This window comes from Thamnophis elegans, chromosome 8 (assembly GCF_009769535.1).
Source record: "Thamnophis elegans isolate rThaEle1 chromosome 8, rThaEle1.pri, whole genome shotgun sequence".
In the NCBI taxonomy this organism is placed as follows: domain Eukaryota; kingdom Metazoa; phylum Chordata; class Lepidosauria; order Squamata; family Colubridae; genus Thamnophis; species Thamnophis elegans.
The window spans coordinates 74611402-74678455 of NC_045548.1; the positions used below are offsets into that span (position 1 = coordinate 74611402).

At 41.4% G+C, this 67054-nt stretch overlaps 2 protein-coding genes across 2 annotated transcripts; both read left to right on the top strand.

The window, feature by feature from the left end:
- The first annotated feature begins 48968 nt into the window (after positions 1-48968).
- LOC116512030 (mas-related G-protein coupled receptor member H-like) lies at positions 48969-49904 on the top strand. Its single transcript, XM_032222303.1, has one exon. The coding sequence runs from the start codon at positions 48969-48971 to the stop codon at positions 49902-49904; it is 936 nt and encodes a 311-aa protein (XP_032078194.1).
- A 7403-nt stretch (positions 49905-57307) lies between these two features.
- Positions 57308-58237, top strand: LOC116512031 (mas-related G-protein coupled receptor member H-like). The gene has a single exon (XM_032222304.1). The coding sequence runs from the start codon at positions 57308-57310 to the stop codon at positions 58235-58237; it is 930 nt and encodes a 309-aa protein (XP_032078195.1).
- Positions 58238-67054: the final 8817 nt, after the last annotated feature.

Below are 67054 nucleotides of genomic sequence, written 5' to 3' on the forward strand. Positions count from 1 at the left end.
ACGTCATCAGCAGGACGACAACAGCGACCGCGGAGAAAAAAGGGCGCTTTAAATAGCGCTTTGAAAGCAAGCTGATTCAAGTTAAGGTAAGGGTTAGGTTTAGGGTTAGGTTTAGGGTTAGGTTAAGGGTTAGGGTTAGGTTTAGGGTTAGGTTAAGGGTTAGGATTAGGTTTAGCGTTAGGTTAAGGGTTAGGTTAAGGATTAGGTTTAGGATTAGGATTAGGTTTAGGGGGGTTAGGTTTAGGTTTAGGGGTTAATTTTAGCTTTAGCGTTTACAGCGTGCTTTTTTCGTCGCGCTGTGATGACGTCAGCTATGCAGTTTCGTCGAGCGCGCTTTAGTCAAACGCGGTTTTGTGGTGGAACCGGCTAGAAGACCTCCAAGGTCCCTTCCAACTCTGCTATTGCGTGTTCTGTATTCAACAATGATTTCAAAAGGGGCCCATTGAAGTGGGAAGTTATTCTCCATTTTTAAATGGGAGAGACACTTTGCTCCCCTGAATGGAATTGAAGAAAAATGAAATGAAATGAATTTATGAAGACAACAGCAACAAATGCTTTTTCAATATTTCCAATTGGTGCCTCTAAGCAGAGCGTATCTTCTTCGCTGAAGAGCAATAAATAATGCTGAGGCCATGCAGGTAGTTCTCGACTTACAACTACAATTGAGCCCAACATTTCTGTTGTTAAGCGAGACAGTTTGTTGAGTGAGTTTTGCCCCATTCTGAGACTTTTCCTGCCCCATTTTTTTGCAACCAATACCGGCACTTACCTGCTCTGTGAGCTTTAATCTTCTCTCCACCCCAGAGGAGAAGTAGCATCAAGATGGAAGTGATTAAGTATCTTCCTACAACAGGCATTTCTTCTCACTTCCCAGAGATAACACAACTTTTTTTTAAAATTCTCCTCTTTATACTATATGGAATTCTTCTACAAATCCATGCCTGAGAAAAGGAGATTTAAAAAGAGAGGAAGAGACATGAGAATAATGTAACAAAATTCTTCAACTAAGAAATCACCACTTAAAAGGGTAGCACCAAAAAGAGAATGTCAGATATGATTCTCCAAAAGTACATTGTTTCCTTTGGTTTCTCTTTGCTCTGAGTTTTTTGTTTTTTCATTTTTTAAATTTTTTTATTTTAGTACAAATAATCCATCGTCCATGAAACAGTGTGTAGTCTGGGTACAAATGTTTGTGCAATAACAGTTAAAATTTACAATCATATTTATTATTAATCTATTCTTAGCATTAGCAATACCAATACATTAAATCTCTCTCTCTCTCTCTCTCTCTCTCTCTCTCTCTCTCTCTCTCTCTCTCTCTCTCTCTCTCACACACACACACACACACACACACACACACACACACACACACACAGAGATTTCTTTTACCAAGCCAAGGTGGCGCAGTGGTTAAATGCAGCACTGCAGGCTACTGCTAGATCAGCAGGTCAGCGGTTCAAATCTCACCGGCTCAGGGTTGACTCAGCCTTCCATCCTTCCGAGGTGGGTAAAATGAGGACCCAGATTGTTGGGGGCAATATGCTGACTCTCTGTAAACCGCTTAGAGAGGCCTGAAAGGCCTATGAAGCGGTATATAAGTCTACTGCTATTGCTATTGCTATTGCTATTTTACAACCCCCGGTATGTCCAAATATGGGAGGAAGATCACCACTTCCACTCTCTGTCCTTCGGCTCGTCACAAGAGACCATCCAGACAGAAACCCAATATTTTTACTGTTGCCTTTTTGTTACATTATACAACAATATATATATAACAAATACAACAATATACAACACACACAACACACAACACACACACACACACACACACACAGCTTTTGTCTTCCGACTCTTCCAACTTAATAAACTCATTATAGGTACAAAACATTCTTTTATATATCAATTTATACATTTTCCCCATTTATACCCCTTCCCCCCACATTTATTGGGGTTCTTTCACATTCGTCTCTTTATCCTTAAACAATACTATTCTCTTAATGCTTCTTTAATGCGCTTTCTCCAAAGATGTATTTAAACATCAATTTCATGCCTTGCAATATGTTTATTGACCCCTATAAGATCACCAATATTTTATTATTTTAAATATTACTCATATTTCACCAAACTTATATCTCAGTTTCCTGCAATCACCAATAAAACTGTTTATCAACAAAAACAAACAGTCTCAAAATTATGCCTCCAAAACCCCTGGATTTGTAACCCTTAAAGCTATCATTTCCAATATGTAAGCATTTCTGCTCTCTCTTTAATTTACTCTCATGACTTTTCTTGAGTGGGTCTTAGCTACCCCATGTTTCTAATATAAATATTACCTCAGATACCAAATCTCAGATGCTGAAGCTAAAGCTGAGTTGAGTTGAGTTTATTATATTTCTATGCCGCCCTATTCCCCGGAGGGGACTCAGGGCGGCTCACAACCAAGTCAGGGAGGGGTACAAATAAGAAAAAAGAACACAAACAAAACAATACCACAATTTAAAACACAACCATACCATTCGAGGGGGGACAAAAAACTCATTAGCCCCAGGCCTGTCGGAACAGCCAGGTTTTAAGGGCTTTGCGGAAGGCCTGGAGGGTGGTGAGGGTCCGAATCTCCACGGGGAGCTCGTTCCAAAGGGTCAGAGCAGCCACAGAGAAGGCCCTCCTCCGGGTGGTCGCCAGTCGGCATTGGCCAGTAGATGGGATTCGGAGGAGGCCTAATCTGTGGGATCTAATCGGTCTATTGGAGGTAATTGGCAGTAGGCGGTCTCTCAAGTACCCAGGTCCAATACCATGAAGGGCTTTATAAGTGACGACTAGTGCCTTGAAGCATATCCGAAGACCAATAGGCAGCCAGTGCAGCTCACTGAAATACTTTCACCAAATGAAAAAGAGGAGAGTCATTGGCAAAGACCCCGATTTTGGGAAAGATGGAAGGCCAAAGGAGAAGGGGACGACAGAGGATGAGATAGTTAGAGACTGTCATCGAAGTAATGAAGGTGAATTTGAGCAAAATGAGGGAGAGAGTGGAGGACAGGGGAGTCTGGCATGCTCTGATACACGGGATTGCAAAGAGTCAGGTACCACTTAGTGACTGAACAACAAAAGTGAACCTCCCACAGAAGCATTTGTACATGAGTCTGCACTGTATATCGGATATTAATACAACTGAGAGACTCCAGAGGTATTTCATGAGAAGAGTACTCCACTCCTCTGCTCACAACAGAATAGCTTATGCCACTAGGCTTGAAATTTTGGGCTTGGAGAACTTAGAACTACGCCGTTTACAGTCTGACTTAAACGTAGTACATAAAATTATCTGATACAACGTCCTACCTGTCAATGACTACCACATCTTCTACTGCAATAATACACAAACAATAGATAAAAACTCAAGATAAACCGAATCCAAACTCGATTGCAGAAAATACGACTTCAGCAAGAGAGTGGTCAACGCCTGGAATGCTCTACCTGACTCTGTTGTTACATCCCCAAACCCCCATTATTTTAACCTAAGACTGTCTACTGTTGACCTCATCCCATTCCTAAGAGGTCCGTAAAGTGGGCGTGCATAAGTGCGCCATCATGCCTACCATCCCTGTCCTACTGTCCCCATTTATTCCTACCCATTTACTGTGTTCATATTTGTGTTTATACTTAGACCTGTTATCTTTTACATGTTTGACAAACTAAGTAAATAAAATAAATAAATAAGTACGTGAACCAATTTTCAGCTGTGTGACTTTCTCATGAAATACCTTGTTCCTTGATAATCAGCCCCCCCCCCAAAGGTGAGATTAAGAAGGGTCTATTGTCCATCCTTCCCAATGGGCTTGGCTGGACTTTATGTACAGACATAGCAACTGCAAAGTTACTGGTTTTGAAAGAGCAGATTAAAAGGTCTTTGTTGAAGGACCACAGGGAGAGGATTATGGGGGAAGAACTGAAGACTGTTGAGGACAGAAGATTGGAAATTATCCTCAGGGCCTTTCTGTCTTCTTCTGGGGAGTCTTTGGTCTATTTACAGTAGCTCTTTTTGAGCTGAACTGGCAGAAACGTTTCGAGTAGGCTGCAGTAGCCATTCTCTTCTTTCTTTGAGCATACTAGGACATCACTGACTTTTTTTAAAAAAAAAACCCAACAAAGTAGTGTTTTCCCCCCGCTTAGGTCATAAATGAATGTATAGATCTGCCTATTTATAAATACATGCATGTGCATATAAAGGATTGCCATCGATAAAAAGTAAGATGGGAAATGCAACAGTGGGAGTTTGTAACAAATAAAATCCTGAATTGCTGGGAATCAGTGTGGGAATCACCTTTTTCTCTAGCAATATGTTTTGGTGGAGAAGTTCTTCACTCCATCCTCTGTTATCAGAGATACTAATTACAAGGAACAGGAGGAAGGTCTCATTAGTATCTTCATGTTGGTGCTCTCTACAGTGGCGGGGAAAATTCTCATACCACTGATGATGTTACCTAACACAGTCCTGGACTGAATTAACAGAGGGATAGAATTAAGATCACGTGAAGTGTTGATACCACTTTATACTGCCTTGGTAAGGCCACACTTGGAATACGGCATTCAGTTTTGGTTGCCACGATGTAGAAAAGATGTGGAGACTCTAGAAAGAGTGCAGAGAAAAGCAACAAAGAGGATTAGGGGACTGGAGGCTAAAACTTACAAAGAATGGGTGCAGGAACTGGGTATGTCTAGTCCCCTAATGGCTAACCTATGATACGCAGGCCGGAAGTAGCACGCAGAGCCATCTCTCTGTGACTGCGAGGCATCGGCGGTTCCTCTTCTGGGTCCAAGCACACCAGGCAGCTGGTCTTCACATGTGTGGGAGTGCCATAAACTGGAAGAGCAGCCGCCAAGTATGCATGCACATGCCGGGCAGCTGCTCTTCTGGTTCCTGGTGGGTGCATGTGCACCGGTTACCTGGTTTCCAGTTTCTGGCATGCATGTACACCAGCCAGCTGGTCTTTGCACATGCATGCATGCCAGAAACTGAAAGAACAGGTGACTGGTCCACATGCACCCGCTAGAAATTGGAAAAGCAGCCGCCCGGCACAAGGATGTGCACCAGACCGCTGTTCTTCCGGTTTCCTGCAGACACCCACAGGTGCATGCTCTCATTAATCCCCAGAACAACTTTCCTCCAGAAGTTGTGAATTCTCCAACTGGACGTTTTAAAGATGATATTACCCAACCATTTGTCTGAAATGGTGTAGGATTTCTGCCTGAGCAAGGGGATGGACAAGAAGACCTCCAAGATCCCTTCCAACTCTGTTATTCTGTTATCTGCAAAAAAACAACCACATTCAGAGAATTTTAAGGACCCCACAGAAATCCTCGCCTATTCAAGTTGGATGGATACCAAATTTATGTCCCTATTTGTATGTCTGTGGTTTTTTTTTTTTTTTCCAGCTACATCTTTAAAAGATTTTCAAATGCAGGTTTGTCCATCTCTTGATAGGAAAGTAAGTGAAGAATCACATTTTTTTTAAAATGGCAGTTTCTATCAAGGATAAATGTGGCTCTAAACCACTGAGAATATTTATACAATAGAAGTGTCAGTAAAAAGAGAAATGAGTTACTCCTCGCCTCAGTGCAGGTAGCACATCTGGCAGGAAATGTCTTACTATGTTAGGTTTCTACATCTATATTATTTTTGGAAATAACTTGCAAGAAGAACTTCAGATGTTGCATGAATTTGAACCAAGAATGTGTCTGTTATTCTTTAAAGCAGCAGGTCCTTTTTCAAGTTTCTATATCAGCTCGGGGAGGTAGCACATAAATCGTGGCTCTTAAACTAGCTGCCCCTTTTTAAAGCTCAAAGAGAAGCCTGGAAAAGGACAAGATACTAGAAGGAATAGTTATAAAGCGGTTGTGCTGAATTAATTACATGGTGCAGATAGTCTTATTTTTTAAACAAAGCTCACTGAAAAACAGTACTTCTTATTTATGTGTTATTTTTGTCTTTCTGAACAGGTTCACTATTTATTATTTAATGTTGCTGCATTTTGTTGTTGTTGTTGTTAGTTGTGAAGTTGTGTCCAACCCATCGCAACCCTATGGACTACATTCCTCCAGGCCTTCCTGTCCTCTGGAATCCATTTAAACTCATGCCTACTGCTTCAGTGATGCCATCCAGCCACTTCCTTCTCTGTCGTCCCCTTCTTCTTTTGCCTTCAATCTTTCCCAGCATTAGGCTCTTCTCCAATGAGTCCTTCCTTCTCATTAGGTGGCCAAAGTATTTGATGCATTTTTGTACCAAGCCTTAAAATCTAGTAGGGCTATCACCAAATTTAGATATAAATGTAAAAGTGATGTCTGCTATAGGTGTTGCATTTCAACACCCATCATTTACAATCTTGATTAACATTTTAGGAGACATCTATGTATACTCCTTTTGGGTGGGAGGGAGATTACAATTTTATACTTTATATATTTGTTTGTTTTGTCAAGTGTGTATAAGATAATAGATATAGGTGCATACAAGATTATGAATACATGAAAGGGATACAAATAAATGGGGTTGTTAGGACAGGGATAGAAGGCACACTGGTGTGTTTATGCACGCCCCTTACAGACCACTTAGGAATGGGGTGAGGTCAAGGGGGGGGGGGTCCTGCCAGTTCTAACCTCTTCTATAGAAGAGGTTCCACAAATCTACCATGCCATTTAGAACCAGTTCCCGCTCCCTTCCTCCTCCCATCCACACCACACTGATTAGCTGGCTCACCAATCACCCCGCTCACCTCTAAGAGTCCTATCTAAACCTTAAAGACTTAAAGCTCTCAAGTTTGAACAGTCCTGGGGTTTTTTTCCTAAAGGGTTGGGGGTGCAAGGGTCTTGTAACTTGACAGTTTTAAGACTTGCATGCTTCAATGCCAGAGTTCCTGAGCCAACATGATTGGAGGAGGACTTCTGGGAGTTGAAGTCCAGAAGTCTTAAAGCTGTCAAGTTTGAACACCCCTGGGTTTTTTTCCAAAGGATTGGGGGTGCATGGGTCTTGTAACTTGACAGCTTTAAGACTTGCATGCTTCAATGCCAGAGTTCTTGAGCCAACATGACTGGAGGAGGAATTCTGGAAGTTGAAGTCCACAAGTCTTAAAGCTGTCAAGTTTGAACACCCCTGGGTTTTTTTTTCTAAAGGGTTGGGGGTGCAAGGGTCTTGTAACTTGACAGCTTTAAGACATGCACACTTCAATGCCAGAGTTCCTGAGCCAACATGACTGGAGGAGGAATACTGGGAGTTGAAGTCCACAAGTCTTAAAGCTGTCAAGTTTGAACACCCCTGGGGTTTTTTTCCCAAAGGGTGCAAGGGTTTTGTAACTTGACAGCTATAAGACTTGCGTGCTTCAAATGCCAGAGTTTCTGAGCCAACATTTTGGTTGCTAAGCAAGTGTTATATCTTCTGTGTCAATCAGGGATAAGGTTGATTATCATTGGCTGAAACTAAAGGAGGGCTCTGGCGGGAAAAAGTCTTGTTTTAATTGGTTGCCGGTTTGAGAGCCTCCTGTATAAATAGCTGTCAAACTGTCCGGCTCTGTTCTGTTACCATAGTTGTGTTTATTAAAGCGGTTCGTGTTTCAGCAATTGCTCGCCTCAGCCATTTATTCCTCAACGGGGAATATTTAAAAGCAAGAGCGTTGTTAAGTGAGTTTCATCACATTTTACAAGTTGGCCAAGCCCACCCAGTCACATGACTGCCAAGCCACTCCCACTCAGTCACATGACTGGCAAGCCACTCCCACAAAGCAGGCCACACCTACAGAAGAGATTCTAAAAAAAAATTGAAACCCACCACTGGGTAAAGTCAACAGTAAACAGTCTAAGGTTAAAGTTGCGGGGGTTTGGGGAAGAAACCACTGAGTTAGGTAACGCATTCCAGGCATTGAGTAGCCGAGGTGGCGCAGTGGTTAAATGCAGCACTGCAGGCTACTTCAGCTGACTGCTAGATCAGCAGTTCGGCTGTTCAAATCTCACCGGCTCAGGGTTGACTCAGCCTTCCATCCTTCCAAGGTGGGTAAAATGAGGACCCGGATTGTTGTTGGGGGCAATATGCTGACTCTGTAAACCGCTTAGAGAGGGCTGAAAGCCCTATGAAGCGGTATATAAGTTTAATCTGCTATTGCTATTGACCACTCTGTTGCTGAAGTCGTTTTTTCTGCAATCCAGTTTGGCGCGAAGGACTCTTCTCGTGAAATATATCTTGCTCAGTTGTATTCATGTCTGATATGCAGTGTGGATTCCAGACAGATGAGCTGCATTCGAGAATTTTTATCTTTTTAATTTTTAATGCTGTAAGATGTCACAATTCGTTTAATAATAAAGTGGCAATTGTTTGCACCTCTCTTCAATATCCTTCCCATGGATGAAGTTGCAACATTTCCCCCTTCCAAGATCAAATTCTAAAGTCTTCTTCAGAATCTGGAAACCTTCCAGCATTTGCAGCAGCTGGTTTTAAAAACTGAGTTTTGTGCCAGGCTGTATATTTTAACCATTGTCCAGTAGGTGTCCCAGCAACACCATAAGATACAGTTGAAGTTTTCTTTTTCTTTTTCTTTTCAGAAAAGCACAGACACAAACAAAATTGTGATACAATACAGCAAATCCTGGTGTTAAAAGTTTTGGGAAAAACCAATGCTGTCCATTTTAAATGGTTTAACAAGCTTGATGCCCATTTCTCTCTCTTATGGGAGATACATTGCATCTAGTTAGTATCAGATTAACAGAGTTTGAAGGGACCTTATAGGTCATCTAGTCCAACCAACACCCCCTCCCCCTGCTCAAGCAGGAGACCCTACACCATTACTGACAAAGGTGGCACAGTGGTTAAATGCAGCATACAGATCACACAGAAGAAAAAGGTGAGAAAAAAGGAAAACTCCCCTTTATACTTAGGGCAACCAATCATAGCGCAGATGGCCTCATGCAAGAGCCAGCCAGCCAATCAACTACCGCTGTGTATTCTGGCTCATTGTACACTTTATTGTTCCAGCTACTAAACTGAGTATCTTATGAGAGGATTTAGCTAGTTTGCTGAGATTCAGTTTTTGATATGCACAATTTAGTTGATTTTTTTTTATTTCTCATATATACATTCACAATTATATGATCTAATAACTGTTATTAATAATATGTATTTGTAACAATTTTTCTCCCCTACAGTTGACAATATACAACAATCCTTCTTCTTCTTCCTACCTTCCTTCCTTCCCCCCTTTCTTCTCTCCTTCTCTCCTTCCTTCCCTCCTTCCTTCCCTCCCTCCTTCCCCCTTCCCTCCCTCCTTTCTTCTCTCCTTCTCTCCCTCCCTCCTTCCTTCCCTCCTTCCTTCCCTCCTTTCTTCTCTTCTTCTCTCCTTCCTTTCCTCCTTCCTTCCCTCCTTCCCCCCTTCCTTCTCTCCTTCATTCCCTCCTTCCTTCCCTCCTTTCTTCTCTCCTTCCTTCCCTCCTTCCTTCCCTCCTTCCTTCTCTCCTTCCTTCCTTCCTTCCTTCCTCTGCTTTTTTGACAATTTTTTTTTGTCAAATTGCACAATTTAATTTGACATTTGGACTCTCGAATGAAGTGAAAGACAATAGCATCTCTAAAGCACTTTCCGGAGGATATATCGAAGAGGTCTTGAGATAGAGCATATAAATTAACTATGAATGAAGGTGAGAAGTGGGAGTAAGTTATTTTTTTTACTTTTTTCCCCCTTTTCTCTGTGTTTTTTTTCTTTTCCGCACCTCTTACTCTTTCTTTTTGTCTTCCATCTTTTTCAGTTTATTTTAGTTTATACCATTGTAATTATAAACGTTCATAAGATTACTATAAAAAAACCTTTAATAAGAACTTAAACATGAAATTCAAGCTTAACATCTTTTGCAGTTGTTGAGTACAATTCCTTGCTCCAAATACTATGTTTAGAAGAGAATTCTCACCCATATTGATCTCTTGCTCTTAAAAGAAGCTATTAATGGTTCCTGACAGAGACGAAGTTTGGACATTCCTGAATAAGGACCAGCTGAGACTTTGAAAATATATTTCTGCCCACTGGAAACAGAGACATGGAGTCTGTGGCTAAATACTGATGGAATTCCCTGGCATATAATCAGTTCGTCCATCTTTTCAGGATCATAACTTGTTGCCCTTGTAAACTGGTGTTCCTTTTTTTTTTTCCTCTTTAAAAATTACATCACGGACAGCCACCAGCAGGGAAGAAGGAAAGTGCATGACATCACCGGTATAATGATTTTTATCATGTAATGACATCACAAGAATATATGGTATCTTCATCACATTTTCAAAGCTGATAGTGTATCCTTTTCTGCAATCAAAATAATGTCACTTTTATGCTCAGTTTCCACCTTCGAAAGCCAAACAATTCAATTCAGCTTATTACAGTCATAGACCAGAGACCAAAACGAATAAGAACACTCAGTCAATATACAATTAAAAATTCTAGTATAAAATAATAGATAACAGCTAATTATCTTCCAGTTTGTCTCTGTCTCTCTCTGTTTCTCTCTCTCTCTCTCTCTCTGTGTTCCAGCATAACTCTGGAACACCATGAGCAATTTCAACCAAACTGGTACACAGATGACTTATTTTCTGGAACCAAATACTGTGGGGTAAGAGTTCCCTAACACTTCTCTGGGTGTGTGTTCTGTTAAGATGCTGCCTGTTGTGCCTTTCAATGGCTTCTACTGTACTGCCATAAAATGGATTCTACTGTACAGCACAGTGGAGTTTCCATGGTAACGACTTCACAATACTCCACAAGGGGGCACCCTCTGGTAAGGGGGAAAAAAAATCTAACATTAGAAATTACATTGGGTCTGGACATTTCCCCCTATAAATAAATATCCAGGCAATGCCGGGCTATCGGCTAGTCTATGATAAAATCCAGTCTGTCAACTATACATGGTCTGACTACACTAAAATTACATTGCATAAACTGTGTGGCCCATTGTCAGTTTAATACTAAAAGGAAAAAGAGTAAGCAGTGCAAAGATTTTGCCACATTTGTTATATAAGATAACTGTTGTGGCCCAGCAGGAGCCATTGGAGCTGCCACCAGACTCCGACAGCGAGGGGCCCTATGAGTCGGCCCTGGAGGATGTGGAGGACCCTGGATAGAGTTCTGACTCCAAGCAGGGCGCAGAGAGACTAGTTGGCCACCAGGTGGCGCCTGAGCCTTGGATCAATGTGGAGGACACGAGAGTGATCCAGAAACCAACAGTGAGTTGTTCCTGGATGCATGCCATCAAAGAGCTACTCGCGTCAAGAACAATTACATAATTACAGGAGGCAATTACGCTCAGCTGGTGGTCTTAGGCTCCTCTCCAGACTCTAAAAAAGACTGCTTGTGCCACGCCCTTCTTGCAGAAGTCAATGCTTTGACTAAAAAGAAACTACCTTGGCAGGCTGGATTGCTGCCAAGGTTTGTCTGAATTGCTGCCAAGGTTTGTTGAACTTGCTGCCAAGGTCCTTATCTGTTTGTTTACTTGGCTTTCAGCCACCGAGATTCTGGTCTTGTTATTAAAGGACATTCCATTTAAGCTTGTCTCGGCTTTCGTTACTGGACGGAGGAGGGCGTCAGAACAGATAACTATAGTGGATTAGGCATATGTTTCTGACAAATCCCCAGTGTTGCTGTCCAGAACCTGCGCTGTAGTAAATTCAGCCAGTTCGGACCGGTTTGGGTGAACCAGTAGCGGAGATCGCAGGTGGGCCCTCCCACCTGTCCTGGTTCTATGCTGTCCTACCTAGCCATGCTTTTGAGGCTGGGTGCATGCGCTGAAGGTGTGCATGAGAGCAAACCACATGCAGGGAAGGCTGGGTGTGTGTGACCCCATCCACCCCATTTTGGGCCTGGCAGGCCTCCCTGAAGCCTCCTGGGACCAAAAATGGAGTGGGGTGGGGGCGCACCACCCAGCCCTGTGGCCCGTTTTGGGCCTAGCAGGCCTCCCTGAATCCTCCTGGGACCAAAAACAGAGTGGGGGTGCACCACACCCACCCACAGCCCATTTTGGCCCTCACAGGCCTCCCTGAAGCCTCCTGGGACCAAAAATGGGGTGTGGGGGCACGATGCTCCCATGCGCCCCACCTCTAGCATATATGTGTGAGCCCCCTGCCTCTGCATAATCATGCATGTCTCCTGCATGTGCCCCTCCCCCGCACACCCATGGCAGAGACCCAAAAATCAGCTGGCCAGTGGTAGGGGTGCGTGCATGCGTGGTGGAGCTGAGCTGGGATGGCTTGCATGCCTGAAGAGAGGGCTCCGTGTGCCAACTGTGGCATGCCTGCCATAGGCTCACCATCATGGTACCATGCCAAATGTTAGTGTATGCTACAAAGACCCCTAACGTTGATAGTCAAGAGCATATCAAGCTATATAAAAAGAGTTGAAAAATAGCATTGATGGCATTCATTCCTATTTTATTACAATAGCAGTGCTGTCATCTACACCATCATTCGTTTTTTCCAAAGCAGGGAATTTCCTTTTTATAAATTCGCCACCTATGTGCGACTCATGTTTCAATTCAAGAGGCCGTATTGATCTGGCACCGTTCCTAAATGGTCATTTTCCATTCATGAATAATTCTCCTTTAAGATCTGCTGGAGTGATTTTAACCCAGCTTCAATTAAAATGTCAGCGGAACCTCAGATTTATGCGGTACTTAAAGGAAAAAGGGGTGGATTTTAAGCAGAGGAGACAGAAGGAATGTGAGGTTAAATCCATTGCATTGATGTGGGAACTTTTTAATTTCAAAATAGACACCGCAGACAAGTGTTAACAAAGTGAGGTCTCCTGGCTGCAGGATTGTCTGAGGGATCGTATTTCTTTCTCTGAGAATCTGACTGGTTAGATCAGTAAGAGAAGCCCATCTAACTATGAGAAGTGGATTTCATAGACCATTTATGACAATCTCTGGCTATGGACAGAAAATTAGCTATATGTTCTGCTCACTCCAAACTACCATAAATACTGTATTTCTCAGAGTACAAGATGCACCAAGATTTTGAAGAAGCAAATTAAAGAAAAAAGTTTTTTGCACTCTGCAGACCTCCCAAAAACATTTTTTGTCAAAAAAAGGGGGGCATATAAGCTTTAGGAGGCTTATAGAGTGCTCCTGGGGGCTGTGGGGGGCAAAAATGAGCAAAAAATGGCCCATTTTTCACAAAACAGGCCTGTTTTTAATCAAAAAAAGGCATGTATAGCCTTTAGGAGACTTATAGAGTGCTCCTGGGAGCTGGGGGGCACACTTGAGCAGAAAATGGCTATGCATGGCCATTTTTGCGGAGCGGGTGGGGTTTCGAGATGCTAAAAATGCTGTATTCAGTGTATAAGACTCACCCAGATTTTCACCCTCTTTTTTGGTTGAAAAAGGTGTGCCTTATACTCCAAAAAATACGGTAGTATCATTTTATAAAACCAGAGTAAAACCACATCTGGAGTACTGCAATCAGTTTTGGTCACCATATTACAAAAAAAAGATGTTGAGACTTTGGAAAAAGTTCATAGAATAGCAACTAAGATGATCGAAAACACGATCCCCGAACCGGTTGTTATACCGCCAGGAAACCACCATTGAACAAATACCTATATTGTACAAAATACCTGTATTGTACAAAAGGAGAGGAGATAGAAAACCCTGCATTGCTGTCCAAATAAACTTCAGGACCATCTTTAAAATGAAACAGGATTTAAAACATAAATAAAGTCAAGTCGAATTTGAATCGGTGATTATCCCTGAGCGTTTTTGAGGAGTACCAAAATAATCTCCAAAAGGGATTCTCTGTTTCCAAAAATGCTTACTAAGAGTTTTGCTCAGAGGGACACAGTTTTTACCAACAGAGAGAGAAGGGGAGGGCCAATTGCTTCCTGCTATTTATATTTTGGAGGGAACTTATTCTGGCTCCGTGGGATGAAATCTAACCTTTTCTTTTTTAGTACAGTACAGGAATTGTGTTAATAAAAGAACTAATGTGTCATGTCTTTTTATAGGCATTGAACATGGGGCAGGGGAAGAAGGGTGGAGCCCCTAAGCTTAAATTGGTTAGTTAAAAAAAAAACAGTTTATGTTTCTCTTACATAGGACAAGGTATGTTCTGGTCCTGGAACGCCAGGAGTGAAATGCTACCAGTTCGAACCGGTTCACCTGAACTGGTAGTAAAATAAATGAAACAAGTTTTTCCAATGATCAGCTGTGACGTGCAATTTCCTGCTTTCTAGCTAATAGAAATAGTGTGGCACAGCAGATTCTCCGCTTGCTGTTCACTTACCTTACCTTTTTAGCAATAGCAATAGCAGTTAGACTTACATACTGCTTCATAGGGCTTTCAGCCCTCTCTAAGCGGTTTACAGAGTCAGCATATCGCCCCCACAGTCTGGGTCCTCATTTCACCCACCTCGGAAGGATGGAAGGCTGAGTCAACCTTGAGCCGGTGAGATTTGAACCACTGAACTGCAGATAACAGTCAGCTGAAGTGGCCTGCAGTACTGTACCCTAACCACTGTGCCACCTCGGCTTTTGATGCTCTATGGATGGGCAGGAGGTACTGCGCATGCATGGAGGTGGTATGTGTGCGCACTCACATTGCTACCAAACTGGTAGCAGATGTAAGTGGATTTTACCCCTGAGGAACGCATAACACCAAACATGTCGCCAGAAGGCAAAATCACCAAACTGCATATCACTTAGTTTGGCCACGTCATGCGAGGGAATTCACTGGAGAAATCAATTATGTTTGGAAGAGTTAAAGAGGTAAAAGGAAACCAGACCACCAAGGAACATAATGGCTGAACACCATCAAAGGTGACACAGATAAATAGATTTTCCTCTAAGAGTTCAAAACGTAGAGGAGAAGAAAGAGAAAGTTCTCTTAAAATGATGAAAAAACTATGGATGGGTACCCTAGAGATCCAACAGAAAGGGATAGGTGTTGCAGCAGATGAAATACTTAGATTAAATAAATGTGATGTAAGGCGTTACAAAATCCCAAGCGAGAAGCATGAAGGATTTATCAAAAAGTCAATAAGAGTTGAAATTCTAAAAAGGGCAAGAGATGATGGATAGATATAGTGTCAGCGTTCCAAATATCATGCAGAATTAAATCAGAGTCCAAGGAAGATCTACCCTTAAAGTTCCAATTTAATAAGACAGACATGTTGGCACATCTTTGGAAAATCACAATTCTGAAAACCTCCTGGGATTCCACCCAGTTGAAAGTTCATGATCTTATCCCCACACCCATAAATCCATCACATGGTCCAATCTTCTTCGGCCATGCTGGCATCTCCAACCAGCTGGTTCCGGTCAGGTGCAGAGGTGCAGAGACAAAAGATGACCTTGGGCTTCTAGAAAGGAATGACAGCAACACATTCCACAATTCTACTCCTTTCTATTCCCCCCTCCCAACTACTACACTAGACCCAGACAATACACTGTTCACCAAGCATTTACGTTAAAGGACATTAAAGAAAAAACTATAAACAAAACAATTTTTAAAAGTGACACCAGCCAGACCATAGAACAACTCAAAGAAATAGTGCAAGATCAGAAGATGTGGAGTGACCTGGCCCATAGACTCACCAACAGTCAGACACATCATCATAAAGAAGCCCCACCATCATCTTTGTTCTGGTCATGTAGTTTGAAGCTTGCATAAACCTTTAAACATGCAGAAGCATTTTTTTTAGTACTGTGTATTTGTGTATAACACCGGCAGCCTGTCCCTGAGTGAACCAGAAGTAGCAGCAGCCAGAACCCAATCCTGCTATGGCCCTTATGCAACCATCAGATCACGATTCTGGGGTTTCTGAGTTCTCCTCTGTCCATGCTCTTGAGAGTCAGCAATCTCATGTTTTACCCTTCTTATGTTTGTAAACTTGAAATAATCGAGACAGAGTTGATTTCTTCATGAATATATCCCCATACTTTTCTTGGCAACTGTACAAAACTAGTTTACCATTTCTTTCTTTCTTTCTTTCTTTCTTTCTTTCTTTCTTTCTTTCTTTCTTTCTTTCTTTCTCTTTCTTTCTTTCTTTCTTTCTCTTTCTTTCTTTCTTTCTTTCCTTTCCTTTCCTTCCTTCCTTCCTTCCTTCCTTCCTTCCTTTCTTTCTTTCTTTCTTTCTTTCTTTCTTGCCTTCTTTCTTGCTTTCTTGCTTTCTCTCTCTCTCTTTCCTTCCTTCTTTCTTTCTTTCCTTTCCTTCCTTCCTTCCTTCCTTCCTTCCTTTCTTTCTTTCTTTCCTTCTTTCTTGCTTTCTTGCTTTCTCTCTCTCTCTCTTTCCTTCCTTCCTTCCTTCCTTCCTTCTTTCTTTCTTTCTTTCTTTATTCCTTCCTTCCTTTTTTCTTTTTCTTTTGCAATTCCCAACCTACGCTCCAGAACATTATTGGTATTTCCTTGTGAGCTGTCACTCAAACCTTAACCTCACCCAACCCAGCTAAGTTTTTGATTTCAGAAACAGAGGGTTAAACGTTGCTACTTGTTGAGACCTAAAAACCTTAGGAGAGGCTTAAACCTTTAAAATAACCACCTAATTTCCCCTTAAGGCCCATCTTTTCCAAAGGACACAGGGAGGCCCTCAAAGGCATGTTCCCAATTAATTATTTGATGTGGCTTTCCCTTGTATGCCCCTTGACACCAAAATTACACCCTCACTGTTTTTGTTTTTTTAAAAAATTAACTGCCTGGAGGATTTGCAGTAATAGGTATTGGTTTCGAAATAGCAGACAAAGATCTTCCCACTTTTTATGTCCACAGAATGCATGTGACACACTTCAAAAATGGGTGGGACTTGTTTTATCTGGTCACATCTGTCAAGTTCAGGCCATTGAGGATTACTGCAGATACCCCTTTCTTTGTTGTGTGAAAATGTCCTTGTTTCTGCTAAAATGAAAATTCATTTATAATCTCTCTGGGGAATTTTTGCTCATTAGTCTCAACATAATCTCTAATTCCCATGAGGAAGGCTGAATGACAAAGAATGGAGGCCTTTGGATGTTGGTGCTGGAGAAGACTCCTGCGAGTCTCTTGGATTGCAAGGTGATCAAACCAAGGTGATCAGTCCTAGAGGAGATCAACCCTGACTGCTCTTTAGAAGGCCAGATCCTGAAGAGGAAACTCAAAGACTGTGGCCACCTAATGAGAAGGAAGAAGGACTCACTGGAGAAGAGCCTCATGCTGGGAAAGACTGAGGGTAAAACAAGAAGGGGACGACAGAGAATGGGGTGGCTGGATGGAGTCACTGAAGCTGTAGGCGTGAGCTTAAATGGACTAAGGAGCCAAGGTGGCACAGTGGTTAGGGTGCAGTACTGCAGGCCACTTCAGCTGACTGTTATCTGCAGTTCAGCGGTTCAAATCTCACCGGCTCAAGGTTGACTCAGCCTTACATCCTTCCTAGGTGGGTGAAATGAGAACTCAGACTGTGTGGGCAATTTGCTGACTCAATTTGCTAAAAATCTGTAAACTGCTTAGAGAGGGCTGAAAGCCCTATGAAGCGGTATATAAGTCAAATAGATAGATAGATAGATAGATAGATAGATAGATAGATAGATAGATAGATAGATAGATAGATGATAGATAGATAGATAGATAGATAGATAGATAGATAGATAGATAGATAGATGATAGATAGATAGATAGATAGACAGACAGACTCCAGGGGATGGTAGAGGACAGGAAGGCCTGGAGGAACGTTGTCCATGGGGACGGGATGGGTTGGACACGACTTTGCAACTAACAACAACAACAATCTCCAATACAATAAATTACATTCTTCTTGACTGTGGCAACTTACAAATCTGTGGTAGTGCAGAATTTAAAAAGTCTGGAATTTGCCTGCGATGAGTTATCTCTTTCCTACACGTTGGTGGCCAGAGAAAAAAGCACGAATAACAGACAGCCGAAACAGATAAAGGAGAGAACTAAATAAAAATGTCTGGAAAGATGAAGCAAAGTGAAGGAAACAGGCCTTTAAATCTTTTTCCTGTGGCTCAGGAATTCCCCTTGATCAAAGTGTGGGCTTTTTCTCACTGTCTGGAACTTGTAGACAAGAGAAAAAGTGCCAGACAGAGGAATGAATCTGCAGCAAAAAAGTGTTAGAAATGAAAAAGGTTATTTTTGTAGTGCAAGATGAGCAAGAATGTAAATCAGGCGTGCTTTGATAAGAAGGCAGGGCAGTATATGTGTTTTGTCACGGATGGAAAATAAAAGAGTTTAGAAGAAAAAGATTGACAGATCTAGTAATATATTAATCAATATTCAATTAAGGGGGTAATATTCCTGCTGCAACCAAGAAATTAAAAGAGGCTTGCTCCTGGGGAGGAAACAGGGGTGGGTTTCTCGCCCCGTTCCAACCGGTCCGGTTGGAACGGGGCCGGTGGCGTCCTCGTGCACGCGCGCGGTGCACGCATGCGTACTAGCGTCTGTGCGATGCTCCAGCTGCTCCTGGAGGATCGCGCAGGCGCTGTAGGCATCCTGCGCATGCGTGGAAGCGCAGAACTTGTCAAAACCGGGTAAGAAATGCGGGCGGGCGGGTGGACCCTTCGGCGTTCCCGGAAGTTACTTACTTCCGGGTTCGCCGACCAACCGGTTCGCGGGGACCGCTGCGAACCGCCTGAAACCCACCCCTGGGAGGAAAGCTATAGCAAATCTAGACAGCATAGTAAAAAGCAGAGACATCACCCTGCCAACAAAAATGCATATCGTCAAGGCTATGGTTTTCCCAGTTGCAATGGATGGCTCTGAAAGTTGGAAAGATAGTTAAGGCGGCAGAAAGAATAATCACAACCAGCCTGCCTTCCATTGAATGTCTGCATATTGCGAAGATCAGAAGGAGGGCTGAAAAGACCCCTCTTATCCTAGAAATAAGAGACGCAGTGGCTCAGTAGTTAAGACACTGAGCTTGTCAATCAGAAGGTTGGTAGTTCAGCAGTTCAAATCCCCAGCGCTGTGTAATGGAGCGAGCTCCCATTACTTGTCCCAGCTTCTGCCAACGAAGCACATAAAAAATGCAAGTAGAGGGTGAGAAGGAAGGGAGGGAGTGGACTGGGAGAGAGGAGTGGTAGAGGGGGAGGGGAAGTAGGGTAGAGGGGAATGATGGAGGGAAGATAGTAAGTTGGAGGGGGGCGGAAGAAAGAGGTGTATGGAGAGCGGAAGAGGTATATTGGGTTTCTATTTGAGTTTGAGTTTTATTTTATTTATATTTCTGGGGGTATTGCTGACAAGAGGAACTGCTGTGATTATTGTTTAATGTTGGATGGCCCCGGTTATGCACAGTATATATGTGACTGTATGAAAATGAAAAATGGAAAATAAAAACATTTTAACAGGAAAAAAAAATGCAAGTAGAAAAATAGGGACCACTTTGGTGGGAAGGCAACAGCTTTCCGTGCTCCTTTGGTGTTGAGTCATGCCAGCCACAAGACCACAGAGACGTCTTCGGATAGCACTGGCTCTTCGGATTATAAACGGAGATGAGCACTACCCCTAGAGCCAGAAATGACTGGCACGCATGTGCAAGGAAACCTTTACCTCACGTGTCTTGGAAATGAACTGTTTCATTTCCTTCCCTTGGGATGGCTCTGTAGGGCATTTTATGCCAAGTTAACTAGACAGAGGGACAAGGTCCCCCCCCCCCCCCGAAGCAGAATATAAGTTTAAGTGCTATTGGTACTGGTATTGGTGTGCACTGAATTTGGTGGAGCTATAGAAAACCATGTTCAAATAGTTTAAAGATTTTATTTGTTCAATAATTTTTATACACCAGGAGTATAGTTTAGGCCTATTCGCAAAGGTCAGGATCTTAGTTGTACTATAGTTGATTTCAAGAATAGAATAGAATAGGCTCTATTCTATTATATTCCATTCAACAGGGAATGGTGGAATGGGGTGGAGTGGAGTGGAAATGAAAGGAATGGAATGGAATAGAATAGAATAAAATAGAATAGGCCCTATTCTATTCTATACTATTCCATTCCATTCCACTCTACTCCACTCTATTCCATTCAGTAGGGAATGGTGGAGTGGGGTGGAGTGGAGTGGAAAGGAAAATAATGGAATGGAATGGAATAGAATAGAATAGAATAGAATAGGCCCTATTCTATTCTATACTATTCCATTCCACTCCACTCTATTCCATTCAATAGGGAATGGTGGAATGGGGTGGAGTGGAGTGGGGTGGGGTGGGGTGGAGTGGAGTGGAATGGAATGGAATAGAATAGAATAGAATAGAATAGAATAGAATAGAATAGAATAGGCCCTATTCTATTGTATACTATTCCATTCCATTCCACTCCACTCCACTCTATTCCATTCAATAGGGAATGGTGGAATGGGGTGGAGTGGAGTGGAGTGGAATAGAATAGAATAGAATAGAATAGAACAGGCCCTATTCTATTGTATATTATTCCATTCCATTCCACTCCACTCTATTCCATTCAATAGGGAATGGAATGGGGTGGGGTGGAATGGGGTGGGGTGGAATAGAATAAAGTAGAATAGAATAGAAAAAGGAATAGAATGGAATAGAATGATCTGGAAGGGGCTTCTAGTCCAGCCGCCTGCTCAAGCAGGAGAACCTATACCATTTCACTTCATGACAGCTGATTGGCCAGAGCATTTGTAGATCATTTAAGTCCATTTAACATCTGCTTGTAGCAGATAAATATTGCAGCCCCTGTATTTCTATTATCCTGCACTGGAAGATCCGTCTCTAGCAAGGGAAGAGAAAGTCACATATGTCTATTGGTATGTAAGAAAAATAAATAAATCAGCTTCACAGTCACTGAACAGAATGCAGCACAAGAAATCAGCTTGGATGCAGGAAGCAATCAGCAACGTTTCTGTGTGCAATTAGTGTAAACCTCATTCTCTTTAAGATGTAACTTTAAATATATACTCTACTCTCCACCCTGACATTTCTCCTAAAACAGATGTCAGAACATTTCCACTTTGGATTTCTGCTTTATTTCCCAGTCTTCACCTTTATCTCTGCGATGTCTTATAATTTCCTAGTCTGCTTTCTACGTGGGAGTTTTTAAGTCCCAACTTTAACAGAAGAGGTCCTTGTCTAAAATTTAACTCCTTCCCTTCCAAAAGGGAAGAAATGATTGATAATATCCATGTAGCTTGTTTTTCCCATACCATAAAATCTTGTTTTTCCCCTAAAAAGGCATACCAACCCAATTGCAAGTCATGTCTCCCCAATGTCAATAATCATGTATTTCTCAGTACAATCCATTCTTTCATCCATGTTAACACTGCTGCCTGATTATAAAATTCCCAATTTGGTAGCCCAAACCCTCCTCTAGTTCTTGTGTCTTATAGCATTATTAAATTGATTCTTGCCTTCTTCCCCTGCCAAATAAATTTCATTATTATTTTATTAAGATTTTCAAAATACGTTTCCTCCAATTTTATCGGGATTGTTTGGAATAGAAACAGTAATCTTGGTAATATGTTCATCTTAATTGTTGCTATTCTTCCTATTAACGATAATTGCAGATTTTCCCATCTCTCCAAATCTGTCTCAATTTGTCTTGTCAATTTAAAGTAATTATCTTCCTTAATCGTTTCATGTCTTGCTGTTAGTTGGATCCCTGAATATCTTACTCTGTTAGTGATCTGAATATATAACTTCTTCCTTAACTCCTTTTTCTGCTTCTCTGTAGTGTTTTTCATTAGTATCTTAGTTTTCTCTTTATTAATTCCACCTCACCATATTCTTATAGTCGTTCTAATAGTTTTGGCCCTGTTTCTTGCGGATCTTCTAAAACGAACATCTGCAAATGCCTGTAATTTATATTCTTCCTTTTTTTAAATTATCATAACTTTTATCTCCTCGCCCTGTCTTATATTTCTGTTTAATACCACTAACGTTGATACAAATAATAGTGGGGATAGAGGACATCCCTGCCTTGTGCCTTTCATTATATTAAGTAATGGTAAATGGAGATATGATGGAAGGAAAGATTAGGAATATGTTCAGAAAGGAAGACAAAAGCTGTTAAACACGATTTTTAAGTCAGATGAATCTTCCAGCTGTTCCTCCAAGCTGGAAAGTGGCCACTGGCTATTTCTTTTCACCAAAAATATGTCTATTTTGGAGATGATGTTCTTTTTCTGGCAACTGCCATTAAGTGGTCAGCTACTTGTTATTATGTGGTCTGTAATTCAGCAGCTACGTTTGCCCAAAGTTGGGAGGAGAAAGGCAGGAAGTCTTAAACTCTGTTATTAGAGGACCTTGCCTGGACATTTGATTGACAGATTCAGGTGCTACGAGACATGGGATTCTTGGGCTAACAGAGCCATCAGCCACTGACTGTGGTTCAGCCAGATGTGCAAAATCACGAAAAGATTCCAAAGGGGATGTATTACAGTTACTATAAATTATAGTCCTGTATTGTTCTCGAAAACAAAACCATAATGTCATGTCCTAAGAGCCGTGGTGGTTAGAATGCAGTATTGCAGGCTAACTCTATCCACTGCCAGCAGTTCGATCCTGACTGGCTCAAGTTTGACTCAGCCTTCCAGCCTTCTGAGGTCGGTAGAAGGTGGACCCAGATTGTTGGGAGCAATAGGCTGACTCTGTAAACCACTTAGAGAAGGCCGTAAAAGCACGATAAAGCAGTATATAAGTCTAAGGGCTATTGCTAAGGGCAAAGCTGAATGAGACGTCACATCACAGATCGAAAGGAAGCTATACTTGGGTTTTGACCTAGGCTTCACCAGCAGCACAATGCCAAGTCCTCGTCCCGATAAACCCCTTTTATTTAATTTACAGTGAATTCCTCTCTAGCAAAGTCCCGGCCCACAGTCTTTCAAGATAGTTCACAATTAGTCCTGTTTCCTATTTGTTTTAAGTACATGGGCTGACAATAAGAGGGGAGGGGAGGGTGAGGGGTAGAGGAAGAGAGAAGAGCGGGGAAGGGAAGACCAGGAAGGGGGGAGAGGGGAGAAGAAGAGAGAGGAGAGGAGACAAGACAAGACAGGAGGCAGAGGGAGGGGGAGAGAGTGTGGGAGAGGGGAAGAGAGAAAAGAGGAGAGAAAGGAGAGCAGAGGGGAGGGGAAGGGAGAGGGGAAGAGAGAGGAGTGAAGAGAAGAGTAGGGGAGGGGAGAGAAGAGCAGGGGAGGGGAGAGAAGAGCAGGGAGGGAGAGGGGCGGGAGAGGGGAAGAGAGAAAAGAGGAGAGGGAGAGGGGAGGGAGAGGGGAAGTGAGAGGGCGGGGAAAGGGAGAAGTGAAGAGAGGAGAGTTGATGAGACAAGACAAGACAGGAGACAGGAGGCAGAGGGAGGGAGAGAGTGTGGGAGAGGGGAAGAGGGAAAAGAGAAGAGAGAGGAGAGGGGAGCAGAGGGGAGGGGAAGGGAGAGGGGAAGGGAGAGGAGTGGAGAGGAGAAGAGTGAAGAGAAGAGCAGGGAAGGGAGGGGAGGGAGAGGGGAAGGGAGGGGAGGGGAAGGGAGAGAGGAAGAGAGAGGAGTGGAGAGGAGAGGGGTGAAGAGATCAGGGAAGGGAGGGAAGGGAGAAGGGAAGAGAGAAAAGAGGAGAGGGAGAGGAGAAGAGAGGGAGAGGGGAGGGGAAAGGGAGACGGGAAGAGAGAGGAGAGTAGACAAGACAAGACAGGAGACAGGAGGCAGAGGGAGGGAGAGAGAAGGAGGGGGAGGGAAAGAGAGAAAAGAGGAGATAGAGGAGAGGGGGAAAGAAGAGAGGGGAGGGAAGGAGAGGGGAAGAGAAAGGAGAGGAGAGAAGAGGAGAGAACTTTATCGTCATTTTTTTTATGGCGAGCACACCGCCCCACATTAAAAATGAAATTATGTTGCCTGCTCTCAAGAGAAAGTGTATATCCACCCAAACACATACATAACATACATATACACATGCTAGATGCATGCATAAATATATAGTTAAGTGATACAGTTGTACGTGAAAAAAAAATCCCATGACCATGCTACTAAGCAAGAGCAACTCAAGTTGCTTCCCTGAGTAAGAACTGCATAGGTCATTAAATGAGGACATCATGTGACCACACCACTTGCACATCTCTGCCAGCTTCTTCACTGATTTTGCTTCTTGGAAGCTGGCAGAGAAGGTTACAAATCATAATCACACGATTGTGGGACACTGCAGTGTTCCTTAAGTATGAGGAGTGGTCACAACTACCACTTGTTCGCCACTGTCACAGGTTCAAACAGTTGCTGAACAAATGGTCATTAAAGGGGGACCACCCATAATTTTGTGGAACTCCATGATTATAATTTGCATTGAGAAACTGCAGCTGCTAATTCTATTTCCAACCCAGCTAGGAAAAGTGCTGGAATCCTGTGAACTGAACCTACGGGAAGGAAAGAAGTGGGTTTAAAATGTGACTTTAGTTACACAAAAGGCAAGCTGGGAGAAAAAAATACTTATAAAGAAAGGCATAGGGTGTTCTTTTTTTTGTAACTTTTGTGTGCAAATCTAAGAGAATATTCCATGATTTGCCATAAATTAACAATGCTACCCTGTACATATCTTCATGAAACGCTCTGAGTTTGGAAATTAAATTGAAATAAGCCAGTTAAAAGAAATTGGCAAAGTCAAGCAGTGTTGATTTAAGAACCAGACATTAAAAAAACAATAAAGTTTAAAAACTTGTATACCACACAGAATTGTTTTTTAAGATGGGATTAGAGGTGGGTTCCTATCAGTTCGCACCTATTCGGTAGAACCGGTTCGTCAAATCTACCAAACCGGTTAGAAGAGGTTCCACCAGTGGACCCGGAAAAGAGGCCACACCTACAGAAGAGGTTCCAAAATTTTTTGAAACCCACCACTGAATGGAGGCTATCTAAATGTTTTAGATAAATAAATAAACTGTCATCTGCCACCTTATGCTTACTTGTGCTTCACTGCAGTGGTGGGATTCAATTTTTTTTACTACCATTTCTGTGGGTGCGGCTTGGTGGGCTGGCATGGCTTGTGGGTGTGGCTTGGTGGGCATGGCAGGGGAAGGTTAGTGCAAAACCCCATTCCCTCCCGATCTGCTGGGACTCAGGAGGCCAGAGAATAGATGGGGATGGAGCCAATCAGAGGTGTTATTTACTGGTTCTCCGAACTACTCAAAATGTCCACTACTGGTTCTCCAGAACTGGTCAGAACCTGCTGAATACCACCTCTGTTTCACTGCTATGCAGTGATGGATTGCCGCAAATGGTTGGAAGTGGGAATGAAGAGGGAAATGCTTTGGGGGAATGAAAGTAAGTGCTGTATCTCTTTAAGATGCTGCCTCAAGGTCACCTATCTGGAATAATGAGGGTGCTGTATTCCAAACCGTGCTTGGCGTGACCATTATGGAGCCATCTTGCCTGAACCTGATTAGAGCCGAGATAGCACAGTGGTTAAATGCAGCACTGCAGGCTACTTCAAATCTACTGTTCAAATCTCACCGGCTCAGGGTTGACTCAGCCTTCCATCCTTCCGAGGTGGGTAAAATCAGGACCCGGATTGTTGTTGGGGGCAATATGCTGACTCTGTAAAGCACTTAGAGGGGGCTGAAAGCCCTGTGAAGCGGTACATAAGTCTAACTGCTATTGCTATTGCTATTACACTGGGGTGGGCAATGAGAGACAGTTAAGGGAGGGAAAAGTAGAACTTTGGGATTTTGGCACGCGATTCTCAGTTCTGGCTTTGCAATTACTGCAACGTGCTTGATCTATAATAATAGATATCTTTCTTAACAAATGGAGCCAAGGATTATTTCTATTTAGAGATGTAAATTGTGGCAGGTCTGACACAAACAAACATCTGGGAGGCTATCCCTGGTGTAGGACATTCAGTTAGAACAAGAAGAACGTAGCACCTGGATTTAACCACCTTTGATGTTCACGGAATGTACCTCTAGTTGGTATCAGCTGGCCCTATTTCACAGAATTGTTATGCATGGGGGGGAAAACAGGATCACCCTCTATTTTTGGAAGAAAATAGAGTACAAAATAAAGCCGGGAAGTGATAGTTTGAAAGTTCAAGGCTAAGGCTCAAAAAAAGATCCTTTTTAAACTACACTGAACACAGGACTCAGCATCAGTAAAGAAGCATATTTGTAACTCAGTGTCTATGGAGATTCTCAATCATCCAGGTCATACATTGGGGAAACAAAACAACCACTTCATGAATGAATGACCCAACATAGGAGAACAAGCCCATCAGGACTAGATTCAGCCGAGGTGGCACAGTGGTTAGGGTGTAGTACTGCAGGCCACTTCAGCTGACTGTTATCTGCAGTTCAGCAGTTCTAATCTCACCGGCTCAAGGTTGACTCAGCCTTCCATCCTTCCGAGGTGGGTGAAATGAGGACCCAGACTGTGGGGGCAATTTTCTGACTCAATTTGCTAAAAATATGTAAACCGCTTAGAGAGGGCTGAAAGCCCTATGAAGCGGTATATAAGTCTAATAAATAAATAAATAAATTTAAAAGATACAGGCCACTCTTTTGAAGAAAGTAACGTCCATGTTTTGGAGAGAGAGGACCGCTGGTTTGAAAGAAGCCTCAAAGAGGCTGTTTACATCAAAACTGAACATCTCTCTCTCAGCAGAGGGGGAGGGATACGACATCATCTATCTCCAGTCTACAACACCGTCCTTTCAATAGTTCCAAGAAGGCGCCACACTCATTTTCAGGTGACTGTGATTCTGAGGACACAGACAAAACCTCCAATGACTCTCTAGAACAGTGTTTCTCAACCTGTGGGTCGGGACCCCTTTGGGGGTCGAACGATCCTTTCACAGGGGTCGCCTAAGACCATCGGAAAAGACATATATTTTTAAAAAATACGGAAAACATAGAATAATTTTATGGTTGGGGGTCACTACAACATGAGGAACTGTATTAAGGGGTCACGGCAGGGGTGGGTTCCTGCCAGTTCTAACCTCTTCTATAGAAGAGGTTCCACAAATCTACAGTGCCATTTAGAACCGGTTCCAGCTTCCTCCCCCCACCTGTCTGCACATCATCAAGGTGAAGAGCGAGAGGAGGAATTCTGGGAGTTGAAGTCCACAAGTCTTAAAGCTGCCTTGTAACTTGATAGCTTTAAGACTTGCGTGCTTCAAATGCCAGAGTTTCTGAGCCAACATTTTGGTTACTAAGCAAAAGCATTGTTAAGTGAGTTTCACCACATTTTACAAGTTGGCTACGCCCACCCAGTCACATGGCTGGCAAGCCACTCCCACAAAGCAGGCCACACCTACAGAAGAGGTTCTAAAAAAATTGAACCCACCACTGGGTCGCGGCATTAGGAAGGTTGAGACCCACTACTCTAGAAGAATGCAAAGGACCATCTGTTTGCAAGGAGTGTAAATCCTTCCATTTCCCCCATTAGTGGTAGGTTTTGTTTTTATTTTACTACCGGTTCTCAATCCGCCACTATCTCCCGCCACTGCCGTTACTGGTTCACCCAATCCAGGGTGAACTGGCAGAAATCCACCTCTGCTCCCCATCCAGTCGGAGGTGAAGAAGCTGCTTGGATGAGAAGTGAAGCAGCTTCAAAGAAAAACAAGGAAGTCCAGTTGCCCCTTGGGGGAAAAAAAAACACCTTGGGAATAGAATTATGGTCTTAAATCACACGAAAGCTCCTCAATTGGAGGACTTCAAGGGGAGTTCAATGGCTTTTGGCTGAGCAGAATATTGGACAAGAGTAAATGTAAATAAATGATTGATTTAATTGTTAATTTTAATCTAATTTTTAAAATGTTATTGTTAATATTAATTGGGTTTGTTTTTGGATACTCTATCTAATGTCCTTTTTAACTTTTGTAATATGTGTTGTTGTTTTAATGTTGTATGCCGCCCTGAGTCCTTTGGGAGAAGGGCGGCATATAAATCCAATAAACAAACAAACAAACAAGAGTGTTTCAGTCTTTCTTAGCAACTCTGGGGTGCTTGATAAAAAAAAAAACACCACTCTCGGGCTGTGTGTCCCCAAGCTTGAGACATAAAGATTCAGGACATTTGGCCTTAAATGACCACCATCGGTTTTCCCCTGCCAATTGAGAGATCGCTTCTATTCTCAAGAGAAAGAGATTTCTTTCCCTTTAGCAAGTCTTAAATGGGATGGAGCATGTGCCTTGAGGTGGCACTTCTAAGAAGTTGACATTTAAGAAATAAAAGAAAAAGGATGTTTTAGGGGGAGGAAAATGTACGTCTCCAAAACATTCCACAAGAATTACTGTATGTATGGGGCAGTTTTATAGGCTGTGCTGGTAGGAAAGGCACAAATAGCTTTTGAGAAAGTCTCAGCTCTTTTTTTTTTTTCATTTTGGCATTAAAATTCCAGTGGTGACACGTAGCATAGAAATGCATGCCCTCAAGACAATCTGCAATAGGAATCTGAAAGGAATTTCATATGATTTCCTAGAACTCCTTTGGTGGACAATCGCAATAGCACTTAGACTTATGCACTGCCTCATAGCGCTTTTACAGCCCTCTCTAAGCAGTTTACAGAGGCAGCCTCTTGGCCCCAACAATCTGGGTCCTCATTTTACCGACCTCAGAAGGATGGAAGGCTGAGTCAACCTTGAGCCTGGGGAGATTCGATCTGCCGAACTGCAGGCAGCCGGCAAGCAGCAGAAGCAACCTGCAGTACTGCACTCTTAACCGAGAGCCGAGGTGGTGCAGTGGTTAAATGCAGCACTGCAGGCTACTTCAGCTGACTGCAGTTCTGCAGTTCAGCTGTTCAAATCTCACCAGCTCAAGGTTGACTCAGCCTTCCATCTTTCCAAGGTGGGTAAAATGAGGACCCGGATTGTTGTTGGGGGCAATATGCTGACTCTGTAAACCGCTTAGAGAGGGCTGAAAGCCCTATGAAGCGGTATATAAGTCTAACTGCTATTGCTATTGCTATTGCCAAGAGTCAGACAGGACTGAACGGATAAGATCATCTTAAACATTAGCTAGGGGGACTATCGTATTTTTCAGAGTGTAAGACGCACTGGAGTATAAGACGCACTAAGGTTGTGAAGTCCTGCAGGATCTCCAGGGTGACCATATACAACATGCGAGAGGTAGCCATCATCCCACCTGAAGGGAACCATTCATCTTGGTCAGCTGCAAAAAGTGTCACCCAGGCTTCAGTGGGCCAAAATTCAAATTCAGAACAGAGCTGGAAGGGACCTTGGAGGCCTTCTAGTCCAACCCCCTCTCAAGCAGGAGTCCCTCTACCTGTGATGGGGAACCTACATTATGTGTGCCACAGGTGATACACAGAACCCTCTCTGGTGGCACGCCAGCCGTTGCTCCAGCTGAGCTCCATCATCCATGTGCATGCACTTCTCGCCGGCCAGCTGGTCTTCGGATTTCTGCCATGCAGAAATCGGGCCTTTCCCAATTTCTGCAGGTTCCCCCTCCCCAGCATGCCCTACCTTTCCCCTCCATGTTGTAAATTGAGGACTACCTGTTAATGGCTTTGCAAAGCTCCTTTGTGTAATCATTGTGTGTCTTCTCCAGACCAATGACATTCCTTGCAAACTGCTTCACTTGGAAGTGCCAGCAGAATAGTGCATTTGCAATCTTCCTTTTTTTATTAATTTATAATATTTAGTTTAGTTTAGTTTAGTTTTATTTGTCTTGTATGCCCCCCACTCCCGAAGGACTCCGGGCGGCTCACAATAGACAAGGGAAGGGGGGATAAATAGACAAAGACAACACTTTAAAAACGTTCACAATTTCCGTGGGGCTGGATGTTTCACAAGCCCCCCTGGCCTGCTGGAACAGCCAGGACTTGGTGGCTTTGCAGAAGGCCGGGAGGGTAGTAAGGGTGTAAATCCTTACATACAAAGAGAATACACAAGTAAATGGTAGGGAAATTAGGGAAGGAAAAAAGGAAGTGGATAGTGGGTGAAAGCAAGGGGGAAAATAAAAAAAGGCATTGGCTTCTGACTCCTTTGGTGCAGTTGAATAAGGCATTAAGATCTACGCTTTCATTTTTTTCCCCACCTCAAGCACAAAGTCCATAAATGGTTTCCAAGTAGAAATAAAGATATTTGTGGGGTTTTTTTTAATTGTTTAATCAAAACAGTGAATTTTGAGAGCCGAGGTGGCACAGTGGTTAGGGTGCAGTACTGCAGGCCACTTCAGCTGACTGTTATCTGCAGTTCAGCAGTTCAAATCTCACCAGCTCAAGGTTGACTCAGCCTTCCATCCTTCCGAGGTGGGTGAAATGAGGACCCAGACTGTGGGGGCGATATGCTGACTCTGTAAACCGCTTAGAGAGGACTGAAAGCCCTATGAAGCGGTATATAAGTCTAACTGCTATTGCTATTGCTAATTTAGCCATCTCTGCTAACTCCATCAGTTTTTGCAGCCATTCATTCATAGTGGAGATCGAGATGACCATCTATTTCCATAACATATATAACATCAGAGTTCTGGATTTTTTCCCCCAAGCTCTGTTCCATTACACCCAAAAGAAAAAACTCTTCTCTTTCTATATTCACTTTAAGAATTTTCTGCATTAAGATATGAATCCTACTCCAATATTTTTTTTTGTTTTGTCACATATCCACCATAGACGATAAAAAGTCCCTTCTTTACATTTACATTGTATAAAATATTGTGCTTGCAAGTAAAAGCAAGACCAGATCACTGGGTGAAGTCTTATCACCCCGCATTTGCATCAGAAGGGATTTATATGACATTTCAAGAACTTCTCATTCCATTCATTCATTCATTCATTCATTCATTCATTCACTCACTCACTCACTCACTCACTCATTCATTCATTCATTCATTCATTCATTTGAATTTGAATTTTGAGTTTGAAAATTTGAATTTGAAAATTTATTTATAGGCCGCCCTTTTCCCTGGGGGGGACTCAGGGCGGCTCACAACTCATGGGGAGGGGGATACAAACAATAACACATAAGAACAATACATAATTAAAAGTAAAGCACAACATTCATACCATTCGGGTGGGGGTGAGTTAAATTCTTTAAAATGTGGTGAAGCTCACTTAACAATGCTCAAAATGAATTTGAATTTGAATTTGAATTTACTTTATTTGTATGCCGCCCTTTTCCCTGAAAGAGACTCAGGGCGGCTCACAATTCAAGGGAGGGGGAAACAAACAAAGTTACAAAATATAAAGACCATACACAGTTAAAAAACACAACAATCATACCATTCGAAGTGGGGCTGCAAGTCTTTAGCCCCAGGCCTGTTGGAACAGCCAGGTTTTAAGGGCTATGCGGAAGGTGTGGAGGGTGGTGAGGGTACGAATCTCCACGGGGAGATCGTTCCAAAGGGTCGGAGCTACTACCGAGAAGGCTCTCCTCCGCATAGTTGCCAGTCGACACTGACTGGCAGATGGAACTCGGAGGAGGCCTAATCTATGTGATCTAATGGGTCGCAAGGAGGTAATTGGCAGGAGGCGGTCTCTCAAATATCCAGATCCACTACCATGAAGGGCTTTATGGGTGGTAAGTAGCACCTTGAAGCGCACCCGGAGATTGACAGGTAGCCAGCGCAGCTCGCGGAGGATAGGTGTTATGTGGGTGTACTGAGGTGCACCCACGATCGCTCGCGCGGCCGCATTCTGGACTAGCTGAAGTCGCCGGATGCTCCTCAAGGGCAGCCCCATGTAGAGCACATTGCAGTATTCCAGCCTAGAGGTCACAAGGGCACGAGTGACTGTTGTGAGAGCCTCCCGGTTCAGGTAGGGTCGCAACTGGTGCACCAGGCGAACCTGTCATTCATTCTACAGTAGTGGCCAAAATTGTGGAAACCTTTTGGGAAAAGTGTATTTTTGAGATTTGATAGCTAGTAACACCACTTTCTTTTGCAGGAGTACCATAAAATTATATATCAGTGGAAAGATAATTTAATCAAGAATGGAATGCAACAACATTTGTTCAATTGTCTGTATTCTATGAAACGTTATAGACAAATAACCAGAAAAAGGAAGCACAACTTCCTTAGGTTGATATCAGGTAGCTTTTTCTTCATTTCCTTCACATTATAACAGCTGCAGAGCTAAAAGACTTGGCTCACTCTACGGGAAGCCATTGTAAGGCCGTAATTCAAAATGACAAGCCATTCATATCAACCTTAACTGAGAAACAAATAGAATAGAATAACAGAGTTGGAAGGGACCTTGGAGGTCTTCTAGTCCAACCCTCTGCTCAGGCAGGAAACCCTACACCACTTCAGACAAATGGTTACCCAATCTCTTCTTTAAAAAGTCCAATGTTGGGGCATTCACAACTTCTGGAGGAAAGTCGTTTCACTGATTAATTGTTCTAACTGTCAGAAAATTTCTCCTTAGTTCTATGTTGCTTCTCTCCTTGATTAGTTTCCACCCATTGCTTCTTGTTTTACCTTCAGGTGCTTTGGAGAATACGTAGCTTGGCTCCCTCTTCTTCTTCTCCCTCTGCCTACTGTTTCAGACAAATGGCTATCCAACATCTTAAAGACTTCCAGTGTTGGGGCATTCACAACTTCTGGAGCCAAGCTGTTCCATTGATTAATTGTTCTGTCAGGAAATTTCTCCTTAGTGCTACATTGCTTCTCTCCCTGATTAGTTTCCACCCATTGCTTCTTGTTCTACTCTCAGGTCAGGTGTTTTGGAAAACAGCTTCTTGCCATGGGCTGGATTTTCCCACTGTAGCATACTATTCTTAAATGCTGAAACCCAAGAATGTAGCTTATAATTAGAGAGCAGCTGAATATACCAAGCAGGACCATGTATTAAATATCACAGAAAGCAGTATTTTTTTTTTTTAAAAAAAAGGAATACGGACGCTACTTTAGGAAGCTGCAGAGCAAAGAAAATCAGTGTAACTTAGTTTGCAACATGGCATTGGCCAAAGCTGGAATCCACCTACAATGTAAAGCAGAGTTGTATTTTTATTCTACCAGCTATTTACAGCAAAGTAGATCGGGTATCGGTTAGCAACAAAGCCTTCAGAGGAAAATAAACACGACCAAAATACTGAAAATAGGCAGGTTAAGAAAAAAAAAAGAAACCTTCTGCATTTTAAACCAGAGGCGATTCTGCCTGCAAACAGGGATAGTTGGAAAAATGCATATATATATATATATATATATATATATATATATATATATATATATGTATGTATGTATGTATGTATGTATGTATGTATGTATGTATATGTATATGTGTGTGTGTGTGTGTGTGTGTGTGTGTTTTATTTGTGCTGATAAATAAATAAAGAGAGACTAGTATAGATCTATTTCAAGCTATTTAGCTCTCATCAGCTAGCCATACCCTTACTGGGATTTGAACCTGGGCTATATTACATACTAGGCAGACTTCTTAGCCATTAGGCCACAGGCTCTTATCCGTTATCAGCGAAGCCATGGTGAAAGCTATCTATTAGATTTTTACAACCCCTGGTAAGCCCCAATTATGGGAGGAAGCTAACTGCTTCCATCATCTGTCAATCGGCTCGTCACAAGAGTCCATCATGACAGAAACCCAATCTTTTTTACTGTTGCCTTTGTTATATTTCTGTTTTTTTATTTGTGCTGATAAATAAATAAAGGGAGACTAGTATAGATCTATTTCAAGCTATTTAGCTCTCATCAGCTAGCCATACCCTTACTGGGATTTGAACCTGGGCTATATTACATACTAGGCAGACTTCTTAGCCATTAGGCCACAGGCTCTTATCTTATCCCGCTCTTATCCGTAAAAATCTAATAGATACCTTTCACCCTGGCTTCGCTGATAATGGATAAGAGCCTGTGGCTCTTAGAAAATCATCCAAATCTATCAACTGAATGCACTCAAAGAATGTTTGCTTATCAGGAATAGTCACGTGGAGCACATCATATATTTCTAGATTTGGTAGAAGGAATCACGAAATCCGTCCTTCTGAGCGTAATTTAATTTAATTCAGTATTCTCCAAAGGTGCTTTTTCAGGAGGCAACTGGACTTTGTTCTTGTTTTTCTTTGAAGACACTTCACTTCTCATCCAAGAAGCTTCTTCAGCTCTGACTGGGTTCTTCAGTTAGAGCTGGAGAAGCTTCTTGGATGAGAATTTGAAATGCCTTCAAAGAAAAACAAGACAGTCCAGTTTTTCTCCTAAAAAATAAATAAATAAACAGAGACAACCCTGATCTGGAAGACTGAGAATCTTTACAGACACTAAGTATGCTATTTCTGAACAGGAAGGTAGCCTGCAAATCTAATAGAAAAGGTGCTTCTGGTCACTGAAACCATCAATCAAATCAGCTCCTGAAACAAATTGAAAATGTCCCCTGGGTCAAAATGTCAGAGGAGCTAGAAATCTCTCTTCCATTGACCTAATAAAACGAGCTTCTTCGATGCCGGCATTCACCTGCTCTGAATTATTTTCCCTCCAGGCAGAGTAGACAACCCAATTTGAATTGGCCCAGTTGCATTAAAAGCACAGAAGAAGACCAACCGAATTCTACAAACTGAAGGGACACCTAGAACTGGATCACTTAGATGACCAGACTGAAGCAGCAGATCCCTCCACATCTAATTCAGGGGCTGCCACAAAGCTATTCTCCAAGGCACCTGAGGGTAAAACAAGAAGCAATGGGTGGAAACCAATCAAGGAGAGAAGCAATTTAGAACTAAGGATAAATTTCTTGACAGTTAGAACAATTCATCAGTGGAACAACTTGCCTCCAGAAGGTGTAGGTGCTCCAACACTGGAAGTTTTTAAGAAGATGTTGGATAACCATTTGTCTGAAGTGGTATAGGGTTTCCTGCCTAAGCAGGGGGTTGGACTAGAAGACCTCCAAGGTCCCTTCCAACTCTGTTATTCTATTCTACTCTACTCTACTCTACTCTACTCTACTCTACTCTACTCTACTCTACTCTACTCTAATTCCACTAATCTTTTCTCCAGAAGCTATGGGTGCTCCATCCCTGGATGTTTTTTTAAAGAAGAGATTGGATAACCATTTGTCTGAAGTGGTATAGGGGTTCCTGCCTAAGCAGGGGGTTGGACTAGAAGACCTCCAAGGTCCCTTCCAACTCTGTTATTCTATTCTATTCTATTCTATTCTATTCTATTCTACTCTACTCTACTCTACTCTACTCTACTCTACTCTACTCTACTCTACTCTACTCTACTCTACTCTACTCTACTCTAATTCCACTAATCTTTTCTCCAGAAGCTATGGGTGCTCCATCACTGGATGTTTTTTTTAAAGAAGAGATTGGATAACTATTTGTCCAGAATGGTGTAGAGGGTTGGACTAGAAGACCTCCAAAGTCCCTTCCAACTCTGTTACACTCTATTCTATGCATTAAACAGATAAATCACATCCATGGTAGGAAGAAAACCTTGTGTGTTTCCCACCAAAGGTAGAAGGCAAAGGTTCCCCTCGCACATATGTGCTAGTTGTTCATGACTCTAGGGGGCGGTGCTCATCTCAGTTTCAAAGCCGAAGAGTCAGCACTGTCCAAAGATGTCTCCATGATCATGTGGCCATCATGACTAAACACCGAAGTTGCATGGAACACTGTTACCTTCCCACCAAAGTTCCTATTTTTCTACTTGCATTTTTACATACTTTAAAACTGCTAGGCGGGCAGAAGCTGGGACAAGTTAACGGGAGCTCACTCTGTTACGTGGCACTAGGGATTTGAACCACCGAACTGCCGACCTTTCTGATTGACAAGCTCAGTGTCTTAGCCACTGAGCTACCGTGTTCCTCGTTTCTCTCCCACCAAAGCTGTTATTAAGAAGCAAGTGACAATCACTTTCAAGGTTTCTCAAACACCTTCTCTCTCTTCTCTATGATGCCTCTTACCTGTTACCTGTGTAGGTGAAATATTCCAGCAATTCTTGGGGAATCAGGTGAAGTCCAGCCCTTCAGATTAGACTCAAAGCCAGCATGTAAAGCTAACCACCAACCAAATCCAATCAGAGTGTGGGGCAGGTTTCAAAAGCAGAAGGCAGCTGGGGAAAAAAATGTTCTCTTCTATCCATAAAAGTCAAAGGCGCTCCTTACAATTTCTTCTTTTTTAAAAAAGACAAGAAAACCAGATTGAAAGAGAAATGGCAAGAGAGAGAGGGAGGAGGCAGCCTCTCGACTGAAAAAGATTTTGCACCCTGTCTCAATGTCCCTCTTGCTCGGAGTGAAGCTAACTTTGGAAAGATGCAAAGGGGAAAAAATAAGCAGAGAGTCAAGCAAGATTTTGGGAGGGGTCAGTGGGAGGAATGAGGGTGTGTAAACGGAGGTGGGGGTGGAGGCTGGAGGCTGAAGTGGAATTTAAGGAGAAAGGGAGAGGGGAGAGAATATAGGTAAATGTTTCAACTTGCAACCTTGAATACATTTCTCTCTCTCTCTCTCTCTCTCTCTCTCTCTCTCTCTCCCTCTCTCTCTCCCTCTCCCTCTCCCCCCTCCCTCCCTCCTTCTTTCTTCTTTCTTTCTTTCTTTCCTTCCTTCCTTCTTTTTTCTTTCTTTCTTTCTTTCCTTCTTCTTTCTTTCTTTCCTTTTTCCCTTCCTTCCTTCTTTCCTTTCTTCCTTCCTTCCTTTCTTTCTTTCTTTCTTTCTTTCTTTCTTTCTTTCTTTCTTTCTTTAAAGTCCAATTTCATGCAGTGGGATTTTTTTTTACCATTCCTGTAAAAAAAAAGTCCTGTAAAGAAGATGAGCATGTAGATGTTCTCACATGTTGACCTGAACTCCAGGTTTGACCACTTTTCGGAAGTTTTTTGACATTGCCATCTTCTGTGTATTTTTTGAGCTGCCTATTTCAGCCTCTGATGGGGGAATTGCCTCTTATCCAGATACTGGCCATCTCTGATTCTGTTGAATTTTTCAAGATCTGGTAAAATTGCAAATCATATATAGGCAGTGGCAGTGGTGGGTTTCAATTTTTTTTAGAACCTATTCTGTAGGTGTGGCCTCTTTTGTGGGAGTGGCCCGGAGGTCATGTGACAGGGTGGGAGTGGCTTAACAGTCATGTGACTGGGTGGGAGTGGCTTCACGGTCATGTGACTGGGTGGGCATGGCCAAGTTGGAAAATGTAGTGAAACTCACTTAACAACACTCTTGCTTAGCAATCAAAATTGTTGGCTCAATTGTGATCATAAGTTCTCTCTCTCTCTCTCTCTCTCTCTCTCTCTCTTTCTTTCTTTCTTTCTTTCTTTCTTTCTTCCTACTTTCCTTCTTGTGTCTCTCTCCACCACTTATTTTTTTTTCTTTCTTTTCTTTCTTTCTTTCTTTCTTTCTTTCTTTCTTTTCTTTCTTTTCTTCTTCTTTCTTTTTCCTACTTTCCTTCTTGTGTCTCTCTCCCCCACTTATTTTCTTTTCCTTCCTTCCTTCCTTCCTTCCTTCCTTCCTTCCTTCCTTCCTTCCTTCCTTCCTTCCTTCCTTCTTAAAGCTGTCAAGTTACAAGACCCTCAAACCCCTAACCCTTTAGAAAGAAAAACCCCAGGGGTGTTCAAACTTGACAGCTTTAAGACTTGTGGACTTCAACTCCCAGAATTCCTCCTCTTGCTCTTCATCTTGATGAAGTGTGGGGAGGGAGCTGGAACCGGTTCTAAATGGCACTGTAGATTTGTGGAACCTCTTCTATAGAAGAGGTTAGAACTGGCAGGAACCCACCCCTGGGACAACCCCATCAAGAGGGAGACATGCCTATTCTGAAGATGCTGCATTGGCTGCCTCTTGGCTTCTGGGTCCAATTTAAAGTACTAATCAGTGGCATTTACCACCAGCGAGAATAGCTAAAATGTTTCCCAAACTGTTCACCAGAGTGCTGGAAATGTAGCCAGGCCCATGGAATATTTAACCATACACGGAGGACGTGTACAGCAGCAAAAAAAATATTGGATAAGAATAAAAAAAACTGGCTCGAAGAGATAACTGCAGAATCAATAGAACTTGAGGGCAGCCCTTGAAGAGCATTCAATAGAACTTGGGGCAGCCCTTGAAGAGCATTCGGAGACTTCAGCTTGCCCAGAATGCAGACGCGCAAGCGATCGTGGGTGCACCTCGGTTCACCCACGTAACACCTATCCTCTGCGAGCTGCACTGGCTGCCTATTGGTCTCCGGATACGCTTCAAGGCGCTAGTCGTCACTTATAAAGCCCTTCATGGTATTGGACCTGGGTACTTGAGAGACCGCCTGCTGCCAATTACCTCCACTAGACCGATTAGATCCCACAGATTAGGCCTTCTCTGAATTCCATCCGCCGGCCAATGTCGACTGGCGACTACCCAGAGGAGAGCCTTCTCTGTGGCTGCTCCAACCCTTTGGAACGAACTCCCCATGGAGATTCGAACCCTCACCACCCTCCAGGCCAGTGGTGGGTTTCAAAATTTTTTGGAACCTCTTCTGTAGGTGTGGCCTGCTTTCCGGGTCCACTGGTGGAACCTCTTCTAACCGATTCGGTAGATTTGACGAACCGGTTCTACCGAACTGGTGCGAACTGGTAGGAACCCACCTCTGCTCCAGGCCTTCCGCAAAGCCCTTAAAACCTGGCTGTTCCGAAAGGCCTGGGGCTAAAGAGCTGTTGCCCCTGTCTCGAATGGTATGACTGTTGTGTGTTTTTAAATTGTGCATTGTTATGTTTTGTTTTTATTTTTTGTCTGTACCCCCTTCCCTGATTTGAATTATGAGCCGCCCTGAGTCCCCTTCGGGGGAAAAGGGCAGCATATAAATATAATCAAATCAAATCAAATCAATCAACTGAAACCAGAACTATTTCTGTTAGGGATAATTACAAGGAATTATGAGGGGAAAAAATTCAATACTTAACACTACATGTAATGACTGCAGGAAGAATCACAGACGCACAAAACTGGAAAAGCAAAAATACACCAACAGAAGAAAATGTGATTTTTAAAAAAAGGATTAGAACGCACTGAAATGGACAGACTCGCAAAAGATATAAAAGACAAAGAAGAATCTGAGTATTACTTAGTATGGAATTTATGGTACAAATGGCTAGAGGAAAGATGCAAACAATAAGAAAGCATTAAAGGGGGGAAAGATTAAGAAATTAGAAAACGATTCTAAACTGCATCATTGATAAGAGGGGGGGGAATGTAAGATAGATTGAATATAAAATAGTACAGAATAATAGTTACAAGAGAAATATATGTACACAGAACAATATAAGATGTATTGTATAGAAATAAGTACCTTGAAAATTGAAAAGAATCTGCAAAAATAGAATTTCCTTGGCAATGTCTAAATGACCAAGACTGGGGGGGGGGGTCAGGGGCCATTTCAATAAGTCTACAGTGCCATTTCTGGATAGTGTACAACAATGCAAGTCACCTGAATCTAAATTATGACCTTTCATCAATCAAAAATTCAGAACAGTATGGAATGGAATAGAGTGGAATGGAATGAATGGAATGGAGAGGAGGAGAGGGAAGGGGAAGAGAAGAGAGAGAAGAGAAAAGACGGAAGAGAAGAGAAGAGAAAGAGAAAAGGAAGAAAGAGAAAGAGAAGAGAAAGAGAATGAGAAAAGGAGAAAGAGAAAGAAAGAGAAGAAGAGAAAGAGAAGAGAAGAGAAGAGAAGAACTTGAAGGTTTCTAGTCCGAAACCCTGCTCAAGCAGGAGACCCTATACCATTTCAGAAAAGTGGCTGGCAATATCTTCTTAAAAGTCTTGGTGATAGAGCACCCAAAATCTCCGAAGGCGAGCCATTCCACCCAATTGTTCTCACCATTAGGAAATTTCTCCTTAGCTCTAGATTTGTTTTCTCCTTGATTAGTTTCCATCCATTGTTTTCTGTTCTTCTTTGGAGAACAGGTTGACCCCCTCCTCATCTTTGTTTGAGCCCCTCAAACACTGGAAGACTGTTATCATATCTCCCTTGGTCCTTCTTTTCACTAGGCTAGGCAAACCCAAGAGATAAAAGGTAGATGGATTAATATCAGCATTCAATGCTTTGCATCAAACTGCATCGGAATTTTACAGAGTCATTGCAAAGCCTTTCCCAATGAAGCTTTAAAAGGCAGTTGTTGTTGGGGGCGATATGCTGAATCTGTAAACCGCTTAGAGAGGGCTGAAAGCCCTATGAAGCGGTATATAAGTCTAACTGCTATTGCTATTGCTATCTGCTTTGCTTGTTATTTTGTTTAATGTACGAGCAATGTAAGTCTTTTCTTCCTGTGCCTTTATTTTGTTCTTCACTTGGTCTTTCTTGTACACCAGTTTTGGTCTCTCCAGTACTCAGCAAGTACTCCTGGTATAGTATTACTATGTTTTGTCATATAGTCAACCAGATGTTGAGACTGGTGGTGCAGTGGTTGCAATGTACTACTACAGACTTCTTTTGCTGACTGTGGACTGGCTGAAATTTGGCAGTCTCACCAGGCTCAAGGTTGACTCAGCCTCCCGTCCTTCCGAGTGGGCAAAATGAGGACCCAGATTGCTTGGGGCAATATTCTGACCAGGGGTGGGTTTCAGGCAGTTTGCGGCGGTCCCGGGAACCGGTTGGTCGGCGAACCCTGGAAGTAAGTAACTTCCGGGAACGGCGAAGGATCCACCCGCCCGTCCGCATTTCTTATCCAGTTTTGATGAGTTCCGTGCTTCCACGCATGCGCAGAATGCATACAGCGCCTGCACGATCCTCCAGGAGCAGCTGGAGCATTGCACAGGCATTAGTACGCATGCATGCACTGCGTGCATGCACGAGGACGACGCCGGCCCCGTTCCAACCGAACCAGTTGGAACGGGGCGAGAAACCCACCCCTGATTCTGACTCTGTAAAACCACTTAGAGAGAGCTGTAAAGCACCGTGAAGCAGTCAATCAGTTTGCGAACTTTTGCTATTATTGTGCAAAGACAAGAGTCATATCTTCTTATCACTTAATGTTCACACAATGTCTAGTTGCATGAAAAGATCTGCTTTTTGACCCAAAACGGATATGCAAAGATATGCCTATCAGTGCTTGCTATTCTGACATTAAATACTATGAGTTATCAAACAACACATCTGTCAGTTTTTCCTTGATACGTGAAATTTTAGACATAGTTGATAAAGTAGAGTATGGGCGGAGCCTACTGCTCTTCATATGTTGAAGTACAGTTAGCTTGTACAGGGCACAAACGGATCACATTTTCTTTGCAGCTTCTTCTGCTTTGGCCATCATCGGTCCTTTCATCCCTCAGTAACATGAGGTGTTAATCTTCTTCTCACCAACTTTGAAGACCTTGGACCAATAGGTAAGAATAGGCAAGATGTCTGGAAGAAGTAATGTAATTTAGGCATAAGCAACTGCAAAAATATATTCCACTAAACTAGTCATTACTGCACCTGCTTTTTCATAATTTGGGATGATATTTATATGTTGCCTAAAATGTGACTTCTTTTTCCTGTAATGCTGGCCATCAAGGTGCAAATTAAATTATCTAGAACTCCAATTTTAAGAGTTCTGATATAACAATGAGTTTCTCCAAAATTTCTCCATTTTAGCTCACTCAACCTTATTTTTCAAAACTGGTTGTCACAGTCAGCCAGATGTTTGGACTGGATTTGGCACTTTTATCCAACATCAAGTCCTTCCCAAAGACTTGGGATAGCCAGATGTTGATCTTTCATGGTGTTACAGATATCATTGCAGGATGTAAACTGTTCTGAGTAAAGCTGGCTTTTGCAATTGATGCTCAAGTTGTTTCACAATTGCACCCAAAGCATCTATTACTACTACTACTACTACTACTACTACTACTACTACTACTACTACTGGTGAAAATGTTGGTTCATTTGGTACACAAAGATGTTAGATATGAAGATGTGACAATTACTGATGGATTATTTAAAGTCAATCTGCTCTCTTTTCTTCAAACTTCCATTCTAAAAGAAGATATTATTGGAGCATTAGAAAAGTCTCTTGATGAATTTCAGCCTGGCAAAAGTGAATGCTACATCAGACGATTAGGATTGTAATGCTACCAAAGTTTCTACGAATATCAAATCATATCTGACTATTCTGAAAGTATCATTTTCTCAGTTGCATCATCATCTACTGTATTGGAGTCCCCTTAAATGGACTTGTAATCTGGCTACTTGGCTTCCAAATTAAGATAATCCTTTCACAGGGTCGATCTTAATTTAGCTATTGCTAAATTGGATTCCTCATATTAATGACTATAAATTGCATTCAAAGTTTTATCAGTGTTACAGAGCCAGGAATTCCCTGGTTATTTGTCTTTTCTCTCTTCAATGTTACCTATATCAATGGTCTATTTCTTCTGGCCATCATCAGCTTTGGCTGGTGTGTTGCTGTCCTCTTCCCTATCTGGCATCACTACTCCTGGACAAAATGTTTGTCCTCTGCTATCTGTGCTCTCCTCTGGATCATGTCTTCTCTCCTGATTGGAATTCATTACATTATGGGATATTTATTTTGGAAACTCCATTTCGATGTTATGATTTGCCTTCCACTGATCACAACATCTGCTCTGATCCTATTCATCAAAATAGGTCTTAAACCCAAACAAGCATGGAAGACTTTTAGTGATGATCTTAATTACTTTCTCTGTTTCCTTATTCTTACTCTTCCATTAGATATCTATGTGTTTATGACTCATTTTCTGAACAAGAGGAATTTGTTTCATGTTAATGAATTGTATTTGTACTTAAGTCCGAATGCTTCGCTCAACAGCACCATTAACCCAGTGATCTATTTATCTGGCTGGGAGAAAGCAATGAGCTCGGATCAGAGTGAGTATCAAGGTCATTTTTCATAGAGTCTTCAGGGAAGATGAAGTTGCTAAAACCAGATAAAAAAATTGCAAACAGTTTCAAACGCTCTGCAAATGCAAATTTTCAGCTTTTCTTTAATGCTGGATATTGCTTCTGAATAGAAAGCAGTATTTCTGTTGCCAGTTGAGAAAGTGAGGAGTGTAGTAGGGTTGGGGAGGGTGATCAAGGGAGAAAAAGCTGTGTGGGTCTTGTATGGGCATGTAGATAGATAGATAGATAGATAGATAGATAGATAGATAGATAGATAGATAGATAGATAGATAGATAGATAGATAGATAGAGATAGATGGCAGACAGATGGACAGACAGACATATAGATAGTTATGGATGATAGGTACAGATGGATGGAGCTTGTGGGAAGATAGATAGATGATAGATCAGTAAGTAGGTTGGTAGCAGGTAGGGGGTTGGGTAGGTAGGTAGGTAGGTAGGTAGAGAGAGAGAGAGAGAGAGAGATGGAGATGGATGAATGGATGATGGATGGATGGATGGATGGATGGATATAGGGATGATAGGTATGTATGTAGGTTAGACTAGACTAGACTAGACTAGACTAGACTAGACTAGACTAGAATAGACTAGAATAGACTAGAATAGAATAGAATAGAATAGAATAGAGTTGGAAGACCCCTTGGTGGTCTTCTAGTCCAACCTCCTGCTTACGCAGGAAACCCTATACCATTTCAGACAAATGGCTATCCAACATCTTCTTAAAGACTTCCAGTGTTGGGGCATTCACAACTTCTGGAAGCAAGTTGTTCTACTAATTAATTGTTCTAACTATTAAGAAATTTCTCCTCAGTTCCAAGTTGCTTCTCTCCTTGATCAGTTTTCATCCATTGCTTCTTGTCCTGCCCTCAGGTGCTTTGGAGAATAGCTTGTCTCCCTCTTCTTTATGACAGCCCCTGAGATATCGGAACACAGCTATCATGTCTCCCCTGGTCCTTCTTTTCATTAAACTAGACATACCCAGTTCCTGCAACCGTACTTCATATGTTTTAGCCTCCAGTCCCCTGATCCTCTTTGTTGCTCTTCTCTGCACTCTTTCTATAGTCTCAGCATCTTTTTTACATCGTGGCGACCAAAACGTCCAAGGTGAAGGAAGTCAAGGAAGCTGAGCAGGGGTGACCAAGTATTTGGGAGGGTGTACATGCAGACGGGTTAGGGGAAGGTTGTCAGCACCGAGAAAGCCCTCATGCGAACCATGTGGATTCTGGCATGGATGGCTAGAATTCCAAAGAGGGGTTATAGTAACATGGTCATAATTTTGAATTGTCCATGAAAGAATGGTCATACGTCAGGGATGTTGTGAGGTTTATGAGCTGATGTTCATGGTAAAACATTTCAGATGAGTGGACCAGTCCAACTGAAATATAAAACTATTTCCCTTTTCTTTCCAGTTGCCTAGGGTCATGGGACGTCTTCTTCTACAGTCACAGTTGATGATTATTGTGCAAAGACAAGAATCAGAGTGTCTTATCACTTGATGTTCACACAACGTCTAGTTGCATGTGACTTGCATGAGAAAGGAACACAAGTTTTCCTGACCTAGATTAGATATGCAAAATCTGCAAATATTTGCTTATCAGTGCTAGCTACTCCAACGTTAAATGCTATGAATTATCAAGCAACACATCTGCCCGTTTGTCTTTGATGTGTCATATTTTGGACATAATTAGCAAAGTGTAGTACCGGGGGGGGGGGGAGAGGTCTTCATTTGCTGAAGTACAATTAGCTTGACCAGGACAATCACATTTTCTCTGCAGCTTCTTCTGCTTTGGCCATCATTGGTCCCTCCATCAATAACATAAGATATTAATCTTCTCAACAACTTTGAAGACCTTGGACCAATAGGTAAGGATTGGTAAGAGGTTTGGAAAAACTGATTTAATTTAAACATAAGTGAAGAGAAAAATATTTGTCTATTAAACCTCTACCTGCTTTTTCATTATTTTGGGGTGATGTTTATATGTTGAGAGTTACCTAAAACTCAACTACTTTTTCCTGTAATGCTGACCATCAATGTACAAATTAAATTATCCACAACTCCAATTATAAGGATCATGATATAAAAATGAGTTTCTCCAATTTTATTTTTCAACCATTTTGTTAAGGTTTTTTTTTTATGACAAAAGTTCTTTTAAAAAAATTTAAAATTTCCAAATAGCAAGGTAGCCGTTTGGGTATTGCTCCAAGGGCTCCAACTACAATTGGGACAACAGATGATTTCTTTTTCCACAGTCGCCCAACTTCAATTTGCAAGTCCCGGTACTTTGTGATATTTTCTTGCTGTTTATCTTCAATTCGTGCATCTCCAGGTATTGCAATGTCTATGAACCATACTTTTTTTCTTTTCAACTATTGTTATGTCAGGTGTGTTGTGGGCCAAGTGTCTGTCAGTTTGAATTCTGAAGTCTCACAAGATCTTGACTTTCTCATTCTCTAAAACCTTCTGAGCCTGATGTTTCCAGTGGTTTTTGCTATACTCAAATCCAAACTTTTGGCACAATTTCCAGTGAATGATCTTAGCAACGCGGTCATGGCGTTGTAGGTAGTCAGTTTGTGAAATTTTTCTGCACCGACTGTTCAAGTGGTCGACTGTCTCGTCTTTCTCAATACAGAGGCAACATTTGCTTTTGGTGGTAACATTCTGAATTTTTGCCTTCATGCAGTTTGTGGCTAACTCTTGTTCTTGAGCTGCCAAAATAAAGCCTCCTGTTTCTTTTTTCAGTGCTCCTGATCTTAAACCAGTTCCAAGTTAGCTTTTGGTCAGCTTTGCCTTCAATACTTTTCAAGTATTGGCTATACATAGCTTTGTTTTTCCAATTTTCATCTCACTTCCCAATTACTTCTTTCTTATATTCAGCTTTTGACTTAGTTTTCTTTAAGGGGCCTCCTTTATTTACTTCCTTAATCAGTGGTTCTTCACTTTTCTGGATGTAATCATTCAAGCTGTGTTATTCTTCTTCCACCATCTGTTTTACTTGTAGGTGTCCTCGACCACCCTCTATTCTTGGTAGATATAATCGGTCAATCTCACTTTTAGGGTACAAAGCAGGATTCATTGTCATAAGCTTCCTTGTTTTTCTGTCCAAATTGTCCAACTCCATCTGGGTCCAGTCAATTATCCCTGCATAGTATCGAATCACAGGTATAGCCCAGGTATTTATGGCTTTTATGATGATTCCTCCACTCAATTTGGACTTTAATATCTTGCGAATTTGTAGAATGTACTTGGCTGAAGTTAATTCTTTGACTTTATTATGCATTATGTCAGAGGCCTCTAAAATTCCCAAGTACTTGTAGCTTTCTTCTGGTTTTACTGCCTTTATCATTCCTTCATTCTCATGTTCTATTCCATCATCTTCTATGACCTTGCCTGCTTTGGTTGCCATTGTTGCACATTTGTCAATTCCAAACTTGATACCAATGTCTTGGCTAAATTCTTTTGTGCTTTCAATTAATAAATTCAGTTCAGCTTTTGTTTTGCCAAACAGCTTCAAATCATCCATGTACACCAAGTGCGATATTTTAAGTCCTTTCTTTGCCAATTTGTATCTATAGTTCATCTTCTTCAAAATGATTGTCAGCGGTAGCATTGAGAGTACAAAAAGTAGGGGTGAAAGGGAATCGTCCTGGAAAATGCCTCGTTTAATTTCAACTTCACCCAGTACTTCTTCATTAGTCATAAGCTTCTTTTTCCAGAGGTTAATTGAAGTTTCCATGAATTTTTGTTTGTTGCTGCTGATGCCAAAGATTTTCAGGCATTTCGTGATCCAACTATGGGAAACTGAATCAAATGCTTTCTTATAGTCTATCCAAGCCGTGAACAGGTTGGTTCATATTTTCTACGAATTCTTTTGGATTAGTTTGTCAATTAGCAGTTGGTCCTTTGTTCCTCTTGAATTTTTGCAGCATTCCTTTATGTTCAACAGCAGGCAAGTTCTTTCTTTTGAAATATCCGTAAATTTGGTTTGCAGTGATACCAGTAAGGAGCTTGTATGTTGTTGGCAAACAGGTGATTGGCCTATATTTTCCAGGATCCTTTCCTTTTTCTTTATCTTTTTGGATCAAAAATGTCCTCCCAGTTTCATGGATCAAAATGTCCTCCCAGTTTTCATCCATTCATTATTTTCAGGTGTTTTTAACATCTGGTTCATTTGGGCTGCCAATCTTTGTGCACACTTGTAAGTGCCTTTAAGCAGAAGCCATGTAACTCATCTGGTCCAGGTGTAGTCCAATTCTTCACTTTTCTTGACTGTCTTTGCACCATTTCTTTTGTTATTTTCACATCTTTCATTTTATGTACTTTAGTAGAATCCTCAATCTGTTTGATCCATTTTGCATTTCCGTTGTGCTTCTTCTTGTTTTCCCACAATATCTTCCAGAATTTCAAAGCTTTCTCTTTATCAGGCTTTTCATTTGTTGTTACTCCATCTCCACTTTCTATCCTCTTATAAAACTGGTGCTGATTTGCTCTGAACTGTGAGTTTTCCTTGAATTGAGTTACTCGGTTTTCATATCTTTTAATCTTTTCAGCAACGGCAACAACCCTCTTCTTCAGCTCTTCAATTACTATTACAATCTCTTTATTCTCCAAATCGTATCTTGCTTCCAGGCTGCTTTTGACTAGCTTGTTCTTTAGTTGATCTTGCCTTAGGTTCTTCAAGTTGCTCAAGTCTCCACGAAATTTTTTGATCTTCAATTCCAAATGAATTTTCCATTGAGGCTTCCTCTTCTTGCCTCTTTGGTTATTTTCTATTTTCAAACCCAATTCTTTCTCTCGTGTTTGTTCTTCAGTGCTTCCTGAAGTGCTAGTTTGCGGCGCGACGGCTCTGAAGATCAGCTGTAGAGCAGTTTTTTGAATCAGCTGTGGGGCAGCTTTTTCTCCTCTGAACTTGGTAGCGGCGGCAGTGGTATCTAGCACCCAAGGAGCTAAGCCTGGGCGAGAAGAACTGGAGAGGATCCGGGAATGGTGGTCATCAAAGAAAGCCCCCCCACAGAGATGATAAGGACGGCTTGAGTAAGCTTTTAAGCCGAAGAACTGCTGCGGGTTGCTTTGAGACCTGGGAGTCGGTGAGGAAGAAATATATGAGCAGCTCCCCCTCCCCTCCCCTTCGACAACACGGGTGGCACGAACAGCGCGAGTAGCGTCTGGTGGCTATTGGGAATGGCCTCCCCCCCCATGCGAATGGGGGTGGCACGAGGGTGGTTTGAAACCCCTTGTGCTTGTACTTTGCTTGGACTGTGTTGGACTGAGATTGGCCGCGGAGGGACACTGCTTTGGTCGCATTGACCGATTACCTCTGGAGAGCCAGGGACAGAGGCTTTGCCTCCATCCTGGTTCTCCTTGACCTCTCAGCGGCTTTCGATACCATCAACCATGGTATCCTTCTGCGACGACTGCAGGAGGTGTGGGTGGGAGGCACTGTTTTGCAGTGGTTCTCCTCTTACCTCTCGGACAGGTCGCAGTCGGTATTAGTTGGGGAGCAGAGATCGACCCCTAGGCCCCTAACGTATGGGGTGCCACAGGGTTCGGTCTTGTCCCCCCTACTTTTCAACATCTACATGAAACCGCTGGGCGAGATCATTCTGATACATTCATTTTTGAAATCCATGTTTTGCTGTGTCAGACTGATAGTAAGCTTTCATAATAGAGATGTTTTCTTCTCTAGGCCAGATTTTTCACATTTTCGCTTTTTCTTCCAGTAGCTTGTCAGCTCCATACCCTGGTAGCCTAGCAGAGGGAGCTGAGCCCTGTAGCTCATTTTGCGCCGAATGCCCAGGAGCCATAGCATCCAAAGGAACCCTTGTTAATCCGGGTGACGGTTCAGCCAGCATAAATTTCATTTTTTTTGTATTCACCATATTTGAATTTTTTTGTTTTTGTTTTTGTTTTTGCCATTTCCATTTCCATTCCATTGATATTGTTATTGTTATTGTTATTATATATTTGTTCATTAAACATGAAACTCAGTCAAGTGAACACTTAAAAATGCATCACAAATATAATTGACTGGTGTTAATGGTTGATATGTGATGCTGCCAGTGTCCTAGGTAACAACTAAATACCTTATTAAAAATGTGATGATGATCATGATCATCATCATCAGTCCAAAGTTGACTCAGCCTATACACAAAGATGTTTAGATATGACAATGTGACAATTATTGATGAATTATTTAATCCAATCTGCTCTTTTTTTTCTTCAAATAGGAACTTCCATTCTAATAGAAGAGATTATTGGAGCATTATAAAAGTCCCGTGATGAATTTCAGCTTGGCAGGCATGAACGCTATAGAAGAGTATCCGAACTATAATATGACCAGCTATTTCTACGAAGATAAAAACATGTCAGATTATAACGAAGATCAAATTTTGTTAGATTATTCTCGACGTATCTCTTTCTCAGTTGTACTCACCATCTGTTCTATTGGAGTCCCATTAAATGGAATTGTTATCTGGCTACTTGGCTTCCAAATTAAGAGAAACCCTTTCACTGTGTTGATTCTTAATTTAGCTATTGCCGACTTTGGGTTTCTCGTATTTATGACTATATATTGCATTGAATGTTTGATACACTTTTTAGGGCCAGGAGTTTTGGGGCTATTTTTCTTTTGTTTTTTCCATGTTACATATATCAGTGGTCTATTTCTTCTGACAGCTATCAGCGTTGACCGGTGTGTCTGTGTCCTCTTCCCAATCTGGCATCACTGTTCCCGGCCAAAATATTTGTCCTCTGCTGTCTGTGCCTCCCTCTGGATCATCTCTTTCCTCCTGGGTGGAATTCTGCAACTTGTGGAATATGCGTTTGTGTATGATAAAATCTTCACAAATCTCCATTTTATTGTCACTGCTGTTTTTTGCCTTCCGGTGATATCAATCTCTTCTGTGATCCTGTTCATCAAAATATGTATTAAATCCCAACAGATCAAACGGAGAAGACTTTTAGTGATGATCTTAATTACTTTTCTCTGTTTCATTATTCTTACTCTTCCGTTATATATCTATCTGTTTGTTACTCATGTTCTTAATAAGAACTTTTATATGTATTTTTATGAACTGGATTTCTACTTAAATCCGAGTGCTTCCCTCAACAGCAGTGTTAACCCTGTGATCTATTTCCTGGTTGGGAGAAAGAGAAGAGCTCGGACAAGGGAGAGCATCAAGGTCATTTTCCAAAGAGTCTTCAGAGAAGACTAAGCTCCCGAAATCTGATAAAAGTGTACCAACATAATTTTACAGCCTCTCTAAATACAATATTTTAGCTTTTCATTACTGCTGGATACCTTTTATGAATATGAAACTGTATCTTTTTTTGCTACAGAAATAAAGAATAACAGAGATTTGTTTGCCTCAAAAAAAAATAAAGCTATCAAAGTTCATGTTGAAGATTGGGGAAAGAGGTGGGAAACGAGAGTTTGTCCTCCTAAGTTTGCATTAACAGGATCCCACTGTCATTAGATGTGGCAACTCCCTGCTGGCTTCCTGCAACCGAGATCATTGGGGAAGCTGGCTGGAAGTTGGCAGTCCCAGGCACTCAGGTGAGAAAGTGGCTGCTGCCAGGTGAGGTGAGGTGAGACTCTGGAATTCTTAGGCTGGCAGTCGCATCAGTGAGCACTTAAGGAGATACTCTGCACTAGGAAAGAGGGATGAAAATGTAGGCAGAGGCAGAGAAAGACATAAAAATCAGGTGAGAAAGAGGAGAAGGAGGAGAAGAAGGAGGAGGTGGAAGAAGAAAAGGAGGAGAATAAGGAATAATCAGATTTACCTGTTCCCTACGTACCAATTTCTCTTGACAGTTTACAAGAATCTTTTTTATGTGTTTATGGTTTTTTACACTCATTGTATACATATATGTTGTTTTACTCAATTATTGTTCCACATTGTGTGTGATGGGCAAATAAGGAAAAAAGTTCGCAAATAAGATAGGAAGAGAAACACCCAAATGCCAAAAACCTAAAAGAGGTCTTTCATCACACACACACAAACACACAAACACACAAACACACACACACACAAATATAACAGTAAACAACAAGAAGAAAGGAATAAAAGAAAGAAAGAAAAAAAAACCACACACAATCTGGGTTGGTCACCGGGACGAGAGGTTCTGCCTTCTGAGCTTTCAGGCTCATGCTGGAGCCCATGCCTGGGAAACGTCTCTCTAGAACAGGGGTGTCAAACTGGATTTTTTGAGAGCTGGATCAGCATTGTAGTTCTCCTCAGAGGGTTGGTGGGAGGAGGACAGGGGGAGATGGGACAGACACCTCCTGTAGCACCCTGCCGGCCAAAATGGGGCATGGGGGGGGGGGCTTGTGTGCTCCTCCACGGGCCATTTTCAGTCGCCACGGTCTCCTGCAGCACTCTGACAGCCAAAAATGGACCATGGGGGGGGGGGGCCTTCCCAACAATATTAATATTTCCAGGCTGGCTTTGTGGGTCAGATATAAGCACCCCATGGGCCAGATTGTGTTCCCCCGAGCAGGACATCAGTTTTACACCCATGCTGTAGCATAAAGAGAAATTTGTATTAACTTACCCTGTTTCCCAGAAAATAAGACTCCCCAGATAATAAGCCCAATTCGACTTTTGAGTCCATGTGCTAAATAAGCCCTCCCCCCAAAATAAGCCTTCCCTGAAAATATGGCAACACAGCAGCAGCCATGAGATGACCACGCTCGCCGCCTCCTGCACCTCAAAAATTATAATAATGCCTTCCCAAAAATATGGCCAAGTGCTTATTGGTGGAGTAGGGGGTCAAAAGAAAATAAGACCCTGTCTTATTTTTGGGAAAACATGGTATATCTTGGAGGTGAGAGATAAGACATTTGGATGAGTCATTCCTTATCAGATTTTGTAGATAAGAGATCCTATGTCATGGATGTGTTTTTTAAAAAATGCACATTGTGTGCTAAACTTCCTAGATTCCTGGAAAGTCTCTTCCTCTTTGTTGACAGTCACATGACTTTCTGATTAATCCTGATTTTCTAAAGAAGCCAATCACCACATCTTGGGGTCACATAGGCAAGGTGTATGTGTGTGCATTTTTAGACTCACTTTTTCATGCTAGAAGAGAATACCTGGTCCATGTTTTCTGTAAGAGATTGATCCTCATTTCCTATGATGCTGCTGACGTTTTAAGTTTTGTAAAAATAGAATAGAATTCTTATTGGACAAGTGTGATTGGACACACAAGGAATTTGTCTTCGCTGCATCAGTTCTCAGTGTACATAAAAATACATTCATCAAGAATCATAAGAAACAACAGTGATAGTCATAGGATACTAAATAAGGAATTAAAATCATACTAGGAAATTAAATGAAACATATACATCATAAGATACAAACAACAAGGTTATAATCACAAGTAGAAAAGAACTAGGTAACAGGAAGGATGAGAATAATAATAATAATAATACAGTCTTAGTAAATAGTTTGACATTATTGTTGGAATAGTTATCTAGCAGAGTGATGGCATGCATGGAAAAAACTGTCCTTGTGTCTAGTTGTTCTGTTGTGCAATGCTCCATAACGTCATTTTGAGGGTAGAAGTTGAAACAATATATATCCAGGATTTGAGGGGTCTGTAGATATTTTCTCAGCCCTCTTTTTGACTCCTGCAGTATACAGGTCCTCAACGGAAGGCAAGTTGGAGCCATTGTTTTTTCTGAAGTTTTACTCATCTGTTGAAGTTTGTGTCTGTCTTGTTTGGTGGCAGAGCCAAACCTAGCAATTATAGAGGTGCAGATGGCAGACTCAATAATTCATCTCCAGAACGGAATCATCAGTGATGTAGTTCAAGGAGTCCTAATGCCTTTGAAGATTTCTGTTAAGTCTCTACTTCCACCTGTATCAAATTTTGCAGGCAATTCTTTCATTCCCATTGTCACTTATGACGGGTGAATGGACTTCCTTTTTGTCAATGATCTGTCTGGACAATTAAGAGTTTATCATATTTTCCCTATAATTTTGCCTTTGTCAATCACTCCAATCCTCAATAACAGGACAATAATCTACCATTCAAACTTTGAAGAGCTTAATCAGTGATTTTCAGATGTGTCATAACGTTGGATGACTTAATCTGACCCACAGATGTGCAAATATAATAACAGATATTTTTTAGAAACAATGTATTTCCGTATTTCATTTAATATTAAAAGCTACTAAAATCTTATGGGTTTTCTCAATTAACTTTGTAAGGTTTTTAGTCCTCCCCCACCCCCAAACTTTAGCATGAAGACCAAAGTTTTGAAAGCAGAGATTCATGATAAAAATTATCAGATGAAGAGACCAGATTAGTTGAAAAAGTAAATATTTTTCTTTTTCCTCAGAGTTGACTAGGTTTATGGGCAGTCTCCTCCTTCTGCGGCTGTTGATTATCCTGCAAAAACAGGAACCAAATCTTCTAATCATTTGATGTTCACACTGATTAGGCAAAGCACAGAATAAATAAAGTTGTTTGAGACTTTTAGCAAGATCTGCTTCCTCATCCCCAAGCAGAAGGAATATTTTCTTCAAACGATCTGCTTAGACTGCCTGATGCTCCAACTTTTAATCCTGTAAATTGTTCAACAACACGTCTGACAGGTTCTCCTTGATGAATGTCCAACAAGACTTAATACCCATCCTATTTTCTCTATAACTTGTTCTGATTTGGCCATTGTCAGTTGCTAAATTGCCTATACTAGTCAATTACATGATACAGTAAACTTCTTCTCATCAAATTGGAAGACCCCGGACCAGTTGCTTGAGAAAGGTAAGATGTTTGGTGGATCTTAGACCAATGCAATAATTTTCATCTGGTTAAGTAGTATTTTCTGCTCCTGGTTTTTCACATAAAATATTTTGTGACATTATATGCTTATAGTTATTTAAATCTCAATTGTCTTTTTCTGAAATAATCTTGCAATGCAATGACAAAGGTGCTTTTCAAAAAAGAACTGGACTTTCTTGGTTTTTTCCTGGAATATATTTTGCTTCTCATCCAAGAAGCTTCTTTAGTTGTGACTGAATGGTGGAGAATAGAAGGACTTACATTCTTTGCAGGCATCTGCTGGTTAGCACTTTGGAGGTTGATCCTCAGCTCTCTGAGAGTCACTCAGAACACTTGGAGATTCATCTATACTCTCGGGGTGTATAGGCATCATCAGAGGATTTTCGATTTTGGCCTTAATGGCATTTGTGCGGATAGCTTGTTCTTGCGCAGCCAGGATTAGTGACTCTGTTTCTTTCTTTAATGTACCTGTTGTTAACCATAACCAAGTTTGTTCACTGTCCACTTTATCTTTTATTTTTTCCAGAAATTGGCTATGCAATGCTTTTTTCTGCCAACTCTCCTTTCTTGATTTTATCACATCTTTTCTGTATTCTTGTTTCATCTGTTGGACATTCAATAGATTTTTGTTCTTTACTTCGATTAATAGATGTTCTTGACTTTCTTTTAAATAATCAGCCAGTGCATGTTTTTCTTCTCCAACTGTTTGCTTCATTTGTAATAATACTCTACCACCTGATTTTCGGGGCAGGAATAGTCTATCAGTATCACCACGTGGATGTAAACTGTAGTGCATTGTCATTAGTTTCCTGGTTTTTCGGTCCAAAATGTCCAAATCAGATTGTGTCCAGTTAACTATACCAGCTGTGTATCTTATAACTGGTATTGTCCAGGTATTTATGGCCTTGATTGTATTTCCACCATTCAATTTAGATTTCAAAATTTTCCTAACTCTGTTGGTGTACTCTCACCTGACAATAGTTTTTACTTCTCCATGCTTGATGTTATCCAAACTGCAGAACGCCTAAGTATTTGTAAGCTTCATTTTCTTTGCATTTAATTAGTTGGCCATTGGGGATTTCAATTCCCCCACATGCAGTGATTTTGCCCTTTTTATAGATACAGTGGCGCATTTTTCCATGCCAAACTGCGTTGAAATATCGGTGCTGAATACTCGGACTGTGTTTGTCAATGATTGGATTTCTATTTCTGACTTTCCATAGAGTTTCAAATCATCCATATATAGTAAATGCGAAATTTTTCAGCTTCTTTGGCTGTTTGGTAGCCTAATTTCATTCTTTTAAAGATTACTTATAGTGGGATCATTGCGATGATGAAGAGAAGAGGTGAAAGTGAATCACCCTGGAAAATTCCTCGCTTTATATTAACCATTCCGTAGATCTCATTCCCTACTGCCAACTCAGTTCTCCATTGTTTCATCGCCTTTTCAGTAAAGGTTGTAATATTTTTGCTAATGCCAGTTTTTTTCTAAGCATTTTTATGATCCAACTATGTGGCAGTAATATTTTTGCTAATGCCAGTTGTTTCTAAGCATTTTATGATCCAACTATGTGGCAGTGAGTCAAATGCCTTTTTGTAATCAATCCAGACCATATTCAAGTTCGTTTTTCTGTTCTTACAATTTTCTAATATCATGTTATCAATTAGGAGCTGATCTTTTGTGCCCCTGCTCCTTCTTTTGTTGCCTTTTTGCTCTATTGGAAAGATGTTGTTTGTTTCCAAATAATCCATCATGTTATCTGCAATAATGCCAGTGAGTAATTTGAAGGTTGTTGGCAAGCATGTTATTGGTCTGTAGTTTCAGGTGTTGTTCCTTTAGTTGCATCTTTCTGAATCAAGTATTTTTTCCAGTTGTCAACCATTCATCAATTTGGCCCTTTTGTAAAATTTCATTCAGTTGCCTGGCCATTACTGCATGTAAACTGGTCAGATATTTGAGCCAGAAACCATGTAATTGGTCCTTTCCAGGTGATGTCCAACTCTTTACCTTTTTTACTTGATTTTTTACCATCTCAGTTGTTATTTCTAATACTTGCATTTGTTTGTTGCCAATGCTTTTCTCAAAGTTATGTATCCACTTTGCTTCCTTATTGTAGTCCTTTGCATTTTCCCACAATTCTTTCCAGAATTAAACTGTGGCCTGCTTTTCTGGTTTTTCACTTTTGGTGTCGCCATTCACATTAAGACTTTGATAAAAATGCCGTTGGTCTGATCGAAATTGCTGATTTTGTTTATATTGGATGATTCATGCCGCATATCTTTCAATTTTTCTGGCTGTTGCTGTTTTTCTGCTGGTTTTACAATCTTTACAGCTTCATTGATGTTTCTTGTATCCAATCTATATCTTCTGATTAGCTGATCTATGATTTTGTTGTTTTTAAGCCATTGCTCATGCATGTTCTTTAAGTTACTAGCATCTACCCTTAATTTTTTGACTTTTTGTTCTAATCGGATTTTCCACTTTGGCTTTGATGCTTTTTCTGTTGTGTGACTAGGTACATTGATTTTAATGCCTAGTTCATTAGTGACTATTACAGCTGTGCTGTACATTAACTGGTTTGTTTCCAAGATGGATCCCGATTCAATTGTTGAAAACACTGCATTAACCATTTTCATGACAGGGGCCAAAATTTTCTTAGGCACAGTGTTTAGTGATGGTAAACGTTGCCTTTCCTCATTAAGCAGAAAATGCTCCATGATCTTATCCTTCAATTCTTTTTGTTTTTGAGTTAGTTCATCAGTTGGTTCAGTGATAACTGGTTCTAGTGGTGGTGGTGTTATTTCCTCCGCGAGAGCTTCTTCTGGGAGTTCTATTATAATGTCTTTAGTTGTGTCTTGAATATCAGTTATTTCGCTTATGATATTGTTTTTTTGGTTTTGCAATTTGCCTGAATTTCCTCAAGTTTAACTTCACTAAACACTTTATTCCGTATAATAAATCGCCTTTGATCTGCTAGTCGTTGTTCACTAACATTTGAATCTGGATATTGTTATTTCCATAATTCATACATTTGCTTTAAATAACCTCTTTTTTCTGGCTCTGAGTTGTAGTAACAGGCCATTATGGCACGGTTTTCATCTGCACTATATTTTTGTCATTTTGTTGGCTGGTCCACTTTTAGCCCACTTGTCGATGGATGTCCAGAGACCCCAACATCCGCCGCAGCCCTTGTTAACCCGCGCGACGACCGACGCAGTATAAAATTTTATTCATTTCTTTCACCATATTGTATGGGTTGGCGGGTTTTTTTTTTATGGGGCCAGATTGCCAATCTGACCCCAACCCTCCTCCTTTCTCATCCGGGCTTGGGACTGGCACGGCGGAGTTGTTGTTGTTGTTGTTGTGTTGTTATTATTATTATTATTATTATTATTATTATTATTATTAACTTTATTCATTAAACATGAAACTCAGTTAAGTGAACATTCAAAAATGTATCACAAATATCATTGACTGGTGTTAATGTTTGATACGGGATGCTGCCAGTGTCCTAGGTAACAACTAAGTATCTTATTAAAATATGTGATGATGATGATGATGATGATGATGATGATGATCATCATCATCATCATCATCACCATCACCATCACCATCACCATCATCACCATCACCATCACCATCACCATCATCATCAAAAGTTGACTCAGCCTACATACAAAGATGTTTAGATTTGACAATATGACAATTATTGATGAATTATTTAATCCAATCTGCTCTTTTTTCCCCTTCAAATAGGAACTTCCATTCTAATAGAAGAGATTATTGGAGCATTATAAAAGTCCCTTGGTGAATTTCAGCTTGGCAGGCATGAACGCTACAGAAGAGTATCCGGACTATAATACTACCAACTATTTCTATGAAGATAAAAAGATGTCAGATTATAATGAAGGTCAAATTATGTCAGATTATTCTGGACGTATCGCTTTCTTGGTTGTATTCATCATCTGTCATATTGGAGTCCCATTAAATGGAATTGTTATCTGGCTACTTGGTTTCCAAATTAAGAGAAACCCTTTCACTGTGTTGATTCTTAATTTAGCTATTGCCGACTTTGGGTTTCTCTTATTTACGACTATAAATTGCATTGAAGTTTTGACACATGTTTTAGAGAGAGATATTCTTAGGCTAATTGTCTTTTGCCTTTTCAATGTTACATATAACAGTGGTCTATTTCTTCTGACGGCTATCAGCATTGACCGGTGTGTCTGTGTCATCTTCCCAATCTGGCATCGCTGTTCCCGGCCAAAATATTTGTCCTCTGCTGTCTGTGCCTTCCTCTGGATCATCTCTTTCCTCCTGGTTGGAATTCTGAGCTTTTTGGAATATGTGTTTAAGTATGATAAAATCTTGACAAAAGTTGTTTTAATTGTCACTGCTGTGTTTTGCCTTCCGATGATATCAATCTCTTCTGTGATCCTGTTCATCAAAATATGTCTTAAATCCCAACAGATCAAACGGAGAAGACTTTTAGTGATGATCTTAATTACTCTTCTCTGTTTCCTTATTTTTACTCTTCCATTAGATATCTATCTGTTTCTTACTGAAGTTCTTAATAAGAAGGTTTTTTTATATATTTATGAACTGGATTTCTACTCAAGTCTGTGTACTTCCCTCAACAGTAGTGTTAACCCTGTAATCTATTTCCTGGTTGGGAGAAAGAAAAGTGCTCGGACAAGGGAGAGCATCAAAGTCATTTTTCAAAGAGTCTTCAGAGAAGACGAAGCTCCTGAAATCTGATAAAAGTGTACCGACATAATTTTACAGCCTCTCTAAATACAATATTTTAGCTTTTCTTTAATGCTGGATATCTTTTATGAATATAAAACTGTATCTTATTTGCTACAGAAATAAAGAATAACAAAGATTTGTTTGCCTCAAAAAAAAAATAAAGCTGTCCAAGTTCATGTTGAAGATTGGGGAAAGATGTGGGAAGCGAGAGTTTGTCCTCCTAAGTTTGCATTAACAGAATCGCACTGTCATTAGATGTGGCAACTCCCTGCTAGCTTCCTGCAAGCAAGATCATTGGGGAAGCTGGCTGGAAGTTCGCAGTCCCAGGCACTCAGGTGAGAAAGTGGCTGCTGCCAGGTGAGGTGAGGTGAGACTCTGGAATTCTTTGGCTGGCAGTCACATCAGTGAGGGCTTGAGCAGATACCCTGTACTAGGAAAAAGGGATGAAAAGGTAGGCAGAGGCAGAGAAAGACATAAAAATCAGGTGAGGAGGAGAAGAAGGAGAAGCAGGAGGAGGGGGAAGGAGAAGGAGGGTGGGGGGAGGGCAAGGGGGGAGGTAAACATTTGCAAAAAAAAATTTTTCTAAAAAAATCAATTAACAAAATATTAAATTCTGTGAAGTTATTCAACAATGTATTTCTCAGGTTCACATCAGTGACAGACAAATTTTGGACATTGTAAGAAAAGCCTTATATGATATTGTTCATCATCTGCTGAACTACAATTAAACTATTAAACAAAGGGCTTAAACCCGATCATATTTTCTTTACAACTTGTATTGTTTTGGTCATCATCCATCATTCTGGACCTCAACAACAGGACAGGTTAACTTTTTCTTAACAACACTGAAGACCTTGGATTAATATATTCAGGTAGGGAAGAGGTTTGGAAGAACTAATCTAATTTAGGCATAAGCAAATGCATTAATATTCATCCACTTAAATAGTAATTTCTCCACCCGATATTTCATATCAAAACCTTTCTTGTGATAGTTATACATTGATAGGCACCTACATTGCAACTGATTTCATGTGGACTAACGTCCCAATGTAATGCTATCTATCTAAACAGAACAGGATAAATATCTCAGGAGAATTAAAACAGCAGAAACTTCATAATGTTAATAGTCCTGGTGAAAAGATACGAAATACTCCAAATTTTCTCCCAAAATTTATTTCTCAGCTAGTTTACCATTTTATTTCCTTCAAAAAGTTCTCCCTTTGTAATTGTGTGTGGAGATTCCCACAAAATCCCCACAATTTTGAACGGAACTATTTTCTGTATTTTTCGGAGTATAAGACGCACACACACACCATCTAAAAGAGGCTGAAAATTTGGGTGCATCTTATACTCGGAATGTAGCTTTTTCGAAGTGTTTTTCCAGACCTAATGAGGTGTTAATGAGTGAAGCTTTGCCTGATTTTCTCATTACTTCTCTCTTCCACAAGTAGCTGTGTATTAGAAGCTGTTTTTTTAATCTCCAATCACCACACTCAAAACCAGCAAATTTATGTGCTTAAGCTGGCCAGACTAAGGACACTAGCCAGACAAATACCTGGTAGGCAGATTTTTTTTCCTATTCCCCCCCCCAAAAAAAAACCTAAGATGCATCTTATACTCCAGTGCATCTTATACGCCAAAAAATATGGTACATCCAGGAATGCAGAGTGGAATCTCAAAGCTTGGGATTTCTCTGCCCCTGCATCTCCCTCTGCTTGCAGAAGAGAGGGAAGAAGACATTTTGTATGTTCAAATTTAAGTAATATCTTTGCAAATATTTCCGGTTTTAGATGGGATCACTCTGGTAATCCAGCTTCAACTGATTTGAGAATTTATTTCTCTTTCTTTTCAGCTTTCTACAAGAACAGAATACATCGACTATAGACACAACTGCCTTCTAGTACTTGAGGGGACCCCACAAAGAAGAGAGGATTGACATAGTCTCTTGGGCACCAGAGGTTAAGACAAGACATAATCAGTGGAATATATAAATACCCAAGGAGGAGGGCCTTCTCAGTAGTAGCCCCGACCCTTTGGAACGAGCTCCCCGTGGAGATTCGTACCCTCTCCACCGTCCAGGCCTTCCGCACAGCCCTTAAGAACTGGCTAGCCCGTCAGGCCTGGGGACAAGGATAGCCACCCCTCCCGAATGATGAATGTATATTGCTTATTACTTTTATTATATGTGTCTACGTCATTGTTTGCTATTCCCCCTCCCTGATTTTATGTGAGCTGCCCTGAGTCCCCTCAGGGAAAAGGGCGGCCTACAAATGTTAATAAACATCTAAAACATCTACCCAAAAAATAATAATAAGGTTGAGATTTTGGAAAGAGTCCTGAAGGCTGGGGATTAAAACATATAGAGAATGGTCGCAGAAATTGGGTATGTCTAGTCTAGGGAAAAGAAGGACTTGGAATGACATGATAACAGAGTTTAATATCTAAGAAACTGCCACAAAGAAGAGGGGGAGTCAACCTATTTTCCAAAGCACCAGAAGGCAGGACAAGAAACAATGGATGGAAACTAATCAAGGAGAGAAGCAATCTAGAACTAAGAAGACATTTTCTGAAAGGAGAACAATTAACCAGCGAAACGACTTACCTTCAGGAGTTATGAGTGCTCCAGCATTGGAGGTTTTTAAGAAGAGATTGGATAGCCATTTGTCCAGAAGGCATAGATGGGTTCCTACCAGTTCGCACCAGTTCAGTAGAACTGGTTCGTCAAATCTACTGAACCGGTTAGAAGATGTTACACCAGTGGACCTGGAAAGCAGGCCACACCTACAGAAGAGGTTCCAAAAATTTTTGAAACCCACCACTGACATACACACACACACACACACACACACACACACACACACACAGACTCACACAGAGAGAGAATGAGAAAGAAGAGAAAGAAAGAAAGAAAGAAAGAAAGAAAGAAAGAAAGAAAGAAAGAAAGAAAGAAAGAAAAAGGAAAAAAGGAAAAAAGAAAGAAAAAGTGAGAGAGAGATGAAAGAAAAAAGGAAAAAGGGACAGAGAGACAAAAGGAAGGAGAGAGAGAGGGGGAGAGAGAGAGAACACATGGCTGGCAAGCCACTCCCACCAGGTCACATGGCTGGCAAGCCACTCCCACAAAGGAGGCCATACCCACAGAGTAGGTTTTTTGAAACCCACCACTGGCATAGGGTCTCCTGCTTGTCTATGACGTTGTACTAGATCTCCAAGGTCACTTCCAACCCTGTTATTCTGCTATTCTGAAGGTTCTTGAAGAGAGATACAACCTAGAAATAAGGAGAAATGTCCTGACAGTGAGACAGACAATTAATGGAATACCTTGCCTTGCCTTCCAGGGCCATGCATGACCATCACTGGAGGCTTGCAAAAATAGACTGGACAACTGTTTGACTTGGATAGTCTAAGACTCTTGCCTTGAGCTAGAGGTTGAACTAGAAGACCACTGAAGTCCATTCCAGCCTTACGATTGAGGAATTATTGAATCTACTTCTTTTTTTTCTGTAACAGGAACTTCCATTCCAAAAGAAGAGATTTTGGAGCATTACAAAAGTCCCTTGATAAATCTCAGCCTGGCAAATATGAATGCTACTGGAGAATGTTTGGGCTATGATACTATCAGTAATTGGGGTTAACTTATATTAAGTGAAATTGTATTCTCAGTTGCCTTCATTATAGGACTCCCATTATGTGGAATTGCTTGTAGTCAAGGCATTCTGCCTATAGTGTCATTATTAAGCTGCAACCAATTATGAACCATTATGAAGTCACTTCTCTTTCTTTACTTCTATCAGGAACCAGAATTCTAAAGAAGAGATTATGGAGCATTATGAAGGTGTCTTGAGGAGTTTCCTTGGCACTGTTGCAACAGCACTAAGCCCTTTTCAGAAGACCTACTGGTGCCTCAGTAAATCTAGAATAGTCAATTAACTAAAGTGTTTCTTGAGCCAGTGTAGAGGAAGGCTAAAGAAAAAGAGGAATTTGCATCATTTTAACATGACGATCAGCAATAGAAGAGCAGAAGTTCGTGATAAATCTTAGCTGAGGAGACCAACGCAACTCCATGTGTGTGGGTGTTTGTGTGTGTGCATGTATTCAATTTTCGGATAGCAGCCTAGGTTTGTGTGCTTTGTTTGAACTTTTTGTTCACAATTGGTGATTAATTTGCAAAGACAAGACCCAGATTATCTTATCATTTGATGTTCGTGCTGACTACGCAAGATGCAGACTATATCTCATCAGCCTTTTAGCAAGTTCTGCTTCCTTGTCTGAGAGCAGAAAGAATATTTTCTTCAAAAGATCTGCTTATTATCACCCACTACTTCGATATTAAATCCTGTGAAGTTATTCAACAACGTATCTCTCGAGTTCACTTCGATGACGGAGAAAGTTTTGGACATTGTAAGAAAAGCCTATTATGAGTGGAAGCTGCTTTTTGTCATCTGCTGAAAAACGATCAACCTAAAAAAAGAAAAACCAGGACTTTAAAACGATATTTTCTCTACAACTTGTACTGCTTTGGTCATCATCCATCATTCTGGACCTCAACAACATCACAGGCTAACCTTTTCTCACCAACACTGAAGACCTTGGATTAATAGATTCAGGAGGTAAGATATTTGGAAGAACTAATCTAATTTAGGCGTAAGCAAATGCATTAATATTCATCCATTTAAGTAGCAATTTCTCCATCTGATGTTTCATATCAAAATCTTTCTTGTGATATTTATATATTGATTTGGCACCCACATTGCAACTGATTTCATGTGGACTAACTTCCCAATGTAATGCTATCTATCTAAACATAGCAGGGTAAATATCTCAGGAAAATTAAAACAGCAGAAACTTCACAAAGTTAATAGTCCCAGTGAAAAGATACGAAATACTCCACATTTTCTCCTTTCATATTCTCCAGAGTTATTTCTCAGCTAGTTTGCCACTTTATATCCTTCATAAAGTTCTCCCTTTGTAATTGTGTGTGGAGATTCCCACAAAATCCTCAGATTTTGTAAGTTTTATTGTATTCTCAGTCGCCTTCATTATCTGATGTATAGGACTCCCATTAAATGGAATTGCTTATAATCAAGGCACTCTTGATATATTGTCATTATTAAGACATGACAAAGGAATTATGAATTCACTTGTCTTTCTTTACTTCTAATAGGGACCTCAATTCTAAAAGAAGAGATTATGGAGCATTACGAAAGTCCCTTGAGGAATCTCAGCCTGGAAAATAGGAATGCTACAAAAGAGCATATCTCATATTTCAATGAGAACCAAACTAAGCATATCGTATTGCCAGTCTTGTTCATCGTCTGCTCTATAGGACTCCCATTGAATGGAATTGTCATCTGGCTACTCGGCTTCCAAATGAAAAGAAACCCTTTCACTGTGCTAATTCTGAATTTAGCTCTCGCTGATTTGGGGGTCCTCATATTTCTTCCAATACTTTCCCTTCGATATTTTGGAGTATTGCCACTATCAGCAATTTCCAGTGTTGTCATACGTAGCCTCTCAGATAGCTTGTATATTAATAGTCTATTTCTCCTGACAACTGTCAGCATCGACCGATGTGTGTCTATCTTTTTCCCAATCTGGCATCACTGTTCCCGGCCAACGTATTTGTCCCCTGCTATCTGTTCCCTCTTCTGGATCCTCTCTTTCCTATTGGGTGGAATTCAGAACATTATGGAACATTTATTTCCAAACGATGTCATCAATAGCCTCCATCTGGTTGTGATTGCTATGCTTTGCTTTCCACTGATCACAGCCTCTACGGTGATCCTGTTCATCAAAATATGTATGAAACCTGAACAGATCAAACGGGGAAGGCTGTTAGTGATGATCTTAATTACTCTTCTCTGTTTCCTTATTCTCACTTTTCCATTGTATTTCTACATAGTTACTGGTCATTTTCTTAGGCTGGGTTATATCTGGGAAAGTTTTCAATTCCCTTCATATTTTTATCTGAGCGCTTGCCTGAACAGCAGCGTTAACCCAGTGATTTATTTTCTGGTTGGGAGAAAGAGACGAGCTCAGAGCGGGGAGAACATCAAGGCCATTTTTCAAAGAGTCTTCAAGGAAGATGAAGCTCCTGAAAGTAGAGAGACATCTACTAACAGAGTTTCAAACTCATTAATGGTAGATATATCTTGTGAGTAGAAAAATGTTGGATATCGGCTTTGCTTCTCAGCTTTTATAATTCCCCCTTCTTCATTGCCTTCCTCTCACTATAACCTTGTCCTATAATCAGAGGTGGGTTCCTACCAGTTCGCACCAGTTCGGTAGAACTGGTTCATCAAATCTACCGAACCGGTTAGAAAAGGTTTCACCAGTGGGCCCAGAAAGCAGGCCAAACCTATAAAAGAGGTTCCAAAATTTTTTGAAACCCACCACTGGATAGAGGGAATGAGAAACAGACACGGACACAGAGGGAGGGAGGAGAGAGATACACACACACACACACACAAACAAACACACACACACACCCAGAGAAACAGAGAGAGACTCACATAGAGAGAGACAGTGTGAGGGAGGGAGGGAGAGAGAGGCAAAGAGCCACATACAGAGAGAGAGAACGAGATACAGACAGACTCACACAGAGAGAGAAAGAGAAAGAGAAAGAAAGGAAGAAAGAAAGAAAGAAAGAAAGAAAAAAGAAAGAAAGAAAGAAAGAAAAAGGTGAGAGAGAGATGAAAGGAAAAAAAGAAAAAAGGGTCAAAGAGACAAAAGGAAGGAAAGAGAGAGAGAGAGAGAGAGAGAGAGAGAGAGAGAGAGAGAGAGAGAGAGAACACATGGCCGTCAAGCCACTCCCACCAGGTCATATGGCTGGCAAGCCACTCCCAGAAAGGAGGCCACACCCACAGAGTAGGTTCCAAAAAATTTTGAAAGCTCCCACTGCCTATAATGTTTTGTTTTGTCTTATTGTGGTTTTTTTTCTTCTTTGCTGTGTCTTTCCCATTGTTTTGAAAGATCAAAACATTTAATAAAAATTATTTTTAAAAAATGAAAATGAAAAAAAAGAAAAGAAAAATGTTGGATAATCACCAAGTAGGGTCCCAGACGAAGTGGCCAACATCTTAAAAACTTCCAGTGTTGGGGCATTCACAACTTCTGGAGGCAAGTTGTCCCACTGATCAATTGTTCTCACTCTCAGGAAATTTCTCCTCAGTTCTAAGTTGCTTCTCTCCTGGATTAGTTTCCACCCATTGCTTCTTGTTCCGTCCTCAGGTGCTTTGGAGAATAGTGATAATGGTAGATATATCTTGTGAGTAGAAAAATGTTTTTTTTTTTTTTGCTACATATATAAAATGCAAATAAAGTGTTTTTAAACCTCCAAAAAGAGTGTCATGAGAGCTAATCCTGAAGACTGAGTAAAAATGTGATAATTCTTTTCCCTCCAACTTTCTGTCATTCATAGAGTTCTTTAGTTCTTTGGAATGATGTATTTCAGCTAGCTTTCTACAAGCAAGGGCACTGTAGAAGTTGCCAAGGGGTTTGTACATTCCAGGGGGATGTGTGGCAGAGGTGGGTTCCTACCAGTTCGCACCAGTTCGGTAGAACCGGTTCGTCAAATGTACTGAACCGGTTAGAAAAGGTTCCACCATAAAGCAGGCCACACCTACAGAAGAGGTTCCAAAAAATTTTGAAACCCACCACACACACACACACACACACACACACACACAGACTCACACACAGAGAGAAAGAGAAAGAGAAAGAAAGGAAGAAAGAAATAAAGAAAAAAGAAAGAAAAAGTGAGAGAGAGATGAAAGAAAAAAAGGAAAAAGGGACAGAGAGACAAAAGGAAGGAAGGAAAGAGAGAGAGAAAGAACACATGGCCGGCAGGCCACTCCCACCAGGTCACATGGCTGGCAAGCCACTCCCACAAAGGAGGCCACACCCACAGAGTAGGTTCAAAAAATTTTTGAAGCCCACCACTGATGTGTGGGCATGCTGGGGAGGGCTGGGGAATGTATGTGGCACAGAACATTGCCGAGGTGGCGCAGTGGTTAGGGTGCAGTACTGCAGGCCATTTCAGCTGACTGTTATCTGCAGTTCAACGGTTCTAATCTCACCGGCTCAAGGTTGACTTAGCCTTCCATCCTTCCGAGGTGGGTAAAATGAGGACCCAGACTGTGGGGGGGGGGCGATATGCTGACTCTGTAAACTGCTTAGAGAGGGCTAAAAGCCCTATGAAGCGGTATATAAGTCTAACTGCTATTGCTATGGTTCTGTGAGGTATGAGTAGGGTGGGTATGTTGTGGTCTCCAAATGACTGGCATGTTGGAAGCAATTGCGGGGGGCGAGGTGGTTGGGTGCATAGGTGTGAGAATCTTAGTTCAGCAAGCTACAAATTTTCCTGGCAACTTCCCATCTGACTTTCTGGGTCGGATGGGAAGATGGTAGGGAAGGTTGCAATTGGCAATCACATCATAGGGAGAACATCTCATGGAGCATCCAGATTGCAAGCATGGGAACCAGGGGGATGCTGGGACAGCCGAAACAACAAGGATTGGTAGTTGTAGGTTGTGTTGTGACACCCCCCCCCCCCAGTGGCCAGTGGAGATGGTGACAGACTCAGACAGTGAGGAGGTTGGGGAAGAACATGGGCCAGTCCTGGAGTCTGGGGAAGGCTCTGATGAGGGCTCTGTGTCGGAGGCAGAGATAGGGCCAGAACCATCCAACAGCTATCAGCTACCTTCGGAGTCAGATATAAGTGGGATAGAAGAACAGTCGGAGCCTGTTCCCAATGCATGCATAGGCAGAGCTGCCAGGAGAAGAGAAGAGTTAAGGAACAAGGGCCAACATACATACATACATACACAC

Coding starts and splice junctions, on each gene's coding strand:
- LOC116512030 (XM_032222303.1), top strand. CDS start 48,969: ATGAATTTCAGCTTGGCAGGCATGAACGCTATAGAAGAGTATCCGAAC.
- LOC116512031 (XM_032222304.1), top strand. CDS start 57,308: ATGAACGCTACAGAAGAGTATCCGGACTATAATACTACCAACTATTTC.